The sequence below is a fragment of the Notolepis coatsorum genome (genome assembly GCF_963971535.1).
Source record: "Notolepis coatsorum genome assembly, chromosome: 7".
Classification (NCBI taxonomy): domain Eukaryota; kingdom Metazoa; phylum Chordata; class Actinopteri; order Aulopiformes; family Paralepididae; genus Notolepis; species Notolepis coatsorum.
The window spans coordinates 68,609,788-68,681,876 of record NC_140171.1 but is presented as its reverse complement, the minus strand read 5'-3'; the positions used below and the strand labels follow the sequence as shown (position 1 = coordinate 68,681,876).

General features: G+C 44.3%; 1 protein-coding gene across 4 annotated transcripts; it reads left to right on the top strand.

The window, feature by feature from the left end:
* The first annotated feature begins 29,515 nt into the window (after positions 1 to 29,515).
* Positions 29,516 to 66,276, top strand: LOC311232544 (high affinity choline transporter 1-like). Of its 4 annotated transcripts, none has more exons than XM_084319382.1 (9): positions 29,516 to 29,896; positions 39,396 to 39,624; positions 45,365 to 45,478; positions 51,746 to 51,901; positions 56,745 to 56,893; positions 60,582 to 60,725; positions 61,075 to 61,228; positions 61,482 to 61,699; positions 63,016 to 66,276. In XM_084319382.1, exons 2-9 carry the CDS (start codon positions 39,441 to 39,443, stop codon positions 63,565 to 63,567), a joined length of 1,671 nt encoding a protein of 556 aa, XP_084175508.1. In that variant the 5' UTR covers positions 29,516 to 29,896; positions 39,396 to 39,440; the 3' UTR covers positions 63,568 to 66,276. The 4 variants fall into 4 exon arrangements, with proteins under 4 accessions (XP_084175508.1, XP_084175507.1, XP_084175510.1 ...); XM_084319381.1 differs by having other exon boundaries at positions 39,393 to 39,624; XM_084319384.1 differs by lacking the exon at positions 29,516 to 29,896 and adding an exon at positions 35,777 to 38,737.
* Positions 66,277 to 72,089: the final 5,813 nt, after the last annotated feature.

Below are 72,089 nucleotides of genomic sequence, written 5' to 3'. Positions count from 1 at the left end.
CCACCGCTTCTCGGTTCCTCTTCCTTTCTTTATGTGCAGCGGGCCAAAGCAGTCCATACCCGTTGAGTGGAATGGCTTGTCACCGATTCGGAGGCGACACGGAGGAAGGTCAGCCATCCTTGGTATGCTGGGCTGCGCGCGCCACCCGCGGCAGTCCAGACATGTTCGTTGGAAGCGTCGTACCGCCTCTCCTCCCCGTAGGATCCAGTAACGACGTCTGATCTCCGCGAAGACCCTCTCTGCCCCTGCGTGATGCACATCCCCATCGCACTTCCCCATAATCAGCTCCGCGACCTTGTGTCGGCCGTTCAACACGATCGGGTATCCAATGTCATCCGGTAGATTGGGGGCTCTGCGCAGGCGACCACCCACTCTGATGAGGGTGTGAGCGTCGCTCTCGGGGGCCAGGTGAACTAATCTGCTGTCGGATGGGACGGGCTTTCCTCCCTGCAGACAGGCCAATTCATCGGGGAACGAGTCTCTCTGGGCTCGCTGCAGTAGAAGCAATTCTGCTTCCCCGTAGCCAGCCGCTGACATATCAGCGGGGGACTTGCACTCCGGGTGGTACCGCAGGAATGCTCTCTGTTGCGCACTCTCCACGGACGTGCAATCGTTTATGTTAGGGTCGGTGGAGGCTACGGTGCTCAATCCACAGAACACAGACCTCTTAATTTCCACCTCCTCTGGACTTGCCTCCCTCGGGATAGGCATGGGCCACCGTCCTTCCGGGAGTCTTAGGAATGCGGGGCCGTCACTGTAGACATTGCGACGGGTGAGGTCATCCAGGGGCATCCCCCGGGTGATGACGCCAGCTGGGTTCTGTTTTGTATCAACGTAGCGCCACTCTGTTTCTCCGGTTAACTCTTCGGTTAAGTCTTGAATCTCGGTGACTCTGACTCCCACGAAGACCCTGTACCCGCATGAGTCCGACCCGATCCAGGCGAGTACCGCCGTGGAATCTGACCACAGGACCGCTCCAGACACCGGCATGGTGAGCTCACGTTGGACAAGCGTGGCTAGGTGCGCTCCGGCTAGGGCTGCGCAGAGCTCTAGACGTGGGATAGACCGCTGCCTGCGTGGGGCTATTCTCGAGCGGGCGAGGACAAATGCTGTGTAGATCTCTCCCCCCTGGTCTTGGGCCCGCAAGTAGGCTACCGATCCGCATGCGACCTCCGAGGCGTCACTGAAGACGTGTAAGTCCATTTTACATGTCTCTGGCCTCACCGTGGGTGGGAAGTAGCTTCGGCGCACATTAACGCCTGGGAGCGAGCGGAGCTCCATCTCCCACTCTCTCCAGGTGGATGCAAGGTGTGCGGGAATGGGGTCGTCCCAGCCCTGGTCCTTGTCCCACAATGCTCGTACAATCATTTTTGCCCTGGTGGTGTACGGTAGAATACATCCTAGCGGGTCATATTGTCGGGCGAGTGTTGTGTACACACTCCGTCTGGTGGTCGGCGCCGCCGCCGGCCTTCCCTGCTCCGTAGTCAGGGGCTTGTGTCTGTAGTGAAGCGAATCTGTTTTGAATCGCCACACCAATCCCAGGGTCATCTCCTGGGCTTCTCCCGGGATTGTAGCCATCCAGGTCTCGCTGCTGGCTGCCTTGTCCTCGGAGGAGAGGCTGCGCAGTACTTGCGGATCGCTGCTGGCCCACTGCCTGAGATCAAAGCCGCCTTTGATCAATGAGGCGCGGAGTTTAATCAGGAGAGCCTCGGCTTCTTCCTGGGTTGAAAGGCTTTGTAGACAGTTGTCTACGTAGAAGCTGTTCTTTACGCTGTGTCGGACCTCTTCGTCCGCTGCTGGGTCCTCTGCTACATGTTTCTGTAGTGCAAATGTCGCACAGCAGGGGCTGCACGTCGTTCCGAAGGGGAGGACTTCCCATTGGTAGATGGCTGGGTGCTCATCTCCTGGCTTCTCTCTCCATAGGAACCGTAACAGGGGCTTGTCCGCCTCTACTAATCTCACCTGCAGGAACATTCCTTTAATGTCCCCGCTGATGGCCACCTTTTCCTGGCGGAAGCGGAGTAGAACGCCGAGTAGGGAGGGGCCGAGTGTGGGACCGGGCAGTAACTCTTTATTCAGATTTTGGGATCCGATCTGGTAGCTGCAGTTAAATACTATGCGGTCTTTACCGTTGTGATGGACCTTGTGGTGGGGCACGTACCACGATTCAGTGGTCTGGTCAGTCTCTTTAATGTCCATCTTTGTGACGTGTCCCGCTGTGATGAGCTTCTCAATCTCAGCACGGTATACACTCTCTTGGGCGGGGTTCTTGGCTAAGCGCCGCTCCGTGTTCAGCAGGTACCGTTCTATGGCGTCTGTCTTGGCGTGGAAAGTAGGCATTCCTTCTCGCCGCAGGAGTGGCGTGGCGTATCTCAACACGCCGTTGACCGGGACTCTCTTGGTCCCTGTCTCGAGGAGGTGAATGGCGTAAATGTCATCTTTAGAGCGAATGTCTTTCTTTCCATTCTTAAAGGGCATTTGTTCCAAGCTCCATAGCCGCTCTACGTGTTGCAGGAGTGCGGTTTCTCCCTCTGTGACTCGGGAGTGGAGACATCTAGTGGCTGTACTTCGGTTGAGAGATTTGGCGAGCGGGCCTTGGAGAGTCCATCCCAAACGGGTCTCGACTGCTGCAGGACAGCCTCGGGGTCCGGTATGAACCCGGTCTATCGGGACAATGAGGTCTGCATGGTCGGAGCCTATCAACAGGGTCGGCATAGCATTGTCTATGAGCGGGATCGGTAACTTGCGCAGATGTGCATATTTCTCCATCAGCTTGGCGACGGGGTATGTGTACCGCGACAGTCCTATTTCTTGGCTGGTGAAAGCGTCTGCAATCTGGTACCGTCGCTCAGGCTGGCCGCTTGCTGCGATAGAGAATGAGACATTCTCGCCCTTTATCGTCTTCAAATCTCGTCTTATTGTCCGAATTGTCATTTGGGTTTCGCTTCCCCGCAGCCCTAGCTGGGCCGCAGCGGAGGCGAGCAGCAGGGTCTTCTCTGACCCGTCATCGAGGACGGCGTAAGTGTCCAGGACTTTATTCTGGTAGCTTAGTGTCACACGCACTACTTTTAGGAGTACTCGGGCTCCACTGCTGCTGGCGGGATCGATGTACATGACGCTCGCTTTGCGGCTGGATGGTGCAGGTGAAGGGCGCCGTCTGTTACTGTCGTGAAGTATGTCCAGATGGGCTCCATCGCACTTGGTGCACCTTTTCTTTAAGCGGCATTCGGCTGCCATGTGTGAGCGCGCACAGCGAAAACAGCGCTTGTTGGACTTTATCCATTGACCTGCTTCCTCCGCGTTCAGCTTGGGGAAGGAGTCACATTGCGCTAGCCAGTGTTCTTTCTCACAGTAGGGGCACACTATCTTCCACTTCTCCGTTCTGGAGGGGGTACTGTGGCTCCTGCTGCTCGGTACTGACTCCGATTGGTGCATCACAGTCACCGATCTTCTTCCATCATTTAGTCGTCTGGTTCCTTCTCTGGAGCCAGGGGTGCTCCGTCCGAATGTATCTAGCCGTAGGCTGCTGACTTCTCTCGCCAGGAAGTCTGCTAGATCGAGGAGGTTCGGTTCGGGGCCATTCGGGTCTCTGTGGTCCCTCTGCCGCCTAAAGCGCTCCTGACGAGCGGGCGGCAGCTTCTCCAGGATCCTTTCCACATTTGAGTTGGCGTAAAGTTCATACTTCCCCTTCTCTCTTTGCGCTCCCAACATCCCTACCAGGGACTGCACTCTGATGGACAGGTCGTCCAGTGCTCGATTGTCTATTGCTGGGGGTAAGCGGTCGATGTGTCGGATCTCCTGGATCACGTAATCCCATATGCGCCCATACCTCTGGTCCAATGCTACCAGCGCTGCTGTGTATGGGGTGGTGGAAGTCGCGTAGGCGAGCGCTATATTATGTGCGCGGGGCACTTTTAAGTGCTGCAGTAGGATGGCGTATTTGTGGCGTTCATCCAATACATCCACCAACATGGTCTCCAGACACATGCGGAGTTCTGTATACTGGGCCCGGTTCTCTTGGGTGAAGTCGGGTACCATAGGCGTGCCAATGTATGACGCTGACTGTGGATACATCGGCGAGCGTTGGGGGGGGGGCCTCCTAGGCGAGTCTCCTCCCGCTCCTTGGTATGGGCTGGTACCGGCAGTGTACCATGGCCCGCTTGTCCAGGTGCTGTTCCTCGGTGCGGGTCGTGCGTCGTGCTCACCCGTGTATAGAGTCGGGGGTCTGTAGCGCAGCTCCGCGGGAGTATAGCCTGGGCTGTACCGGACCTCCTGGTCCGGTAGAGTACTGTGCTGTCTTCGGGCGCGGTTCTCCTCCTCTTCCTCTTCGTCTTCAGTTAGGTCATCCAGTGCTTGTAGTCTCTGGTTTAGCCTCTCCACAGGATATGCTGCTCCTTCCCGGTTGCTAGGTCTCGCTTGGACCGGTGGGGGGAGGTGGTCTGTGGGGGGTATAGACCTCGTCTGTTGGTCAAGTTCAGGGTTGTTTACTCGGCTAGGGGATGCCGCCCTGGAGGTGTGTCTAGACGAGTTCCTGGAGCCTCTGGCGGAGGGAGAGGGTGTTGTCCGTCTGATCAGCTGTTCTATTAGTTGCGCTTGCTGTCTGTCGCGCTCTGCGTCCCGTAGAGCACCAGCAGCTGCTCGCTGGCTGTCTGCTCGGTCTCGGGCCACATTCTCTTCCATCTGAATGCGTCTTATTTCCAGGCGTATGTGCTCTTCTTCGCTCCGTTGCTGTAGCTGCAATCGATCGCGTTCACCCTGGAGTCTATCGCGTTCAGTAGAGGCTTTCAGGCTGACGAGGAATGCCTGCTGTAGGGTCCTCTCTGCCTTGCTGGGAGAAGGCGGTTGTATAGGGGAGCCTTCCCTCGGGGTACTCCTTGCGGAGCCTTGGAGCTCTATCTCCACGGTGCTCTCCCCGTCTTCTTCCGTGCCGAGTTCTCTCTCGGTAGCGTTGTATTCCTCCCGGGACTCATCGGGGACTACTTCTTCAGTACTGGCGGGGTGTGAAGTCATGTCTGGTTCCCACTGGTCCCCACCGTGAACTTGGTCAGTTACATTAGAGCCCGTAGGGGCCTCTATGGTCGGGGTAGTCTGGGCGTTGGGGTTAGACATACTTTTACTTTCTAGTTTTACCGCATTTACTGTTAGTAGAAGACTAGGTTGTTGACTGACAGCGTAAGCCTCTAAGTACTGAGGGAGCCGTCGTTCGCGCTGCGGGCGTTGGTTAGGAGGATCGTTTCGTGGAGTGTTCATCATAGGCCATTTCAATATTAATAACACTATATTAATATTACACTAATTACCCTCCGGCTCGAAGGACCAATTGTAACTGAGGGGTACAATTCCCTGACTGTATTACTAGATATGATACTTACTACCACTACCTTTGTACTTAATATTCGGCCACCCAGTACACGGCATAAATATATTATCATGAACACTCTCACGTAGATGAAACGGATCCAACACAAATGTACGAATTAGAAACAGGTCTTTATTTCCTACACAGCGATGGTGTGTAGAATAAGCACTTAATCACTTAATTACATTTATGAATTGAAATAGTATGCACTTTTATGGCAAGGAGTATTCGTCGGTATATCAATAGATAATGTCCAATCTCTGAAGGCGCAGGTGGTAAATATACGACCTGGAATAGTTAAGGAATAACAGCAATGATACTTTAATGATTATAGGCTGGATACACTAGAGGGGGTTAATCCGGTCGCTTGTAAGCCGACAGGAGTAGGAGGGGGGGGGGGGGTAGAATCCAGCTGCCTCGTCCGGCCAAGGGTATCCCAGGTGAACCCACTGTAGTGCCGTTCAATGCGCCGGCGATCCTTGGACCACAGATGAAAGCAGGTGGACTCTTTGTGGGCCGGCTCTCTCCGGTCCACGGGGGAGAGATGTGGAGAGACCTCGTCTTGCAGAGCGTCTCCTCACCTTGCGTCCTCTCCAGGGGGGGGGGTTCCAACACACGGTAGTGTCGGGGGTCTTTATCCATAGAATAATCAAAGTATCCAAAGCATAATCCGTGCCTGGGAAGGCGGGCTGTCGTCGGTAGAATAATCCGGTATACAGGTCCACTCGCTCGTCGGCTCTGGGGCTCCTCGGGTGCAGCTTCACATAGGGTCAACCACCCTGGGTAAGCAGCCAGTTCTCTGCCCGAAACGATGGGGTACTGACTACGGTAGTATTCTCACCGCACGAAGCACTATATATTAACAGACTATTATTAGCTTAATAGACTACGTCCAACTCGACGATATAGTGCCAAATATGACTATTCAAATATTAATATACACGATGTCTCAATACCGATGGTAGGCCGAACTTGGCCTTACTCCCACACGTGGCATCGCGGGGAGGCTTTACGTCTGTGACTCTATTGGAGGGTAAGAAACTGGACTGAAAAGAAAGTCCTACTTTAGTAGCGCAGTATATATACGCACTATGAACAAATAGTCCCATTAGTGGTGCGGTAGCCAAATTCCTACGCGGAACTAGGACTTGTTCGTACATGTCGAGCGGTACGTTTGAACTGGGTCTGAGGGGTATGGCAGCCTGGCACCAAGGTCTCGACCAATAGTAGAATGGAGACTATTATGGGATGTTCAGTAGGCTAGAATGGATATTCAATGCATATTGTACAAGGAATATACAAGGGATATCAGGGAATATTAGAGAATATACAAATACAATTAAATATATATATATAAACAAATATATATATTCGGTTTAATCTGGCCCTTCACAACAGTTACATTAAATCCAGCGCTCGTGTGGACTGGGCCTTAGCAAGGATAAGTTGTTAAAGGGACAGTAGGCAATTAATTTATTCAGTGGATGCCTGAACACAGAATGACACCAGTATCACTGACTACCACGGCAAGCCTATAGAAAATTATTCTATTTAATAATAATAATTATCATAAATATATAATGATTATTATAAATTATTATAATTCTTTTATTTTTTATAAATTACATTATAAATATATTTGTTGCTGTTGTACCGAAATCGTACCGAACAGTGACCCCAATACCGAGGTACGTACCGAACCGTGGCTTCCGTGTACAGTTATACCCCTATAAGGTACACACATGTACATTACAGTGAAATGCTTGGTTCTGTATAAGCCCCCTGAGGAACTTTTTAATATTTATTTTATATAAATAAAACCCATTTTCGCATATCGGTGCCTAAATTCAAAAACACTAATTTGTAAAACACTAAAGCATGGTATCAAGCGTGTAGGTCAGACAACATTATAAACGGTCTGCGCGGATAGCAACTATTCGGTTTCACTTACATAGTAGTTCTAACTTCACGTGAAGGAGAGAAAAGAGGCTCTAGAGACACGTTACACAATGATGGCAGAGGATTTGGCAATATTTTGGATTAAACCCGGCAGCAACTAAAGCTTGACTAGAGAGGAGCTCAGAGGACCAGTCCAGACCAGCAACAGTATTTCATTTCAAACCTTATTTCAACTCGTAACACACTCACGTTACCTGCATTTACAGCAACGACAAGCTTACAAAACAAGACAAGTTTATCAGCAATTTCATACATACAAAATATCTGCCAAAATAAGTTACAAGTCAGTGGTTGAAAATCATGTTTTTAAATGCAGCAAAAGAAGGAAGAACCTTCTGCTTCAGTTGGAGGGCATTCCAGGTGTTGGAAGCATCAAAGGAAAAATCAGTTTTTCCTAGTCCAGAGCAAACTCGAGGAACTCTAAGAACCATTTGAACCCTTTGAACCATCATTTGAATGTGTAAAATACAGTAGGTTGCAAGATTCCATTCCAATGATGTAAGTGGGAAGTTTACCAAGGGCTTTAAAATAAACAAATACCAATGATAGGTATGCCTTTCAACCAGAGAAGGCCATCCAACCTTTTCATAAAGGACACAGTGGTGGTGGGTATCATATCTGTCACCAGTAATAAATCTGAGGGCAGAGCGATAGACCGAGTCCAGCGGTTTAAGAGTTAAAGCTGCAGCATGTCTATAAATCACATCACCATAGTCCAAAATTGATAAGAATAAAGCTTCATGAGAAAGCTGTATATTTCTGTATAGGAAGCCTATTTTCTGTCGCAGCTTGGAAGCAAGAATATCCACATGGAATTGAATTGAAAATTCAGAGAGAGAGAGAGAGAGAGAGAGAGAGATCTCTCTCTTTTCGGGATTCCCACGGGATGGGAGTCGATTTCACGTGATTGGGCAGGACCGGGAGTAAAAGTCAACGGGAGCAGAAGGGAGTGGGAACTATGACAACAAAATCAACGGGATTTGGACGGGAGTGATACATCGGTGCATCACTAATGTAAATGTTTGGTGGTTTTATATTTAACTAAGGCAGACATCAGGGCTGTACAGCGTGCTATGAAAAAATTGATGGATTTACTGCACTGGCATTCGGTTCATATCGATACTCTTATTTTGAAAATCCCGTGGCAAGTCTGATTTCCGCCCAAGCGCAGCTCCATCCATAATATCGATGGCTCCGGCAGCTAACAACGTTCGGTTCATATCGATACTATTATTTTTTAAATCCTGTGGCAGGTCTCATTTCCTCCCAAGTGCAGCTCCGGCTGCCAGCAGCCCAACAACAACAGCGTGCTATGTTATGTTAGAGTGCGCATTTTGCGACCAGGAAATAAGTCCCTGCCTGTTTTTCCCTGCAATGCATCTTACATGCTTTGCATCCTCACCAAAACTAACTAGTTAGCTGCTACCGGTAACTAAACTAGGCTAAAATGTTTTAGCTTACCACACATTTAGATGCTGCCTTTGATTGGCAGAGCAAATGGCTCTGTATTTCTGGTGATGCTCTTATATGGTCTTCCTTCTACTTGTCAAACAGGCAGTTTAGAATAGAATAGAAATACTTTATTCATCCCGAGGGAAATTTGGTACTAATCGCTCACAGTAAACATTTAGGTCAGGGGTGTCAAACTCATTTTCACAGAGGGCCACATCAGCATTATGGTTGCCCTCAAAGGGCCAAAGACCGTATAAATGTTAATGTAATGTAAAATAAATGTAGCTACACATTTACATATTGTTAAACATGGTGTTTCTGTATTTATTACTTATTCAAGTTATACATATTGCATATTCATTTGCATAAATGTAAAAATATATGTTAGCTTGTGTTATTTTAACAAATAATTTTAGTTTATCAGAACCCCATATTACTCCACCAATCAATGATCAAACCATTCAAGTAAATAACAAAGAAGAATATCATCAAATACAAGCTGTTGTGAAGGGCCAGATTAAACCGAATATATATATTTATTTATATATATATATTTAATTGTATTTGTATATTCTCTAATATTCCCTGATATCCCTTGTATATTCCTTGTACAATATGCATTGAATATCCATTCTAGCCTACTGAACATCCCATAATAGTCTCCATTCTACTATTGGTCGAGACCTTGGTGCCAGGCTGCCATACCCCCCAGACCCAGTTCAAACGTACCGCTCAACATGTACGAACAAGTCCTAGTTCCGCGTAGGAATCTGGCTACCGCACCACTAACGGTACTATTTGTTCATAGTGCGTATATATACTGCGCTACTAAAGTAGGACTTCCTTTTTTAGTCCAGTTTCTTACCCTCCAATAGAGTGACAGACGTAAAGCCTCCCCGCGACGCCACGTGTGGGAGTAAGGCCAAGTTCGGCCTACCATCGGTATTGAGACATCGTGTATATTAATATTTGAATAGTCATATTTGGCACTATATCGTCGAGTTGGACGTAGTCTATTAAGCTAATAATAGTCTATTCATATGTAGTGCTTCGTGCGGTGAGAATACTATCGTAGTCAGTACCCCATCGTTTCGGGCAGAGAACTGGCTGCTTATCCAGGGTGGCCGACCCCATGTGAGGCTGCACCCGAGGAGCCCCAGAGCCGACGAGCGAGTGGACCTGCATACCGGATTATTCTACCGACGACAGCCCGCCTTCCCAGGCACGGATTATGCTTTGTATACAGTGATTATTCTATGGATAAAGACCAACACTGCCGTGTGTTGGAAAACCCCCCCCCGGAGAGGACGACAGGTGAGGAGACGCTCTACACGACGAGGTCGCTTCACGTCTCTCCATCGTGGACCGGAGGAAGCCGGCCCACAGAGAGTCCAACTGCTTTCATCTGTGGATCGAGGATCGCTGAGGCACCGAGCCGCACAACCGTGGGTTCTCCCAGGATACCCTCGGCCAGACGGATACAGCCAGACTCTACCCCCCCCCCCCCCCTTCTCCAGTTGTCTTACAAGCGACCGGAATTCCCCCCTAGTGTATCCAGTTCTATAATCATTAAAGTATCATTGCTATTATTCCTTAACTATTCCAGGTCGTATATTTACCACCTGCGCCATCAGAGATTGGACATTCTCTATTGATATACCGACGAATACTCTTTGCCATAAAAGTGCATACTATTTCAATTCATAAATGTAATTAAGTGATTGCTCTACACACCATTGCTGTGTAGGAATAAATACATACTTCGACTTCGTACATTTGTGTTGGATCCGTTTCATCTACGTGAGAGTGTTTATCATAATATATTTATGCCGAGTACTGGGTGGCCGAATATAAAGTACAAAGGTAGTGGTAGTAAGTATCATATCTAGTAATACAGTCAGGGAATTGTACCCCTCAGTTACAATTGGTCCTTCGAGCCGGATGGTAATTAGTGTAATATTAATATAGTGTTATTAATATTGAAATGGCCTATGATGAACACTCCACGAAACGATCCTCCTAACCAACGCCCGCAGCGCGAACGACGGCTCCCTCAGTACTTAGAGGCTTACGCTGTCAGTCAACAACCTAGTCTTCTACTAACAGTAAACGCGGTAAAACTAGAAAGTAAAAGTATGTCTAACCCCAACGCCCAGACTACCCCGACCATAGAGGCCCCTACGGGTTCTAATGTAACTGACCAAGTTCACGGTGGGGACCAGTGGGAACCAGACATGACTTCACACCCCGCCAGTACTGAAGAAGTAGTCCCCGATGAGTCCCGGGAGGAATACAACGCTACCGAGAGAGAACTCGGCACGGAAGAAGACGGGGAGAGCACCGTGGAGATAGAGCTCCAAGGCTCCGCAAGGAGTACCCCGAGGGAAGGCTCCCCTATACAACCGCCTTCTCCCAGCGAGGCAGAGAGGACCCTACAGCAGGCCTTCCTCATCAGCCTGAACGCCGCTGCTGAACGCGACCGACTGCAGATCCAGCAGCGGAGCGAAGAAGAGCATATACGTCTAGAAATAAGACGCATTCAGAGGGAAGAGAATGTGGCCCGAGACCGAGCAGACAGCCAGCGAGCAGCTGCTGGTGCTCTACGGGACGCAGAGCGCGACAGACAGCAAGTGCAACTAATAGAACAGCTGATCAGACGGACAACACCCTCTCCCTCCGCCAGAGGCTCCAGGAACTCGTCTAGACACACCTCCAGGGCGGCATCCCCTAGCCGAGTAAACAACCCTGAACTTGACCAACAGACGAGGTCTATACCCCCCACAGACCACCTCCCCCCACCGGTCCAAGCGAGACCTAGCAACCGGGAAGGAGCAGCATATCCTGTGGAGAGGCTAAACCAGAGACTACAAGCACTGGATGACCTAACTGAAGACGAAGAGGAAGAGGAGGAGAACCACGCCCGACGACAGCACAGTACTCTACCGGACCAGGAGGTCCGGTACAGCCCAGGCTATACTCCCGCGGAGCTGCGCTACAGACCCCCGACTCTATACCCGGGTGAGCACGACGCACGACCCGCACCGAGGAACAGCACCTGGACAAGCGGGCCATGGTACACTGCCGGTACCAGCCCATACCAAGGAGCGGGAGGAGACTCGCCTAGGAGGCCTCTCCCCCAACGCTCGCCGATGTATCCACAGTCAGCGTCATACATTGGCACGCCTATGGTACCCGACTTCACCCAAGAGAACCGGGCCCAGTATACAGAACTCCGCATGTGTCTGGAGACCATGTTGGTGGATGTATTGGATGAACGCCATAAATACGCCATCCTACTGAAGCACTTAAAGGTACCCCGCGCACATAATATAGCGCTCGCCTACGCGACTTCCACCACCCCATACACAGCAGCGCTGGTAGCATTGGACCAGAGGTATGGGCGCATATGGGATTACGTGATCCAGGAGATCCGACACATCGACCGCTTACCCCCAGCAATAGACAATCGAGCACTGGACGACCTGTCCATCAGAGTGCAGTCCCTGGTAGGGATGTTGGGAGCGCAGAGAGAGAAGGGGAGGCATGAACTTTACGCCAACTCAAATGTGGAAAGGATCTTGGAGAAGCTGCCGCCCGCTCGACAGGAGCGTTTTAGGCGGCAGAGAGACCACCGAGACCCGAATGGCCCCGAACCGAACCTCCTCGATCTAGCAGACTTCCTGGCGAGAGAAGTCAGCAGCCTACGGCTAGATACATTCGGACGGAGCACCCCTGGCTCCAGAGAAGGAACCAGACGACTAAATGATGGAAGAAGATCGGTGACTGTGATGCACCAATCGGAGTCAGTACCGAGCAGCAGGAGCCACAGTACCCCCTCCAGAACGGAGAAGTGGAAGATAGTGTGCCCCTACTGTGAGAAAGAACACTGGCTAGCGCAATGTGACTCCTTCCCCAAGCTGAACGCGGAGGAAGCAAGTCAATGGATAAAGTCCAACAAGCGCTGTTTTCGCTGTGCGCGCTCACACATGGCAGCCGAATGCCGCTTAAAGAAAAGGTGCACCAAGTGCGATGGAGCCCATCTGGACATACTTCACGACAGTAACAGACGGCGCCCTTCACCCGCACCATCCAGCAGCAAAGCGAGCGTCATGTACATTGATCCCGCCAGCAGCAGTGGAGCCCGAGTACTCCTAAAAGTAGTGCGTGTGACACTAAGCTACCAGAATAAAGTCCTGGACACTTACGCCGTCCTCGATGACGGGTCAGAGAAGACCCTTCTGCTCGCCTCCGCTGCGGCCCAGCTAGGGCTGCGGGGAAGCGAAACCCAAATGACAATTCGGACAATAAGACGAGATTTGAAGACGATAAAGGGCGAGAATGTCTCATTCTCTATCGCAGCAAGCGGCCAGCCTGAGCGACGGTACCAGATTACAGACGCTTTCACCAGCCAAGAAATAGGACTGTCGCGGTACACATACCCCGTCGCCAAGCTGATGGAGAAATATGCACATCTGCGCAAGTTACCGATCCCGCTCATAGACAATGCTATGCCGACCCTGTTGATAGGCTCCGACCATGCAGACCTCATTGTCCCGATAGACCGGGTTCATACCGGACCCCGAGGCTGTCCTGCAGCAGTCGAGACCCGTTTGGGATGGACTCTCCAAGGCCCGCTCGCCAAATCTCTCAACCGAAGTACAGCCACTAGATGTCTCCACTCCCGAGTCACAGAGGGAGAAACCGCACTCCTGCAACACGTAGAGCGGCTATGGACCTTGGAACAAATGCCCTTTAAGAACGGAAAGAAAGACATTCGCTCTAAAGATGACATTTACGCCATTCACCTCCTCGAGACAGGGACCAAGAGAGTCCCGGTCAACGGCGTGTTGAGATACGCCACGCCACTCCTGCGGCGAGAAGGAATGCCTACTTTCCACGCCAAGACAGACGCCACAAAACGGTACCTGCTGAACACGGAGCGGCGCTTAGCCAAGAACCCCGCCCAAGAGAGTGTATACCGCGCCGAGATTGAGAAGCTCATCACAGCGGGACACGTCACAAAGATGGACATTAAAGAGGCTGACCAGACCACTGAATCGTGGTACGTGCCTCACCACAAGGTCCATCACAACGGTAAAGACCGCCTAGTATTTAACTGCAGCTACCAGATCGGATCCCAAAATCTGAATAAAGAGTTACTGCCCGGTCCCACACTCGGCCCCTCCCTACTCGGCGTTCTACTCCGCTTCCGCCAGGAAAAGGTGGCCATCAGCGGGGACATTAAAGGAATGTTCCTGCAGGTGAGATTAGTAGAGGAGGACAAGCCCCTGTTACGGTTCCTATGGAGAGAGAAGCCAGGAGATGAGCACCCAGCCATCTACCAATGGGAAGTCCTCCCCTTCGGAACGACGTGCAGCCCCTGCTGTGCTACATTTGCACTACAGAAACATGTAGCAGAGGACCCAGCAGCGGACGAAGAGGTCCGACACAGCGTAAAGAACAGCTTCTACGTAGACAACTGTCTACAAAGCCTTTCAACCCAGGAAGAAGCCGAGGCTCTCCTGATTAAACTCCGCGCCTCATTGATCAAAGGCGGCTTTGATCTCAGGCAGTGGGCCAGCAGCGATCCGCAAGTACTGCGCAGCCTCTCCTCCGAGGACAAGGCAGCCAGCAGCGAGACCTGGATGGCTACAATCCCGGGAGAAGCCCAGGAGATGACCCTGGGATTGGTGTGGCGATTCAAAACAGATTCGCTTCACTACAGACACAGGCCCCTGACTACGGAGCAGGGAAGGCCGGCGGCGGCGCCGACCACCAGACGGAGTGTGTACACAACACTCGCCCGACAATATGACCCGCTAGGATGTATTCTACCGTACACCACCAGGGCAAAAATGATTGTACGAGCATTGTGGGACAAGGACCAGGGCTGGGACGACCCCATTCCCGCACACCTTGCATCCACCTGGAGAGAGTGGGAGATGGAGCTCCACTCACTCCCAGGCGTTAATATGCGCCGAAGCTACTTCCCACCCACGGTGAGGCCAGAGACATGTAAAATGGATTTACACGTCTTCAGTGACGCCTCAGAGGTCGCATACGGATCAGTAGCCTACTTGCGGGCCCAAGAAGAGGGGGGAGAGATCTACACAGCATTTGTCCTCACCCGCTCGAGAATAGCCCCACGCAAGCAACAATCTATCCCACGCCTAGAGCTCTGCGCAGCCCTAGCCGGAGCGCACCTAGCCACGCTCATCCAACGTGAGCTCACCATACCGGTGTCTAGAACAATCCTGTGGTCAGATTCCACGACAGTACTCGCCTGGATCAAATCGGACTCATGCAAGTACAAAGTCTTCGTGGGAGTCGGAGTCACCGAGATTCAAGACTTAACCGAAGAGTTAACCGGAGAAACAGAGTGGCGCTACGTTGATACAAAACAGAACCCAGCTGACGTCATCACCCGGGGAATGCCCCTAGATGACCTCACCCGTCGCAATGTCTACAGTGACGGCCCAGCATTCCTAAAGCTCCCGGAAGGAGAGTGGCCCACGCCTATCCCGAGGGAAGCCAGTCAGGAGGAGGCTGAGAATAAGAAGCCTGTGTTCTGTGGATTGAGCACTGTTATCTCCGCAGACCCCAACATAGATGATTGCACTACCATAGAGAGTGCACAACAAAGGACATTCCTACTGCACTACCTACCGTCTCTACAGACCCGCCAGAAGTGGGTAAAGGAGAGAGACAATTTGACAGAAGGAACAGTCGTCATGATTATTGATCAATCACTGCCCAGAGCTATGTGGCCGGCCGGCCGCGTAAGCAAAGTGATCACCGGTGCCGACGGCAAGGTCCGAGCAGCTGAAGTGCTTGTCCAGGGTCGCACTTACACCCGTCCCGTGGCGAGGCTCATAGAACTGCCCCGACTCCCAGACACAATCGATGATGACCATGACCCTATAACCCTATGACTTTGTGAAGTTGACTGACCCCTACAGCAAACCCTTATGTGTAAATAGACAACGCGATTAATCTGTCTCTGCTTAACTGATTAGGTCTGGGACCAATCAGGGGGTGGCTGTTGTGAAGGGCCAGATTAAACCGAATATATATATTTATTTATATATATATATTTAATTGTATTTGTATATTCTCTAATATTCCCTGATATCCCTTGTATATTCCTTGTACAATATGCATTGAATATCCATTCTAGCCTACTGAACATCCCATAATAGTCTCCATTCTACTATTGGTCGAGACCTTGGTGCCAGGCTGCCATACCCCCCAGACCCAGTTCAAACGTACCGCTCAACATGTACGAACAAGTCCTAGTTCCGCGTAGGAATCTGGCTACCGCACCACTAACGGTACTATTTGTTCATAGTGCGTATATATACTGCGCTACTAAAGTAGGACTTCCTTTTTTAGTCCAGTTTCTTACCCTCCAATAGAGTGACAGACGTAAAGCCTCCCCGCGACGCCACGTGTGGGAGTAAGGCCAAGTTCGGCCTACCATCGGTATTGAGACATCGTGTATATTAATATTTGAATAGTCATATTTGGCACTATATCGTCGAGTTGGACGTAGTCTATTAAGCTAATAATAGTCTATTCATATGTAGTGCTTCGTGCGGTGAGAATACTATCGTAGTCAGTACCCCATCGTTTCGGGCAGAGAACTGGCTGCTTATCCAGGGTGGCCGACCCCATGTGAGGCTGCACCCGAGGAGCCCCAGAGCCGACGAGCGAGTGGACCTGCATACCGGATTATTCTACCGACGACAGCCCGCCTTCCCAGGCACGGATTATGCTTTGTATACAGTGATTATTCTATGGATAAAGACCACCACTACCGTGTGTTGGAAAACCCCCCCCCGGAGAGGACGACAGGTGAGGAGACGCTCTACACGACGAGGTCGCTTCACGTCTCTCCATCGTGGACCGGAGGAAGCCGGCCCACAGAGTCCAACTGCTTTCATCTGTGGATCGAGGATCGCTGAGGCACCGAGCCGCACAACCGTGGGTTCTCCCAGGATACCCTCGGCCAGACGGATACAGCCAGACTCTACCCCCCCCCCCCCCTTCTCCAGTTGTCTTACAAGCGACCGGAATTCCCCCCTAGTGTATCCAGTTCTATAATCATTAAAGTATCATTGCTATTATTCCTTAACTATTCCAGGTCGTATATTTACCACCTGCGCCATCAGAGATTGGACATTCTCTATTGATATACCGACGAATACTCTTTGCCATAAAAGTGCATACTATTTCAATTCATAAATGTAATTAAGTGATTGCTCTACACACCATTGCTGTGTAGGAATAAATACATACTTCGACTTCGTACATTTGTGTTGGATCCGTTTCATCTACGTGAGAGTGTTTATCATAATATATTTATGCCGAGTACTGGGTGGCCGAATATAAAGTACAAAGGTAGTGGTAGTAAGTATCATATCTAGTAATACAGTCAGGGAATTGTACCCCTCAGTTACACAAGCTATGACATTAAGTTTGTTCAAAACCTTTTTGTCACAGTCAAGAGGGGCAGAACTAACACCTGTGAGCTGCAAAGAACACGTGGGACAGATGTAGCAGATGTTACAAAAACAAATGGCTGCACACAACCTTGCAGAGGCCATACATCCAACTAATGGAAGATAGTTTAATTAACTTTAATTAACAGATTGCAGAATGGGTACAGTACAGTACAGCTCAATACACACAATTGTTAAGGGGATGCAGACCAGAGAAAGACTTTCGACTTGTTTACATCAGGGTCCCCCATTTTCAATTCGTAATGAAATTGCTATTATGTGTCTGCATGAACACACAACTGTAACTGTACTCAAAAATAACAAAATAAGGGTTGTCTCAGTTCACAACTATATTGGTAAAGTTTTGGGTGGGACTTGTTTGCGTCCCTACAGCTTCTTATTCAATTGAGCGAGATGCTCGGTTATGTCACACAGCCAGTTTGCATCTGACAGTTCAGACAATATTTCTTCAACCCTTTGTTACCTATTCCGCCTGGATCTTTTTTGTATTTTGGGCTGTAAAATTGTCAAAGAATGTCTGAGGAGTAAGTGCTTTTGGCTTTTTTCCTTTGTTACCTCAGATGTTCAACATACATGTATGTGTAAGAATGTGTAATAACTAAGGCTGTCAAAGTTAAAGCTTTATTAACGCATTAACCCACAATTATTTTAACACTGCTATTTTTTAACCCAATATTAATGTAAAAAAAAAAAAAAAAATGTTACCTGAGCTCTTGGGGGGCCACATCAAATGACGTGGCGGGCCGGATTTGGCCCGCGGGCCGTGAGTTTGACACCTATGATTTAGGTAGACAAACACAAATCACGAATAAGAATAACAATAAGCCTAAGAATACCAATTAAATACGGTTCGGGATATACATTTCCTATGTTACATTCTAATATAAAACAGAAATATACAGTAAGTGTACATTTGTACTATGGCGGTATTAAAAGTAAAGTAAAAGTCCAGGAAGATGGTACTGTCACCCTGTGCTCAGTGATGCAGTGAGGCACAATGATGCATTGTAAAGTCTGATGGCTGTCGGAATGAAGGACGTCCTGTGCCGTTCAGTGCTACATCTTGTGAGTCTTTAGTGAATGTGCTCCTGTCAGCCAAGTCTGTGTATAGTGGGTGGGAGGGGTTGTCGCTGATGGCATGGAGCTTAGCAAGGCTCCTCCTCTCCGCCACCACCGCTATAATAATAATAATGCAGGACCTGCTCAGAGGTCTTTAATTGGCATGCAATTATCCTCAACACACACACCGGAACACACACGCATGCATTGTCTCTGTAGGATCGCCGATGCGATTCGTCTCTGCGATTAACCCATCCCGTCGTCCTTCCCCCCCCAAGGGCAGCCGGGAGCAGACCGGCGTCAACGTGAGCCGTGCCAGGGGACCAATCCAAGTGCTCCTGCCTGTCTTCGTCAAGGACGCCACAGCGTTAGCGATCTGTTGTTGTGCATGTTTTTCCATTGGGTTTATCTTATCGGGGGGAAACCCTTGCGAGCACGGGGAGAACATGCAAACTCCACACAGAAAGGCCTGGGAGATACCCCACCTGGGTACCTGGCATCATGGAAACCTGGTCCCCAAGCGGGAATTGAACCCTGGACCTTCTTGCTGTGAGGCGACAGTGTTAACCACTACACCACCGTGCCGCTAGAGTCCAGCTCCATCCCTACCATGTTACTGGCCTTCCTGACCAGCTTCTCCAGCCTGTTTGCATCCCCCGCTCTCAGTCCGCTGCCCCAGCAGGTCACAGTGTACAAGAAGTCGACCGCCACCACCAACTCATAGAACATCCTCAACATCCTTGTACAGACGTTGAAGGATCTCAGCCTTCTGAGGAAGTAGAGTCGGCTCTGGCCCTTCTTGTATAGTGCCCCTGCGTGTTTTGACCCGTTCAGTTTATTGTCGATGTGTACACTGAGATATTTGTAATCCTCAACCGTGTCCACATCAACTCCCCTGATGGAAACAGGGGTCACAGAAGCACTCCTCCTCCTCCCCAGATCCACAACCAGTTCCCTGGTCTTCGTCACATTTAGCTGCAGGTGGTTTTTATCGCACCATGTGACGAAGTCCACCACCAGTGCCCGGTATTCCTCCACATCACCGTCCTTAACTTATTGACTGCCACGCTGTTTTTCCATCTGTACTCCCTGGCGCCAGCGTTTTTGACCATTTTCACGATGTTTGCAGACCCATCGTATATTCTATATCATAGCTATGGATACAATAGTATGGCTCATTTGAAAGGCAATATGTATACTCCAACAGGGAACAAACCGTTTATTTCTACATACCTTTGTTCCTGCGCAATCCCAGGCAAAAAATCGCCCCGTTTCAAAATAATCCAGGCTCGTTTCCTGGAATGTGAGATATTGCGTGTTTTGTGTGCAGCATACGCATTTCATGCTTGTTGCTCACCTGACACCTATATTATTTCCAGGTCAAAGGTAAACATAACCATACATAGAATGGTTCTATTCACAAAGCCACCATGGGTGGGGTTCTGATGCTGGGATCATCACAAAGGAATGTTTTATGATGGGGTTCGGTAAAATAGACGTTACCTTTGTCAGCATGTCCGCCAAAACCCCATCCATTCTTGCTCCGAAGTGTCTGAGTCAGAACGGGAACAATTTAAATAAATAACGTTAGTTGGCTCTGGCAGCACCCAACAGATAACGTTACATCCTCAGCCTGTTTGGAAATACTAGAATCCAACATAGTCTGGTGAAAATGCACCTTATGTTATGGATGGATCGTCACCGTTGTCCTCTTCATAATAATCTCCAATAGTTCGCTCTAGGCGATCGCCATTGCCGAACGTTAGTTGGCTCTAGTCTGGGATGCTCTCAACTCTGGTGTCGGCGAGCGGTCAACATGTTACATGCTCAGCCGGTTTGACTATAGTATTTTTATGATTTACAGAAGTGCTGAGTCCAATGTAGTCTGGTGAAAACGCACCTTATCATCCTTAAGTGTGATAATTTTGTCCTCTTCATAATAATCTCCAATAGTTCGCTCGCCATTGCCGAGGCAGTTTGGAGGCTAGTGGCTACTACTGTGGCCAGTGAGTGAGCAATGGGGGGGACCCTGATGTAAACAAGACGAAAGTCTTTCTCTGGTCTGCATCCCCTTAACAATTGTATGTATTGAGCTGTACTGACTGTACCCATTCTGCAATCTGTTAATAAAGTTTTCAATCAATCACCCTGCCCCCCGCCCCCCCACAGGAAACTAGCCCAGTTCAAAAGGTAGGCGATACTGCCACCTATCGGGATTCAATCATCATTTCAATTCAAGTTTCTTTATTAGTTGTCATACAGAAGTACAGAATACTTTTATACAAAATGCTTCTTTCTGTTACGCTCCAGAGACTGTGCTAGACAAAAGGATAAGTATAAAATAATATAAGTATAGCAAGTATAAAATAGAAGTCACGTACGTAGACACAAGTGTTCAGTATGTACAATGTTCAATGCAGAGTAGAAGTAACTGAGTTACCATACAATATACTATACAATATACTAATTACAATATATACTATATAGTGCAAAGCAGAAATGGGATGAGGTACAATTTAGGTACAATTTACAGTAAGGTGTAGGCTACTGAGGTATGGGTTGTAGTGCAAATTCTTTGCCAATAAATATAAAGTGTGTTTAGGTGTTCTAAAGTGTGTAGAGTGGGTGCTGCAGTGAGTTGTTTGTTTAAAGTGAGTGTGTGCGTGTGGATGCGTGAGTGCTTTTGATGGTTGTTGCATAGTGTTATTGTTCGTTGAGCAACCTGATGGCCTGGGGATAGAAGCTTCTTCTGAGTCTTTCTGTGCTTGCCATGAGACTCCGGTATCGCTTGCCTGACCGCAGCAGTTCAAAGAGGCAGTTGTTTGGGTGGCTGGAGTCTTTGATAATTCTCGTAGCCTTACCCATGCACCGCTTGTTGTATGCATCTCGCCAAGCTGCAGCGGGTGATTCGCTCCGCGGAGAGGGTGATCGGCTGTCCCCTGCCCTCCCTCAGGTCCCTGCACGACTCCAGGGCGCTGAAGAGGGCGAGGAAGATCATGGCCGACCCATCCCACCCCGGTCACAGCCTCTTCACCCTGCTCCCCTCTGGGAGAAGGCTGAGGATCCCAAAGGCTGTGAAAGCTCGTCACAGACTGAGGGGAAGGTTAGACTAGTGTATTCCTGGCGTTTTTTTATACGTTTTTGACGACGTATGATGTCCTATCTACACAGAAACGCGTTTTTTGGCGTTTTTTTGTGGATACGGCTGAAACGCAAAATTGTGTTTGCGTTTGGAGATAAGCAAAAAAAACGAGTCGACAACAGCGTGTAGTCAGCACGCTAGCCGTTGTTGCGAAAACGCCCATGCGCAGTAGATACCATCTGCGTGCCCTTCCGGTGACAATGACAACAGTGTGTGTGTTTGGGACAGAGCTCCGTGTCCCAAATAGCTTCAGCTACCATGTGTTGTCAAGTTATTGTTATAAGGACCCCAGTCCAAGCTACAACAGTCTGCATTCCCTTAACAATTGTTTGTATTGAGCCGTATTGTATTGTACCCATATGCAATATGTTAAATAAAGTTTACATCCATTCATTCTGCTAGCATTACCGATGGCATGAGCAGCTGGCTAACGTGAGCTATCAGGATTCAGACCCTGTTAGCTCAGAGTTCCTCTTTCAACTTAACAAGCATTAAACAAAATGGCCCAGTCATCTATTCACCTTTGTTTAATACACACAGCGTTGTCTCTAATGTTATCGAACTACTGATAGCTCGCGATATCATCAGTGTTGTTGCTGGCTAAGTAGCGTGAGCTAACGTTAGCTTCTAGCCACAATGCTATATTGTTATAATGGCATACTCCATTGACGTTAGCATGCAGCTAACAATGCTACCGAGCGTTTTTTAGACTAAAACTATCCGCTCTTGGTGGTCACTTGTGTTGATGTTAGTTTTGTTTCATCAACAAATGACAAGCAGAACACACAGTGAATGTATCCGTTTTGTTTATTGCACTTTTATTAGGCTTTGCTGGAAAATTATTGCTGCATTGAGTAAACAAGATGGTGGCGCGGCATAGGCTGCCTTATTGACATTTCTTTTGGTGGAGCTTCCACCAGGAAGTGTATTGGCACATTCGTTCTGATTGGTTGAAATTGCCTTCATGTTTGCCACCTACTGCCACCTACTGCTTTGGCAGTGTACTACATCAGTGTGCTTGGCTGACAAAAACGAAAAAAAAACGAAAGTGTGACTCGAGGCGCATGACGTCGCGGCGATACGCGGCGATGCGTATAAGAAAACAATACGAAGATGATACGAAAGGTGTAACCTCAGCCTGAGCTTCTTCCCCTCAGCCGCCAGGCTCATCAATGCCTCAGGTCCCCCCCTCGCCCCCCCCCCCCCCCTCCCCCCTCTGCCCCCAAGTGACACTGGCACAATGACACTGACTGCACTGCACTAGTCTGTACTGGAACTCTGCACTCTTCACTTTATATATATGTATTTTATTGATTAATCCTCCACTGCACTGTTTCGTTTCTTGTCATGTGTCTGTGTTGGTGTTGTTTACTGGGAAAAAAGAAAAGAAAATGCATACACTGTATTGCTGCAACAATTACCAATGTGTTTTTACACAAATGGCTCAATAAAGGAATCTGAATCTGAAATGTTCTGGAGAGTGGGAAGCCCCCCCTCCAATTGTGCGTTCGGCTGAACGGGCCACTCTCTGTAGTCTGCTGCGGTCTTGTGCGGTGCTATTCCCAAACCAGGAGGTGATATTGCCAGTCAGGATGCTCTCTATTGTGCATGAGTAGAAGTTCTTAAGGATCTTCTGACTGACTTGGAACTTCCTTAGGCGCCTGAGGAAGTAGAGGCGTTGCCGTGCCTTCTTCACAACACTGTCAATGTGTGTGGTCCATGTCAAGTCCTCGGATATGTGGACTCCTAGGTACTTGAAACTGTTCACTCTCTCAACTGGTGCCCCGTCGATGCTGAGGGGGCTGTAGTCCCTGACCCCCGACCTCCTGAAGTCCACAATCATCTCTTTTGTTTTGCTGACGTTCAGGGAGAGGCAGTTCTCCTGACACCACTGCGACAGATTCTCTACCTCTTCCAGGTAGGCCCTCTCGTTGTTGGCAGAGATCAGGCCCACCACTACTGTGTCATCAGCAAATTTGATGATTGTGTTATTGTTCCGCTGTGCCACACAGTCATGTGTGTACAGGGAGTAGAGGAGGGGACTCAGAACACAGCCCTGGGGGGCCCCTATGTTGAGCGTGATGGATGAGGAGGTGCAGTTGCCTACTCTTACCACCTGGGGTCTACCCGTCAGGAAGTCCAAGACCCACTGGCAGAGGTCATAGTTCAAGCCCAGGTCCCTGAGCTTGGCTATGAGTTTGGAGGAGACTATGGTATTGAATTCTAATTATGTTAGGGTTACCACTACCAGGCAGGATCACACACAAGGTCAGGCGGACTGTTTAGTATGATAATAATAAAAAAAAACATAAAAACGAGTGTACTCTTTTTTGGCAGTTAACGCATAGGCGTCAAGGAGTTAATACATCCCACTATCGCAGTCATTCTGAAGGTGACAGGACTCTGACCGATAGTGGAAGTCATTGGTGTAGACCAGGGGTAGGCAACCCTAGGCACGCGTGCCTGCATTTTTTATAAATATTATATTGAAATATTTTGCACTGTTGTCGCATTTATCTTGTTGAAATCCTCCCACAGGTTCTTTTTACTACCACATATTTAATTGAGACCCTTTATTTGTTTATTATTTCAATTTAGCTGGAAATACATTGCTACATCATTCAGTAACATTTGCAGAGCCTTATAACAAAAACATTATTACGGTCACCATTGTGACCAGTGGGATTAATCAACAAATTTTATTATTTATTTTTCTATTTCATTGAACATTGCACATGTTAAAGGCAATTTTTTTTTACTCAAAATGTGAGTATTACCAAGTCTACTTGTGTTCTTAAAACAATGACAATAAACATAGTTTTATTAGGTTGAAATAATGTGGTTGTGTACTTATTTTTCTGTTAACTTATTATGGATTGAAAACTGAAAACCTTAATGCACAGTAACTGAACTCAATATTTTTTAGTTCTGGTAACTTATTATTATAATTTTTTTGCGATCAATCAAAACTTATTTACACAATATACCTCACATTCACCCTCCATTCACATCCTGGTGTTCTCCTGGTGTTCTCCATTAGGCCTGTAGGTGGAGCTATGACAGCACACGTACTGTACACACACCGATGGTGTGTGATGTGTCCAAAAATGAATGGGCAAATGTGAGTGAAATGGTTGCACTGTATGCAGCGGTTTGTCTGCATTGCACCCCCCCCCCCCCCCCACTCAGATTTAGGGTTGATACAGCCATCATAATAATATTGTTAATAATAACAATAACAATAATGATGTAATAATGTAATAATTATCATTAAAAAGACCTGATTATGAGAAAAAAAATTACGATGCATGGAATATTGTTGAGGCACACTAGTTACAACTATATTTCAAACAGGCACTCCATGTCAAAAAGGTTGCTGACCCCTGGTGTAGATGGTGAAGAGGAAGGGAGAGAGGACTGTCCCCTGTGGGGCCCCGGTGTTGCTGACCAGTCTGTCCGACACACAACTCTGTAGGCGCACATACTGTGGTCTGCCTGTCAGATAGTCAACAACCCAGGACACCAGGGGGGCATCAACTGCATCGCCTCCAACTTCTCACCCAGCAGCCCAGGCCGTATGGTATCAAAAGCTGGAAAAAAAAAAAAAAAAAAAACATGACTCACAGTGCTCGCCTGCTTGTCTAGGTGAGTGTAGGCTCAGTTCAGCAGGTAGATGACTGCATCCTCTACCCCCAGCCGGGGCTGGTAGTTGAACTGGAGTGGGTTACATCCAGAGGTGCGTTCCTCATATCAACTCTGATTGCACGCACGCTAATGACGCTCCCGCGCATGCGCATAAATGTTCGCTCGCTTAAGCACAGACTAAAGACCATGCCTAATTGCCTCTACGAATGGAATGTAACACATTTCATTCACAAGTTAGGTGTGAATGTATCTGAGAGCGTATTTAACACACCTGACGACCGGCGCTATTGAAATGCAAAGTAGCCCAGGTGGGTACTTATAGCGAGTTGGCGAGTGCAACGCATTCCTGTGTGCATGCGCGTGCCGTGCATGTGCGTGAACGCGCTTCTGCTCAAATCTTTGGGTGCAACCCCGTCCCATGAAGAACGCATCCCTGGTTACATCACACAGCTGAGAGGCACAGGTTTTGAGTACCTTTGGGCTGACGCTATCTGGACCCGCGGCCTTGCCTGCATGTATTTTGCTCAGCTGTGTATTCACCTGGTCTGCAGAAAGCCACACTGGGGGGTCTCAGGTGTTTGTGGGAGGGGCGGGTCATCGAGCAGTGGGGGGCAGACAGGCTGCACCAGGGAGGGGGGGGGGGGGGGCAGTTGGGGGAGGGAGGGGGTTTCTGGAGTTGAGGGGCTGAGAGGCGGCGGAGGGGTGGACAGGGCAAAGGGAGTTTAGTGTCTCTCTTTGTATCTTCAGCTGTTCCTCCTATTACGTATGTGGAATTCCTCAGGGGTCAATCCTTGGCCCTATCGTTCTCTTTATATATTTCATCTTTGGGTCATTTGGCTAACCTCTTTGATCGTATTGTATGCCGATGATACTCTGTGTATTTATCTATCAAGCTGAGTAGTTTGTCTCCGTTTTCTCTAGATAAATAAAAAACTGGGGTCCTTGTGATTGGTCCTGGGATGTTAAACTCTGTATTGGGTCTCTCTGTAATGTTGAGGCCTCATCGAGGAATTGGGTGTTGAAATGCAATCAACACATTAATAAGCTTGTTCAAACATGCTTCTTTCAACTGGGAAATATTGCAATAATGAAATCCATATTGTCAGCCAAAGGTCTTAATTCATATCTTCATCCTCTTACATTTAGACCACTGTAGTGCCCTTTCCACTTATCTCAGTCAAGCTGCCCTGGCTCGCCTACAACTTGTATAAAATGCAGGTTGTTAAAATAATAAAAAATGTCATAAAAACAAATGTATACTTTGCTACTCTATTGCCAATTGATTGATTCAATAGGGATTCTACATAGGCCCTGTTTGTGAATGCTTTGCTGTTATTGGCTGCTCTAAAAACTGGTGTCTGGTAGGACATTCCCGGGAAAATCATCCAGGACACAATTTCATACTTCATACTCGATACTGCATACTTCATACTGCATACTTCATACTGCATACTGCATACTGCATACTGGATACTTCATACTGCATACTGCATAATTCATACTGCATACTGGATACTTCATACTGCATACTCATACTTTATACTGCATACTGGATACTTCATACTGGATACTTTATACTGCATACTTCATACTGCATACTGCATACTTCATACTGCATACTCATACTTTATACTGCATACTTCATACTACATACTTCATGCTGCATACTTCATACTGCATACTTCATATTGGATACTTCATACTGCATACTTCATACTGGGTACTTCATACTGCATACTTATTGGATACTTCATACTGCATACTTCATACTGGATACTTCATACTGCATACTTATTGGATACTTCATACTGCATACTTCATACTGCATACTTATTGGATACTTCATACTGCATACTTCATACTGGATACTTCATACTGCATACTTCATATTGGATACTGCATACTTCATACTGCATACTTCATACTGCATACTTATTGGATACTTCATACTGCATACTTCATACTGCATACCTATTTGATACTTCATACTGCATACTTATTGGATACTTCATACTGCATACTTCATACTGCATACTTATTGGATACTTATTGGATACTTCATACTGCATACTTATTGGATACTTCATACTGCATACTTCATACTTATTGGATACTGCATACTTATTGGATACTTCATACTGCATACTTATTGGATATTTCATACTGCATACTTCATACTGCATACTTATTGGATACTTCATACTTCATATTGGATACTTCATACTGCATACTTCATATTGGATACTTCATACTGCATACTTCATACTGGATACTTCATACTGCATACTTCATACTGCATACTTATTGGATACTTCATACTGCATACTTCATATTGGATACTTAATACTGCATACTTCATACTGCATACTTATTGGATACTTCATACTGGATACTTCATACTGCATACTTCATACTGCATACTTATTGGATACTTCATACTGCATACTTCATATTGGATACTTCATACTGCATACTTCATACTGGATACTTCACACTGCATACTTCATACTGCATACTTCATACTGCATACTTATTGGATACTTCATACGGCATACTTCATACTCCATACTTATTGGATACTTCATACTGCATACTTATTGGATACTTCATACTGCATACTTCATACTGCATACTTATTGGATACTTCATACTGCATACTTATTGGATACTTCATACTGCATACTTCATACTTATTGGATACTTCATACTGCATACTTATTGGATACTTCATACTGCATACTGCATACTTATTGGATACTTCATACTGCATACTTATTGGATACTTCATACTGCATACTTCATACTGTATACACAGCTCTGGCTACTTAGCCACAAAACCAATGTAAAGTCAATGGGGCCACGCTCCTGAAATCAATGCTGAAACCAAAGAAGAATTCATCTATTTCAGGGCAGACTGGAGCGTGGCCCCATTGGCTTTGTATTGGCTTATGGCTAACTAGCTGAAGCTGCGGGTATCCAGTATGAAAAACAGCATGTACTGTAGTGACAAAGGACTCTGTGGTAAGTAGGAAATAAGGCTAAGGGTTTCAAAATTCTAAACGTACCCTTTACAAATGTCCTGATTTAGAAATTGTCCATGTCAAATATGTCAAATTCTTTGCTTGTGGTTTAACGCACCATGAGGTGTTATCTCTCTCTCTCTCTCCCTCTCCCTCCACACCACCAATGTGAGACTATTTGGAGAGTGTCTGAGGGTATTTGGCTTTGAGGCTGCATGCGAAAAATAACTCATGATTTCACCCCACCCTGGCCCTACCTACAGAGGCCTGTTGTGAACAGGTAAAGCCCTTCACATAAAACAGACTTTATTGATTTATTAATACATGATCTAATCTAATTGCTAATAAGATTTAGCTCTTGTTTTGAATCCCCTTCAAAAGGACAAGAGAGACGAGAGACATTCTCTCTTTGGTCTTTTGGCTTTTTTTTCTAATCCTAGACTCCTGTCTCCCGGAGCTTGGCTGTACATTGAGAGTAACTTCTACTGCCTTGTACCCTCTGTCTCGGTCCTCTCTAGTAATTTCCTTGATACCCTAAACTGCATTTAGAGAACAAGCTAGGCTTTGTTGCAGCCCTGGGCAAGGGTAGGATTGTGGTGCACACACTCACAGCACACACACACACACACAGAGACACAGACACACACAGACACACACACATGCATGCGCCAATGAAAAGAGGCTGAAAAGAGAGGGTGGGGTGAGATGATGTTTTTCTCCTACGGTGTAGTGGGTTCTACTCGGGACCTAGGTGGTGGCTGTTGCAGGCTGGCTGTATGGTTGCTGTGAAACAGCAGATGGACGACAGTCATACCTGGCATATTTGTATACTATTGCGGTGGAGAGAGAAAGATAGGTGGGATTTGTACACATTTTATTCACATGGTGGTGACGGTGGATGGGAGGAGGGCGAGCTGCAGAAAAAATATCTCAAGAAAATGTGTGCGTGGGGGCGTAGCTAGACAACAGAGGTAAAACTTGTGTTAAAACTGCATGACAAATAAAGCCTTCTAGTCTAACAATTATAATTATAAGAGAGATGGATGAGAGACTGTAATAAGGTGATAGAGAATGAGGGGGAGAGAGAGGGAGGTAGTGTTGTTGGTCATGACCAGAGGTACCCCCCCTCCCCCCTGAATTAATCTTCACGTGGACTCCAGCAAGATAGGGGGTGGGTGTGTCCTGCATTCAGGAGGGGCCTAATTGGTTGCGGTACAAACAAGGAAACCGATGGTCACCAATCGGGTGGCAGTTTTGACAGCTTCCTGCCTCTCTGTCACCTGACACTACTACCACCCCCTAAGGTTTATAAACAGGGGAGGGCAGAGCAGGCATTCTAGAGTGTTCTGTCCCCTCTCGGTCATAGTGAGACTAACATCCTCTCTGCATCATTGGGTCCTTCTTGGAGCACTTTGGCTTCTCGTTTTGTTTTTACAGAGGAGTTTGTTGAAAACAATTTATTCCCCTTTTTTCTTTTCTTTTAAAACAAGCCCAGCATAGGTTTTCATTTTTTGGGTTTGTTTTTTAAAGACTCTTGAGTTAAATACCTTCAGACTTGTTTTGTCATTTCCCTCCATCTCTTGATTCATTCACACACACACACACACACACACGGACTGTCTGAACCCGTGGGGGGTTCACGTCCTCCCCTCTTCCTGGAATCAAGTGTGGCCTGTTTTCAGTCTTATGAGAAACTCTCTTCACAACCCTAACAACTGACCTGTACTGTTAAAACTCGGTACGTATTGCTTTTTCTTCTCCTGTGTCATTGTTGTTAAGGTCACTTTGGCGTATTTCTTTCTTGTTCACGTTTTATATTTATTTGACATGTTCTTGTTTAGTCTTGTTGACATTTTTAAATGCACTGGGATGTCAGTTGTGTGACTTTGTGTGTGTCTTGCTGGAGATGGGTTTTTTTGTCAAGTTGCCAGGGACATACACACACTATGACACACAAGTGAGAGTGCATGCCTGTCCTGTCCTAGAAATAGTCCCAGGAGGGATTGCTATCCCTAATTTGGACCGGGAGCAGGAGCCTCTGTGGCTCAGCTAATCTTTGTTTTCCTGCAATGTCTCTGTTAATGGTATTTATAAGCTGTAACTTTCCACTGCGTTCAGTCTGCAGAGAAGCCTGACAGTGACTGTAAAGTGTTCTAAAGTCAGACAAACTGTCATTAATTTGCAATAAGATGACTGTCAGCGTGATATTGTGGTTTTTTCCTTTTCTGGTACACAAAGTTTAGCTTATTTGACAGCTGTTTTTGTGGGGGGTTTTCATCTCACCCATTCATTCTCTTTTCAGTCTTTCATTCTTTCTTCAGTCTTTCATTCTCTCTTCAGTCTTTCATTATCTCTTTAGTCTTTAATTCTTTCTTCATTCTTTCTTCAGTCTTTCATTCTCTCTTTAGTCTTTCATTCTTTCTTCAGTCTTTCATTCTCTTTAGTCTTTCATTCTCTCTGTCTTTCATTCTCTCTGCAGTCTTTCATTCTCTCTCCCTCTGACTTTGAAATGTCAACCATGCTGTCTTCTTTCCAAGTCAGTAGTCATTGACTTGGAGTCACACAGAGGTCCGTATGTTACTTGTGATTGCTACCAACAGCTATCAACTATATATCGTAAAATTCCTAAACAATGTTAAACCTATTTGCGTATAGTTTTAAGAGCATGTGGTCTGATGTGAGTTTGAATTATGACCCCAGCCCTGTTCAAGTGCCTCTGGTTCAGCCCTTACTGCCTCCACACATACATGTGCATGTCTGGAGATAAGGAGCCATATGCCAGCTGTGTAGTATATTCTATATAGATAGAGACAAGCAGGCAGATAAGAGTAAAACCTCACTGCCACATGTAAAATTCTAGGCTGTGACTTTCAGTACTGTTTTTGTGAGAGAGAGACTTCTCGTTTTGTTTTTACAGAGGAGTTTGTTGAAAATAATTTTATGAAGTAGGATAGAAAAGATTAGAAATTCTCCAATCGCCTCCTGTATAGCACAAAGCATAGCAATATGTTTGATGTATGGGGGAGGGGCAGAATGAGGGAGGAGAGAGGTATGTAGGTGCAGGCAGGTCCAACTAATAGCTTGGTTTTTTTCCATGATCACAACTGTGGCTAGTCCTCAGTCTCTCCCCCCCCTTTATCTCTCCCTCTCTCTCTCTGTCTGTGAAAGACAACACGTTTGTGTCTGGAAAACAGTGAGGTCACCTTTCACAAGCACTTTCACTGGGAGCCATTCAGTGTATTGTGTGTTTGTGTGCGTGCGCATGTTTATGTGAGTGTTTGTTCATGGTGAAATAGGATAGTTATGTTCAGTTCGCTCCGCTAATAGCAGATGATAACATTGGCACACAACGCAGACCATAGACCTGTCGGGGGTGGGGTGGGGGGCGGTGCATAGCGGGGAAGTGCCAAACGCAGAGCAGGGGAGGCAGTTGAGTCAATGGAAAAGTACTGAGAGACGCAGCATCAAAAGTGGATCGCTGCCAAATCACGTTGATATACCTGTAGGCTGAAAGCCTGTACAGTGACAGGTGGAATGTTTTATCTAGAATGTTCTCTAGATAAACTACCAACACTGAAGCAGCTAGTGACACCTGTGTGTGTGAACGTGTGTGAACGTGTGTGTGAATGCATTGATATTTAAACAATATTAGAAAGAAGAAAGAAATGCTAATGTTTGATGTGAGCCATAGGCCAATTTGTTTTATATAGTGATATGCCTTTGTTGGCACTCATAGGAGTTAAACCAGTTTCAGCAGAGGGAGGTTTTGAAGAGATGGACTAGCCCTACCCATCCCGCCACACACACACACACACACACACACCACAGACACGTGAGAGAGCTGGTCACACAATATCTCAAGTGGGTGGAGAAAAACATTGTGTAAGTGACCAAGGGAAATGAGGCAGGAGAGTTGAAAGATAGGTCTGTTTGTTTATATTTTTGACCTCCGTCCAGGTGTGCGTGTGTGTGTGCGAGTGTGCTCGGTCTGTACGCGCAGAGTTAAACGCTGTCCAGTTCGGCCCCCTTGTGTCCCAGCCTTATCTCCCTCTCTCCTTCATATCTAATCCAACCGGGAGCCTCCCTGCTTATGAATTACACCGCTGTTTGTCAGATCCACCGGTGGTCCACTAAGTCACGATGTATACCCAGTAAAGTTTAACTTTTCTCAATCCATCCTCGAGTAAGTAAAGGAGAGGAAACTCTTGCAGGATTTCAAGAGAAACGACTCCTTCTTGCACAGTTTCTTATTTAAATTTTTTTCAGATCAAATTAGGAATTTGTTTGGAGAAGTGATCACTGGTTGAAGAAGCCAGCAGGAGGATCCTGGAAGCTTCCCTCTCCATGTTAGTCAGAGAGTATACATAGTGAGCTGGTTAATAGTGAGAGACGATACATAACGGGCTGGTTAACCATAACAAGAAATCCCTCAGCCCTAGCTCACATCTACCACGGCTGGTGCGTACCGTATGTGAGTATACGTATGCATGTGTCATGCTTTCAGACCCATGTTTACATGGCTTTTTATGTGTATTTTGGGGGAGGGGGGCTTGAAAAAGAGAGCTTGTTTCGGTCACGTTTTATTGACTGACTGGCTCTGTCAGTCATCCGCTACAACGGGAGGTTTGTAGTCTTTTGGAGTATCTGCTGCAGCCTGGTCTGAGGTAAACACTCACTTGAAATCCTGCCACTCGGGACGTTCATTTAAGATACATTTTGCTGATATGAATTGTGCCATTTGAGCCATAGATTGTGTTCACCTCGTTTTGAGATAGCTTTGATCTAGAATTGGGAGAAATAGAAGTTCAACTCATTGTGGATACTGGCAGCAAGACTCAACAGAAATTTGGGACAGGTGGACAGACAGACAGACTGATACTTTATTATATATATATATATATATGTATCTTATTAAATATACCATACTATATCTTATTGTCATAGCAGCAGTGTGGCAAAAATATATACAAACAAACTCTGACATAACAGCTAATGTAAATACATGTGTCAAATGTGTTACTCTAGGTTGCCTATTCAAATATTTACATATTGATACTATCGCACAAATGTTTTCCAGTTTACAGCAAGTATCCAAAACTCAAGGTGAGATAAATGAGGGTCACCTTGACTGGTTTAAATACTTGGAAGTCATATCCAAATATATACATTTGCCCAGGTTTGCTTTCAACCTGATGTTTATACTCCAGTATCTACTGCATGAGGCCTTTTTGAGCCGAGGTGTTGATCCACAGGTCCCATCATATTCACTATCATCTGAAGGGCACCATTTTAGTTTTGTCTTGTTTTTTATTTTATTCCATGGGTCAGATCAGGTCACTGGAGCCATTAGACCTGACCTGAACCATGTTCTGACCCAGATGTACTGCCTGGTGGGGGCCGGACTCGGTCCATCAGGGTCTTGTCGGAGGTGAGCCGGGGCTCACTGGCTGTCTGCTTGGCCCGGTAGCTGAACCCAGTGAGACAGTCAGGCCTTGGGAACCTCTCTCCGTTGCCCGGTCCCCGTAGAGATGTTTGCCGAGCAAACAAGCATGTGCAAGATAGATGGAGCGAGGAGCGAGAGAGGAGGAGGGGTCGGGTGGATAAGACTGACTGCCCCAGGAAGGAGGTGGAGCTAGATAGATAGATAGATAGATAGATGGAGAGGTAGGGAATGAGAAGAGCAGGGGCAAGGAGAGAGGGAAGGGGGGGGGGGGAGAAAAGGAATGAACCACAGCCGCCCAGAGCTCTGTAGTGCATAATGCATGGGATTGTTTTTCTCTTCGCCCTGCCTTCCAAACCACTGTACAAACTGGGTCAATAGAATCACATATCCTTCTAAAAAAGACTCCAGCCCCCCCCCCAGGCCTGTGGAATGTCTCACATAGAGTATAGTCATGAAAAAATAGGAGTTTAGGAGCAGAGAGGGAGCAATATCTTTTTGTCCAACTGAAATGTGTCAAAGTTGAGCTCAAGTGAAGGGAGAGGGAATGAACAGACTTGACCTTTATGGACAAAGATAAATACACGGTGAACCAATCAAGACCCTCTTAAAGGCACAGTGGGTGATTATTTTCTTATGTCCATTTAATTATACATCTATGACTCATTGCTAAACTAACAGTCGGGTGCCAAATATGATAATGCAGGTGGCGTGTGTGTGGGGGGGGGGGGGGGGGGGGTACACTGTGTCTCGCTTTAGAATGTTCTTCTGTTTTACAAGTGCACGGCCAACACTCTCTAAACAATGCCCATGCCCCCGGGAGAATTCTAGCGGTCATTACTGTTCTAATGCCCCGTGAAAGTCGAAGGCCTCTGGTATAGCTCCAAGTGTTTGTTGTCCGGGGGTTGGTTTTGCTGTTTATAGAAGCTGTTGCTGTTGTCTACCAGTGCTAACGGAGTAGCTTCTCTATGGCAAAAACCTCTGTTACAATTAACAGAATAACACATATACCGTGCATCTTGTACCCGGTAGAGCTATATCAACAGATGCATTTCGTCAAAAGGTAACCGGAGTAGCGGCAAATATTCACCGGGACAGTGTAAATGACTGTGGAAGCCGCAGCATCTGGCGTTTCACTCACTGGCTTCCTGCAGACATCAGACATAGGTGAAAAGCCCAGACATGGTGTGTCTTCGCTGTACCATAAATCACCCCAGAGATTGAAAATGGCTTGTTTTTATTTTTAGCTCTTGTAGAGACTAGAGTAGGGTTGGGTACCTGTGAATCGATACCGGTACCCAATGGTACCATTTTTCGGTACTTTAGTCTCTAAAATGTTTATCTACCTACCTCAGTTGTAAAAAAAAAAATTCCAAACTTCTAATTATTTATTATCATTATTATTTATTTAGAACAATTTGTTAACACATTCGTGGCCATTCGATTTCCCCATCTAGCTGTAGCTGGGCCAGGTTGCGTCACCTTGTTTGTAGAGCTAAATCTATTTTATATTATAGCTATGGATACAATACCATGGTCATTTGACAGTAACTATCTTCCTGTGGTGAATATAAGTATAATTTCGGAATGATCCAGGCTAATTCCTGGGAGGCTGGCTATAGGGCGCAACGTGAATTCTACTAAAACCATTGGCGTTTCGTCCCTGGACACGCTACTATTTCCAAATCAAATCTAATGTTTCATCATGAATGCATGAAAGGGGGGGGGGGGGGTTGTTTCTGATTATTTGATTGCCAGTAACGTCATTCGTTATTACCACAACACACGCCGATGATAACCTTGCACGATCAAGCTGAAATTTACGTCAGATTGTCCTTACCTGTGGTCGTGGTATTCCAAAAAGAATATTCCAATTATTTAATCGCCATCTGGTATGATAACCTTGTACGATCAAGCTGAAATTTACGTCAGATTGTCCTTACCTGTGGTCGGTGGTATTCCAAAAAGAATATTCCAATTATTTAATCGCCATCTGGTCCATCCTATGTCCATCTGGTCCACGATATAACCCACCACAACATATGGATCGGGGTTCCCGAAAACGATTCAATGCGATCGGGTAAAGCCCTAGGTTTCCCATTACTAGAAATGTCCATCCGGAGCGGTTTAAACGTAGCACCCGTTCTGGAACAGGCTTTACTGCACTCTCGATACTGCCTATTAGCAGGATCTGGCCGTTACTGCACCTTCGGAGTCCCTGTGTGCCTTTTAACGGCAACATACAGGTCCCTGACATTGAATAGGATATTAAAATCGAAAAAAAGGGGAAACGATCCAAAAACGTTTTTGGCCGTTAACCGTTGGCGCCCAATAGCGTATATATACGTGGTTGGCTGCGAAAGTGTTAATATATATATATATATACACAGAATCTTTTTCCCCCCTTCATTTTCCGTTTTTCTCCCATCCCAATGTTAGTCCCAATTCCCAATCCCCTTCCTGGTCATTGCGCACTCTATCCCCTACCGTCGGTCTGGGAGGGAGGAGACTATCACTTGCACCGGTGGATCTCACGTGAATCGGTACTCTGTAGTACCGACGTGATTCGGTCGATACCCTTAAGTACCGGATTCGGTATCCATCCCTAGTAGAGAGACAAGTGACAATTTAAAAGGCCTTGTTGATGAATGTGAGAAATTAAATGAACGCTATGGCGACATTTCCTTTTATTCGTTAGCATCATCCATCACTGAAATCCATTGGAAAATAATTGGTCCTCAACAAAGTTACATGAGCTGTGGAATTCAACCCCACAGGTCTGACTGTACCCCCCTCTCTGTATATCAAGAGACAACTAACAAGGTCGTAAACGATATTTAAAAGTTACGTAAGTAGGTTAGTAGGTTACATTAAAGGAGTAGTGCATTCCAGTATGTCTGGATCTGTTCCCTCGTGGGCTGCGTATCAGCAAAAGCGGCATAGCCCTCACAAATCATAAGGAGCCTTTGGTTTCAGCTGCTGTTATTCGTTTCACTTCAGGGTGGGAATGGATCTCGTCTCTCCAGTATAAGGACTATGAGGCATTTGGAGGTGATTTGATACATGGGACTCTGCTTAACTTGCAGTCATGTAGCTGACCGTGTCGTTTTCTATACAGTAGCTCCTTTCTTGGGGCTGATGCTTTTAATCGGTCTAGTAGTGGCCACCACAAAAGAACCAAAGGTTGTACTGATAGTGAGGGGTTGAGGTCTGGGGAAATTCACAGTTTAATAAGTTACGTCATATATATATATATATAAAGTAACTATACATAGCTATATAGTAACTTAATATACTGTGAATTTCGCCAGTCCTCTCTCGGCAGAGCTTTCATGTGCGGCCAGAATAGCATCTCCTCCCCTTATCCCCACTCAACTCCGACCCACATGTCTAACTAAAATGGAAGGAATCTTTGTCTGTCTGCCTGTATGTCTGTCCTTCGGTTTTCTCTGAGAACCGCTCATCCGACCGACTTCACTATTGGCGGGTGTGTTGCTGTGGACCCGAGGAAGTGTGGCGTTGAGTGTGAAGTTGATCGGATGAGCGGTTCTTGAGAAAGTGACTATACCGAGGGGCCAAGCCACCGGCCTGCTCCGAGCAGGGCACGTTTTGAGTGTGGCACTGCACCAGTCACACCAAAACAAACAAGGATACAGTGTCATAGATGCTAAACTAATTTCCTGTGAGCCGCCACTAGTAGCAAAGCGGCTAACTGTGAGTGGGTAAGTGAGTTACGGAGTTACTTAGTGACATCTCCAGTCATATAAATATAAAAAAAAATAAACGACGAGCAATACCAAGCGGACCTCTGTTGCCAAGAGATCGCCGTTTTCATGGCATTACCGGTTCTACCTTTAAATATGGTCTGTGTTAACTAGTCCTAGTTACTATGTGTGTGATACGTTCTTCTTCTTTTATGGAGTAGAATTTGTCACTTTGTTTTTATTTTTCATCGCCTGCATGCATGCAGGGCTACAATAACATGAGCAGATCCTTACTGAACTGTAATCTGATGATGAAGATGTTGTTTAAAACTCTGCAATGACTGGTATGTACGAGAGGGAGAGAGAAACCACGCACTTATACACAGTGATTTTATGAGTCCTTTGTTGACTTTGGCGCAGGACCCCCCCCCCCCCCCCCTTACCCTTTCCTTCCATGCCCGCGCACACACACACACAGTCTCACACACACAAACATTCGGTTATACAGTACCCCCCCCCCACTTATATTTTTCAACGCCATTCCTTTCACAAAACCCACTCCCTTTTTTCTCCATTCTCCCAGTTGAATGTACACTGTTGTTTTCATGAATCCCTTCTTCTCTCGGCAGTATGCTTCCATTTTGTATTAACTTCTGCTATGAAAAAATGTAAAAGGGAATGTCTTGCTTGTTATGAGTGTCTTTAACTAATGAATAATAATAATAATAATAATAATAATAATAATAATAATAATAATAATAATAATAATAATAATAATAATAATAATAATAATAATAATAATAATAATAATCAATCTTTCATTGAGAGTGTGTCTCTAGAGCTGTAATGAAATCAAATAAAAGAAAATCACCTTTGAATGAAACTGCTTCTCTGTGATAATTTGACACCCTTGTCTTTGACACTGTGTGTAAAATAGGTTCAACGTGTAGGATGATGGATGGACGCACAATGCTTCTCCCTAGCCCTTTTTGGACAATTGGACAATGCTGCAATAGCAGCTGGTAAAACTTTGATGATTTATGGAATGACCGTTGTTATGTGTCCAAAGCCCGAAATAAAAAATAACTGAACTGAACTGAACAATGGCAGAAGTCGTCTGGGTTTTATTAGGACAGTTGATAATAACATGTAGCACGTGGGTGTGCAGAGCAGTGGGTGGTTTAAGCAGCAGCAGCGAGAAAACAACAAACACTTCTAATCCACACAGAGCTTTCTTATCATCCTTAGCACTTAGTACTTTAGTCTTGGAAACCAAAGTGTCGACAAACACACACACACACACACACACACACACACACTAACATGGCTGTGTAAGTTGTGTTCACTTCCCGAGGTTTGCGGTGGAACCTCCACCACTGGAGAGGGGGGGTGGGCGACTACCGTCCGCCATCTTGTCAACGCTGCAGAGCGTATGGTGAGAAGCCCCATCCACCTCGACCCCCCCCCCACCCCCCACCCCCACCCTACTCCACCTCTCCTCTTCACCCCCTCCCCCTCTGCCAAAGCAAGCAGACCCTGGTCAGATAAAAGCAACCCCTTTCTTTCTTCCTGCTGCAACACTTTACCCACTTTTACCTAAAAGGAGGGGAGTGTATCTTTCTCCGCTTCCTCCTCCCTCTTGTTCATTGACTTGAACATCTGCCATTGATTTTCGCTCATCATTGTTTTATCATTTGCACTTGATAGTTTATTTTGCACGTGGTGAATGTACCTCCGCATTTAAGGACTTGTGCGATCTTGCCTGTCCCTGCCCCCACTCCCCTCTGAATCTATACGGTTTTATTTCATTTGAAATGTATGTATGTATGTGTTGAATGTGTTTTCTTTCTATGTATGTCATAATAGTCATAACTGTTGCTTCCCTCAGACAAATGTAGCTCACTTTGTTTGTCTGAGGGAAGCAACAGTTGTGATTGGAGGATCAAGAAAAGAGGACGGAGTTTGAGATAGGTAATTGTCTTTTCTACGGCTGTGGACAACATTATTGACTTTTCTCTCTTTCTCTCTTTACGCCCAACCCCACCTTTCCCACTCCACCCCCCAACCCCAACATTACTCTCTCCTCCCAGCAGGTAATCAGTCTATAGCTTTGGTTGGTGAGAAGAAAGAGTTCAGCCATGGTGCTCAACGTACCAGGTTTGGTGGTGATGGCCTTGTTCTACGTGCTGATCCTGGCCACGGGCATCTGGGCGTCCATGCGCTCCAGGAGAGAGGAGAAGAAGTGCACGGGAGACGGCATGGAGATCACGCTGCTGGCTGGGCGCAACATCAACCTGATGGTCGGCATCTTCACACTCACGGGTAAGCAATGTTTTCAGGTCTGGAGCTACTCCATTTAACTGTAATTTGACTGTTTCATGTATTACATACCTTGTCATTTAATGTGGTTGTTTTTAGCGCTGGGACTTTATTGCATTAATTTCGATTAATTAACTACAGAAAGAATTAAAAGTAAAAAAAATGTATGCATTTAATCGCATGATGATTTTTCTTGTGTAAGAATGTTACCTTTCAAAGGAGACCAGACTCATATAAAGTATAATAAATCGCAAATAACATTTTTTCTTAGTCTGGTTTGTTCATAAAAAAATATAAAATAAGAGAAATTGAGTCAATCAAGAGTATTTTTTTTTTCAATGGTCAACTGCTCTGGAATGTACTTGAAAGTACTGCGTTTTACTTTTACCTGGAAAGTGCTTGAGTTTACAAAAGGTCCTTTGCACTATATATATTCAAAAAATTGCTGCACTTTTGCTGCACTAATAAACTAACCTACACTGTAACACGCAACACTTTGATGAACATTGTTACTCAGCTGATAGAGTTATACCCTTCTTGCTGTCTTGTCGCACAGAACTTGTAAGTCGCTTTGGATAAAAGCGTCAGCTAAATGACTAAATGTAAATGTAAATGTAGCTAATACAGAATTTTGGGGCTTAAACGTATGTATAATGTATATTCATTGATTCACTCATATACCAAAATTAATTTGAATTAAAAAGATTTTTTTTTCGCATCAAATATTGATATGCGATTAAAATGTGATTAATTTCGATTGATTAACTAAAGTCTCAAATTAATTCGATTAACATTTTTAATCGAGTCCCACCCCTAGACTTGTTTTGTTTGATGTAGGGCGATGACAAATGAAATTTAGTCGATTTGCATATTCAAGTCATAACATGCACAACATGTAATAATCGAACTAGTGTGCAATGAATCACATTCAAAATATAAATAACTTCTCTTAAACCACTATTCGTGATTCTGCCTAGAGCCAGGACTCGACAATCGCATTTGATAACTTCTGTGTTTCACGTCAACTCCAGCTGTAAGGGAGGGGCTGAGCCTGATACCCCCACCTTAAATTTTAGAAGCTATGACGGCTCTTGAGCCCTGCGTTATACAGCCCTATGACAACTCCTCTCGTGAGTCGTGCTGTTTCTATGTGCAATGAAAACTCTGCAAGCAACGGGTCCAATGCGTCTAACATTCTTTACATCCTCGCCATTCCTGTATGCCCACGTCGTGGTAAAAACCTTAACTAACGTTAGCTGCTAACGCTAACTAAGGCTGCGGTTAGACTTTCGTTTAGTTTTCAGATGAGTTCCTCTTTTCCAGGTCGCAACGTAGCGTTAGGCGAGTCACACTTTCGTTTTGTCACCTGAGCACAGTGATGTAGTACACTGCCAAAGCAGTAGGTGGCAGTAGGTGGCGAACATGAAGGCAATTTTCAACCAATCAGAACTTGAATGTGCCAATACACTTCCTGCAAAGAAATGTCAACACGCCGCCATCTTTAACCCTTTCTCTGCCACGCTTATGTACATCCTTATACCATCCTCTGCCAGCTCTATTTGTCTATGGAGAAGTTCCCCTACTTTGTAGGGCTATAACTTTTTAAATTGTATTGCTAAATTGACATTACTATGGCCCATTCAACGTCAATTATCTATCGTTTAGGATGTAGCAACGTTCTACTTTTTCATTCACATATTCATACTAAAATACGGTCTAAAGTATAAATATGTTTTTATCGTTTTCTGCAGCATTCTGCAGAACGTGATTTATAGCCCTAAATGCATTATATTGATGATCAAATACAGTTTGATAGCGATCGGCACCAGATAAAAAAATTCAAATGGACGTGCTTCTAGAAGTTACTACTTATCATCTGATGTTGACCGGATGGGGGGGGGGGGGGGGGGGGGTTGTTTATAATTCCGTGGCCAACGTTAGATGATTCATGTAGTGTGGGTGATATGATCATCAGATCAGTTTGTATCGAACACGGTAAAAATAAACGCTGAAACTTACCCCAGTCTCCTCGGGCCGTTGGGCGATGAGCGTGGAGCAAAACGATTTCTATTATGGGATGTTGAAATATGCGATCCATCTCCAGGTTGTATAATAGTATATACGTCCAAATCATGTTGTTTATCGAGTTATTGGTAACGGATCGCTATCCATTGTGTCGAGCTCGAGTCCCGGGAGCTATAGCGAGTGGTCGGACCGAATTTGGATGAGCACCAGTTTCCGTTTCCGGTTTGCTGTTTGGGCTTGTCTTGAACCGTTGGAGAGTTGAGAGGGGATCAACAGTAGATCTCAAGTCTCCGCGGGAGAAATATGATTGCCATCACAGATTTTTGAAATATTGATCTCAATGACTTGTTACGGCGTCATTGGCAGATTAAGCATGGCGGGGAATGACGAGTTACGGTGTCCTTGGCGATTAAAGGGTTAAATGCCTCGGCTATTAGGCAATGCAGCACTTATTTTTCAGCAAAAGTGTAATAAAAGTGCAACAAACAAAACGGATACATTCACTGTGTTCTGCCTCATTTGTTGATGAAACAAAACTAACATCAACACAAGTGACCACCAAGAGCGGATAGTTTAGTCTCAAAAAGGATCGGCGATGTTGTTAGCTACATTGTTAGCTACATGCTAACGTGAATGGAATATGCCAGTATAACAGTATAGCATTGTGGCTAGAAGCTAACGCTAGCTCACGTTAACCAGCCAGCACCAAACTGATGATATCGGGAGCTATCAGTAGCTAGATAACATTAGACACAACGCCTTGTGTATTAAACAAAGGTGAATAGATGACTGGGCCATTTTGTTTAATGCTTGTTAAGATTGAAAGAAGAGCTTGAGCTAACAGGGTCTGATAGCTAATGCTAGCTCACGTTAGCCAGCTGCTCATGCAATCGGTAATGCTAGCAGAATGAATGGATGTAAACTTTATTTAACATATTGCATAATGGGTACAATACAATACGGCTCAATACAAACAATTGTTAACACTTTGATTGCCTAAGGCTAAATTCATGATATACCATCCGTTGCCAGCTCTATTTAACATGGATTAGTTCCCCTTCTTTGCAGAGCTATAACTTTTTAAATTCTATTGCCAGATTGCCATTATTAGGGCCCATTCAAGGTCCTATATGTATTGTTCATTGTGTAGCAACGTTAAACTTTTTCATTCACATATTCATAGTAAAATATGGTCTAAAGTATAAGTATGTTTTCATCTCTTTCTGCAGCTTTCTCCAGAACGTGATTTATAGCCCCAAATGCATTATATTGATGATGAAATACAGTTTGGTAGGAATCTGTGCGAGATCAAAAATTTCAATTGGACGTACTTCTAGAAGTTTCTACGTATCATCTGATGATGACCGGATGGGCGGGGGATCGTTTATAATTCCGTGGGCAGCGTTATATCATTCATCTAGTGTGGGTGATATGATCATCAGAGCAGTTTATATCGAACACGTTCAAAAATAACGCTGAATCTTACCGTATCTTCCTCGCGCCGTTGGGCGATGAGCGTGGAACAGACATTTTCCTATTATGGGATATAGAAATATCGGGTCCATTTCCAGCTTGTATAATAGTATATACGTCCAAATCATGTTGTTTATCGAGTTATTCGCAACGGATCGCTATGTATTGTGACGAGCTAGAGTGCCGGAACCTATAGCGAGTGCCCGGAAGTAATATGGGCGAATAGCACATCGTCCATGTAACATCCTCTTTGGCGATTGCGCCGATCGGCCACCAGATGGCGCTCTTGAGCCGCTAGAGGGTCTCAGGCCAGCGGATGGGAAATATGAATCCGATCACAGATTTTTGAAATATTGATATCAAAGACGAGTTACGGCGTCTTCGGCAACTTGAGCATGGCGGGGAAGGACGCCTAAAAGCGTCTTCCGGCAATCAAAGTGTTAAGGGAATGCAGACTGTTGTAGCTTGGACTGGGGTCCTTATAACAATAACTTGACAACACATGGTAGCTGCAGCTATTTGGGACAGCTCTGTTGTCACCGGAAGGGCACGCAGATGGTATCTACTGCGCATGGGCGTTGAGCAACAACGGCTCCGCGCAGATTACACAACACGTTGTCGGCGAGTTTTTGGCGTTATTCCAAAACGGAAACACAATTTAGCGTTTTCAGTAGGGCCAAAACGTTTCCTGCCAAAACGGCATTTCTATCTAATAGGGACTGCAAACGTATTAAAACGTATTCAAAAAACGACCACAAAAACACTAGTCTAACCATGGCCTAAGCTAAGCTAACTGTAGTTCCAATAGTGAGGAAATGGGGCGGGGGGGCTTAGCTTGTCTCGCTGTACGTTCAATGATTTGATGAATTTATCATTACACTATAAAAACGTACTGGATAGTTGATGATAATAAATATTTCACTTCATTAGCAAGAATATTGTAAAATCATTAAGTCTGCTATAGACTATTATCCCTCTCTTGTGTGTGTTGTGTGTGTGAAGATATTGATTTAAATATGTATATAGCCTATATATAAAAAATACATTTTAATCGTATCTCCTGTGCTGGCACAAGCACTGCCATAGCGTGGAGTGGAGAGATAACACACAATACATTATAATAATTCATGGAGATTATACTAAAAAGCTATTATAATTTTTGGCCGGTAAATCTTTCTGGCTGGTAGTTTTTTTTTTTTTTAATCTAAAGCTAAAAAGTAATTTTTTCCCCCTGTTTTTCAGCATTTAGCTACAGGCATGGATACATTGTATGTAATGATAAACAATGTCATAGTAATGGGCGGGTGTTATATTATTTCAAAATAATAAAGTAGCTATAATAATCGAGTCAATGGATAAAAAGCAGTAATGGCATGTAGGTTACTCACCCTACTTATGTACAGTAGGCATCCACACTTCACAGCATTTATAGACATAAATAAACTTCATGGCTCATCTCCTACTCTGGGTAATCAGTAGGTGGTGTCAAAGAGGCAACTACCCATGTGACCTGAGGATACTAGTAAAACATTTTGAAACATTCAATTGCAAATACAATAAATTGTTGTTGGTAAATTAATCGTTTCGATTAATTGATAAAATAATCAACAGATTAATCAATAACAAAATAATCGTTTGTTGCAGTCCTAGTTTGATTGTTTTGTTTGTGTGTTTTAATTATTTCCCTTACCTCTGTGATGTACTGTACGTTTCTCTCTTTTCTATTTAATTTTATTTCATTATTTTGTCCCCTTTCCTGTTACCCTTCGAGAGGCCTTTTTGTCCTCTCCCCAGGCCATCGTAAATAAGCATTTGTCTGGTTAAATATAGGTTAAATTAAAATGTACAGTGGTTTGGAGACTGTTATTGTGGACCCACAGAATGACCAAAGAACTTATCTGTGTTAGTGTTCTCATTTCTGAAACAGAACATGCACCCTTATCCCAACAGCATCCGCCGGGTGCCCTTCCCATCATGCTTACTATCATTCCCAATACCCCCTTTTCACAGCAGCCATTTTTACTTGTCATAGATAGGTCAACAATAGATGAGCATTTTCACAGCCATGGAACGAGTAGAAGTGAGTGTTATCTGTAGCAAAGGCAGTGGTATATCAGGCAGTGGTATATCAGGCAGTGGTATATCAGTCTAAAGCTAAAAACACCACTAGCTTGATATGGTTGAAGGCCATGCAGTTGGTGGGTATTTCTCTTTTTGTGTCAACCTTTTGTTTGTCTTTCCACAGCTACATGGGTGGGTGGAGGCTTCATCCTTGGCATAGCCGAAGCTGTGTACAACCCAACACTAGGTCTGGTCTGGGCCCTGATGCCTGTGCCCTATGTGCTTACCTTCTTCCTAGGTGAGTAGAGTCACCTGCCTCGACTCCACAAACACTGACATGATTTATTTAACACTGTCTTTATTTAGCTAGGGACAAAGTCTGCTGTCTGGGACACGTTTAGTAGGACACCATGGTCAAACGCTCCAAATAGAAACCACACTACATGTCATTCACATGCAGACTGAACACACAGAAGAGGTAATCCTTCCCAAGTATACTTAATTATATTTTCTGAAAGTATAATTTAGTATGCTTTATATCTATTTAGAAAGTATACTAAAGTTATATATGCTTACCGATATAGTACACTTTTACTAAAAGTGTTTACTAAAGTACCACTTAGGTTTGGTAAACATCGCAGTTTTTTTTTAAGTGTACTTGGATTACACTTACAGCATATTAATGATTGTCATATTGCATGTCGCATTGAATTAGTACATGAACGCACATGAGAAGTACCAAAAATTCATTGCAAGTATACTTACATATGGGTAGAAATTTACTTTTAACACACTTAATATACTTAAAGTGTACTTTCAGTATGGAAAAATTATAAATGTTTTTACTTGGGTTCAAGTGGACACAAATGAATAAACTAAACACAAATGTCACCAAGCCAAACATTTGATAACATTATCTGTAGCTTTGTTCAATAGATGCAATCTTGTCCTTAGATAACTGTCCCTCTATGACTCCCAGCTTTTAACCCTGAAACCCCCACACTCAACACACCACCGCTACTCCACTGGTCTATTATTCAGTAGTGAAAAGTCACTACAGACTTGTACTCAAGTGCTGTACGATATCAAGGTGCTTGTACTTTACTTGAGTATTTCCATTTTTAGAGAACTTACTTGAACTACATTTCAAAGGAAATATTGTACTTTTTAACTAGGGCTGTCAGTTTATCGCGTTAATTAGATTAATTAATTACACAGCCAATTAAAAAATATTATTATTAAATATCAATATTTTTTTTATTTTTTTTGACTGTGAATAACACCATGCTAAAATTGACCAGACCTGAAAAATATAAGCAAATGAATAAAGGGATCTATTAAACAGAAGGTTTTGTGGATACAGTACTGAATTCTGCCATCCGGACACATGCAATTTGAAATATGATTATAAAATATCAGGCCTAAAATGGTTATGTGATTAAAATGTGATTAATTAGATTAATTAATTACAAATCCTGTAATTAATTAGATACATTTTTTTAATCACCTGGCAGCACTATTTTTAACCCATTACTTTTATCTGAACCCTGCAGTTACTAGTCACTTGGGGAAAAGACTGCATCCAAAACATGGCATAAGTTGATGAAGATAATGCACTTTAAAACGGTATGCGAACCAACTTCAAGACTAAGAGGATTTAATCGGAGCATAACTGGACCACATATCATTTTTAACATAACCTTTAGAGGTCAATGGAGGGAGGTTTGAATGCTCCCAAGCACTGAAACACAAGAACCTCATATATTATGTACTTTTGCTTTCCATACTTAAGTATATTCAATAACAAAAGCTTTTCTACTTTTACTTACCGGTAAGTAGAATTTTGAATGGAATGGTAGAATATTTAACTTTTACCAGAGTACTCTTTTATCAAGGTGTTCCTACTTTTACTAAAGTAAAGGAACAGTGTACCTGTTCCCCCACTGCTATTATTCTACTTTACCTTATTTGACCTAGCGACACAGTAAAAACACGTACATTGCACCCATTTGACCTGTGACATCACACAGTTAAATCATTCCCCTGGGGGAGCCCTCTCTCCAGAGAGGGTACGTTACAACAATGGAATGAAAGAATGGCCCCTTCAACCTGAGATTTGGTCTCAGTTTACAGCGTGGATTCTCCTGTCGATAGTATAGTCTACCGGTACTAGCGTCAGTCCAGAGCTCCTCTAAACCGTTACATAAAGGTAGCAGGGTAGACCTGTCACCTGATCTGCTACTCGCTGGTTGTCATGAGACGTACAATAGAGGCCTTGCACAGGATGTTTGTGTAGCTGTCTCCCTTTCAACATGGCCGTGTTTATGGCAACCGCTTTCGACAACGCCTGTGGCGATAAGTAAAGGTGGTTAAAACTTTGGAAAAGCGTGATATTGCTGTTCCACTGCAACTTGTTTACAAGATCCAGAAATAAGTTGTTTCTTCCAACATGGAGAACAAATGGGGCATTCCGAACATTCTGTGCAAGGCATTCACAGAGGACACAGAGGCCGTCCTTTTTAACTGCTGTTGCAGACAAACAGCCACAGGATGGCATGCCTGTATTTGTTGCAGCAATAACTTGTATTCACAAAGTAGAGCACGCACATCCACTCTGGTAATCAGGTGCAGGACAACAGAAGCATAGTGCCGATGGAAACAATATTTTCCATCCAATATTTTAAACACATAATGCAATTAATATCAAATTAGTGGTAGGGCAAACTTTAGATCATCAGACAGTGGTAGGGAAATGTTCCCACTGGCCCTACTATTATGCCCATGCCTATACCCATTCAGTAGGTTGAATACAAGATACACTCCACATGATTGAAATGAACTGAAGTGGAATAACACCCCCACCCTCCACCTGCCTCGACCCCACCCCCCACACGACTGGTCACTATGTGGAGCAGTAAAAGTGTCGTCCATGTTTAAAAAAAGGACCATGAGCAATCAGTTGAACATTGTAATCTGAGGCAACAGGTGCGAACTCAGATGCCTAAACAGATCACTTACCTCTCCAATCACTGTCTGTCTGTCTCTAGGACAACAAGCAAGGCCTGGATATAAGACTGATCAGAGCCTAAGACTGGTCTGAAATTCTCTAGTTAGACTAGTCTGAAATAAATCTGTTGGATTTAAATTAAGATTAATGTATACTCAGCTAGAAAAGTTAGCCACTCCCCAGGCTAAACTTGTGTTAAGACTCCTGTGACCATGGTAACAAGAGACGTAGAGTATTTAATTTAGACTACACAACATCACAATGGGCCCTATTTTTGTGAATCAGGGTGCTGGTGCACGTGGGTATGTCCAACTTGTTTCTAGTAATTTGATGACCAGGGACACAAGCTCATTGCTGGCAGCGCACAGCACACTTGTGACCATGTTGGAGTAGGACGGAAACATTATTAGCAGGTGGTGTCAGAGCTGGCAATTATGGCCAGCTCTTCAGGAAGAATTTCACCCAAGGCTAGCAAATCCGCCCCTAGGTCCATAAAGACAATTGTATTATCAGGCTATACCACTTCATCCGATTATGAATTAAATGAATATACACTTGTGTTCCATCTATAGCCTACGCCTATTGAAATCCATCTTTTTAATTTATTAGGTTTATTATGTTTAAGACAAATATATGATACAGCGCACAGATGTAACATGCCTTCTGTCACTCTCAGGGCATTCCAGAAATCAAATCTGCCAGCACTGGCACCCCTATGAAAATGCTCCATTCAGTTGAAAGATGTACTTCAAAGTGGGTATGAAATACATAGTCTAACATCCAAACAAACAGCTTGTTGGCAACTCAACAGATGTCCCTGGGTGGCCTCGCTTAGGCTACTGTCACAAAAATAGCTCCGGGCCTGGGTGTCCTGGTCTCAGGAGGCAGAGAACGCACACCAGAATCATTTAAATCAAATCAAATTTATTTATAAGGCCCGACAACACACGTTAATGTCCCCATGGGCCGTACAGGTCTTCTTTAAACAAGTCAAGAAGAAAACATAACAATAAGTCAAGAACAGAACAAGAACACCATAAGGTCCAAAAATGTTTAGATGAATGCAAATAAATGAAAGAATGAAAGAATGCAAGAATGCAAGCACTCCCAGACATACCCCACGCGAAGGTAAGGAAAAACTCACTAAAACCTAACAATAGGGAAAAAAGCTCCACAGGCAGTGTGGAGGAGAGAAACCTTAGAAGGGCCATTCAAGGGGGGATCTCCCTTCTTAGATGTTGGTGATAGTAGTATTTATTATTTAGTATCTGCTGATACCAAGTCCAGATCCAATATTTGTAATTTTCCTAGATAATATAGCAGCACCGTGTACAGTGCCTACATCAAAGCTTTCCCTTAATGGTTTCCAATTACTTTATGACAAAAAAGGAACAGAATTTTATCGGGCTTAATATATAGCCCATACCGATCACTTAAGATATGCCATGACCGGCTATGACTGATCTCTCCGATTGGGACATCCCTAACCAGCGTTGTACTGCACTGACATACCCTCAGCTGCCCCCACCCATCTCACGCACAAGTGGGTTCCTTTTGAGCCATGAAATTCCCAAACAGGCGTAGGCGGAAAGAACTTGCCTTATGTCACATGAAATTGCCAATCAGCCTGTGTCTGCAATTCTACTGGCTGCGCGCCAGCATGAAAATATAGCCCAAAGAATATCCTCAGTGAACTTTGTATTCTTCTAAATATTCACGACTGGAGGGCCGATTTGATGGATTTGACAGGTCGATGTGAGCTGTTGCACGAGTGTCCCTGCTGGTTTAAATTAAAGTTTGCACATAATAAGAAAGAAAGAATAATTAGTTAAAACAATTACACACTGGGGGAGCTCCAGTAGCTCACCGCGTATCTCGGCGCTATTTCGGCGTCGGGGACAACCGTGCGCGTCACGGATCTGGGGTACATGAGTTCGACTCCCGGACTCGCCGTATTTTCTCAGTGTCTTCCCCCGATCTATACCCCATTCAACCTGTTTCTGTCGATCATGCTTGACCAGAAAAAGCGATAAACGCTAAAAGAACCAGCTGTCTGGTCAAAGTTTAAAAAAATTCAAATAAATTACACACTGAAATGGAGTAAACATGTCCAAATGTTGTGATCGTATTGATCTTTGCCTCAAATAGATCCGTTATCAGCTCTATCTTTAATCTTTCAAAATGTTCAGTTGCTATCGCATGCACTTACTCACACATGTGAGTGCATGCTTTACCAACTGCTCGCCTGTTTTACTGCAACACTAATATCACCGACATCTAAAGGGAGATCCCCCCCCCCATGGTCCTTCTAAGGTTTCTCTCCTCCACATTGCCTGTGGTGCATTTTTTCCTATTGCTAGGTTTTAGTGAGTTTTTCCTTATGTCTGGGAGTGTTGCATTTATTTTGCATTTATTTTAAATGTTTTGGACTTTATGGTGTTTTGTTCTTGACCTATTGTGATGTTTCTTCTTGACTTGTTTAAAGAAGACGTGTCCGGCCCATGGGGACATTAACGTGTGTTGTCGGGCCTTACAAATACATTTGATTTGATTTGATCTTATGTTGAAGAGTTAAGTTCATTATTGAGGTCAACAACCTCCTTATCTATATTTAGAAAACAATTCAAATCTAATTTAATTTCATCATAAATCATCAACACATTAAGTTACTCCTGTGCATCAGTGTGTTACATAGTGTTATTTTGCTTCATTATATACTGTTCATATGTTATTCTCCTCTCCTTTGCCTTCTTGTACTTAAAAAAATATATATAAATTTATAAAAAAAAATTATTGTTATTGACTCGTGTTAATCTTCCATGTTTTTGCTATAGTGTATGCCTTATGTCTTTGATCTTGTTTTGAGTTTATTTTCTAGACCATGTTTACATGTATTTCATTCATATATGTTTATGGACAATGGGATGGGAGTGGAACTTTGTACAAGCTCTTTGGCCTATGTTTTTTGTTTTTTAATAATGTGCTGAATAAATAAACAAACAAAACAAACAAAGAGCACACAAACTGAAAGCAGACTTTTGAAACTGAGAACAGATTTTGGGGGGAACCTGAATTTGAGTGTGAGGGTAACTGCTCCAAAGTTGCAATCCAGCCTAGTTGTGATGTTAGATGGTTGTTTCCCCAACACTATAATGATGATTATACCCTAAATGTATAAGTCTTGTTGCCTCTCTTTGAGTATCGGTTTGACCTTTTAAGGTCAGCCTTTTAGCGCTTCAAGTCATCTGCGGAAACAGGTGCACTCGCTAGTGGAAATACTCAGAGCCCTCAGTCCCAATGTGACCATCACTGGCCGGCCTGCCGAGTGTGTGGGCCATGGGAAAAAAACGGAAACTTCCCAATCAGGAAATGTAACATAACTCCATTTTCCGCCTTGTCCATTGTTATTTGGGCCCAGGCGGAACCTACAGGCTGGACTGAAGGTGTTGTGTGTTATCTGCACAGAACACTTGTTGTTTATGTGTTGATGGCTGCTATCCACGCTCACTAGAGGAATTGTTTTTAACGTCTCTATTTTCTGATCTCTTCTTTTCCCAGGTGGCTTTTTCTTCGCTAAGCCCATGAGGGAAAATAAGTATCTGACAATGATGGATCCCTTCCAGCTCAAGTATGGGAATGTTCTGAGCACTTTGCTGATCTTTCCCGCACTGGTGGCTGACGTCCTTTGGGTGGCACGTACACTGGTCAGCCTAGGTAAATTAACTCCCGCCGTCACATACACACACTGTCACATATACACACTGTCGCATTCACACACTGTCACATACCGTGACCCTGATCTGTTTTTCAAACATCCCATGAATCTTAAAATGGGCTTTGATAGTGGTATTGAAGGGAATTGGTTTCCACTCCAGCAAATGATGTACCGTGCCATGAAATTAATGCCTATGGGCAACGAGCAAGATGGAACATGCCACAAACTCTCAATGACATCAGAGAGCTAGCAAGCGAGGTAGCTGGAGATGCAGGCAAACTATGTTGATTATCCAATGACATCCATCTTGTGTTATTGTGATAACTCATATAGCTAGGTACTAGCTTGCTGTAAATAGCATGGTTTTGTTTCTTGCTGGCTATAGAAACCTTGCATAGCAACCTTGCATGCAACCCGAAAGCTGCCAAAGGGATGTTCACCGGAGGAGGAAGCCCCACCCAATACCATTTTCAAAGCAGACATTTGAAGACATTTGACATTTGAAGTATGGAATGTTTGAAAAACAATTTGCTCTCAAAGGTTAGGTGGCATACAGGCATGGGAACTCTATCAGGTGCAACACACAGGACATGGATACAAAGATATACTGGCATGTAAAGCACGGTAGGCTGTGTTTCATACACACACTCAGGCATGTGGGCACTGCGCTGTATGGTGCAATGACACATTCCTACTGCAGAGCTTCTGGACTGTAGGCTATTGTCTTGCTCTGATGGAATGGGAGAAACCTATGGACACATCCTCACATGAAAGACAAGAACACAAGTCGTTGACCCACCGCATTTAAGCACAATGGCGGTCATTCTCGGAATTCTTTAAATATTTGCTTATAGATCATGGGGGGGTAAAATTGTTGACAATTAATTTATTTGACATATGAAGTGGACTTATTGTAATATAATAATTAACTTTGGCTGTTTATGTGATGGTAGTTTTGTTTCAATACGCATGTGGAAGTGACGTGTGTGGTGTGTGTGTGGGTGTGCATGCATGCGTGCGCGTGCATGCATGTGCGCTTGCGCATGTGTGTACATGCACTCGTATATATGTATGTATGGTAGTGAGCATACTGTGTGTGTGCGTACAATGTTCACGTGTCTTTTTTTAACACTGTTTTCTTTTCCAGTGTTTTTTGAAAAGGGGGGGTTAAACAACGAGCAGCCTGTTGATTGTGAAGGTGATCAATTATTCAAAACCAGGTTCTTGTGTCACGGAGAGACTTCTTTCCACTTTTTGTTCCAAAGAGCTGTTTATCCCAGGGGCAGAGGAAGTTACCGTACACTGCTCAGCTCTGATACATTGCATGGAATAAACACGTGCCAAAAGATGTAGAAAACAATGAAAGTAGACCACTAAATACAGGTAGTGTTGTCTGAGTGATGGAGGGGGAGCACAATTACAGCCAGGGAAGAAAGAATGTATTTTTATTCAGCCTATGAAACCACTGTGGCCCTGGGGGGGGGGGGGGCCCTTCTCCCCAATCCCCTGGCATGCTTTGCACAATCTCCCTTCAAATTTTGTTGTTGGGACTGGCTCCACCAAAACACGTGCATACACCACACGCACACACTTGACCGACTCTCCCGTGGGGCATGGCGATATCGCTTTGCACGCGGGAGTGCTGTTGCTCGGAGACTGTGTGTACACGCTCTACTCAAGTGAGTGAGTGTGGCTGGTCTGTCTTGTGTTAGTGCCAGTTAGTGCTAGTTTTCACACACATGCACACAAAAAAGTGTCCATGTGAGTTGGCCATGTGGAATAAATAATGCACAATCATGACTGACTGAGCACATTTCTGCTGTGGGATTGGGGAATGAGAGGATGGGGAGGAACGGGAGGGGTGTGTGCGTGTGTGTGAGACTGACATGCGTGTGCGTGACTGACATGCGTGTGTGTGACTGACATGCGTGTGTGTGACTGACATGCGTGTGTGTGGGTTTGTAGAGGGGGTGGGCCCCTTGATAAGGCCATTGGTTGGACAACGGGGTCTAAAAACAGAACATGGGGGCATTTAAGCAGCTCTTTCCCGCCCTGTATCCCCATATACTCCCCATTAAGCCCTAGAGACCCCTAAATCTCATTCCTTCTCTTTCCCCCACCTAAATTTAGCACAGTGGTACACAGAACAGAAGAGAACGGAACAGCACAGATCAGATTAGATCCCTCCAGTCAAACTGGGAGAGCAGACCACGTGTGTAGACGGCATTTAAGATGCAATGATACCGTTTACATAAATATCCCGCCAGGAAAAGAGAAAAACACATTACCCAATTCAATGACAGGGATGACGACTGCCGTGTTTTATGTCAGTTAAGTGATTGGCTAGCTTGCCATTTCAGCTCCCTAGTAGAGACAAATAAAAACCTAGGCTACCGTCTTAACCCTTTCACTACCACACTACCAAATGGTTAACCCTTTCACTGCGACAATACAGAAGGTTAGCCCCTTTCACTGCCACACGACAAAGGGTTAACCCTTTCACGGCCACACTGCAGAAGGTTAACCCTTTCACTGCCACACTATCTGTAGTGTGGTAGTGAAAGGTTAACCTTCTGTAGTGTGGTAGTGAAAGGTTAACCTTCTGTAGTGTGGTAGTGAAAGGGTTAAAGTAAATTTAAGCCTCTCAGGTGTCTCTCTGAATTCCATGTTGGACTAAGCTGCTGCTGCATGTTCAATTATTAATAAAATCCCAAATTTCACACAGGGAGATAGTTACACCAACATGTCCAACATGTCCACAGGGGTCAGAGGTCGGTGTGGGGTTACCGCTACCTATAACTCCCCGGCCTGGCACATTGTGAGCCTATACCGAAAAACATGTGTGGGTGGTGGGGGGGTTAACCAAAGAGGTTAGAGGTGAAACCAAAGTGAAGGAATTTCAGAACAGTCCAAATCAAGAGGTTAAGAGGTCAGACGTAATCCAGTACCTGGTCCACGATTAAACCATAGAGGAGGGGGATTGGTTTCATGAAAAGGTCACATAGTGGTTGAGAGGCCAGCGGGGTGATGGCGATCTTACACTTCTCTGTTTAAGGGCGTTGTTGTGGCGCGGCTGCAGGCTGCGGCTGGGGGGACCCTGGCAATGTGGGAGAAGAGACGGTGAAGGTAGTGACGCTTTGCTTGCCTTGTTTGAGTAACAAGATGTCTTTATTTATCTATTCATTCATTCATTTGTTTACTTATTTGTTCATTTAGCAAGTTTTTCCACACATTTCCATTTTTTTTACACAAAATGTCTCTTTATTTCTTTTTTGTGTATATATATATATATTTATATATATATATATATATATATACATATATATATTTAATATTGAAGTATTAGCAGTGGTGGAAAGTAAATAAGTATTTTTACTCGAGAACTGTACTTAAGTACAATTTCGATGGTACTTTACTTGAGTACTTTCATTTTCAGGGAACTTTATACTTTTACTCCACTACATTTATCTGAACCCATCAGTTACTAGTTACTTTGAAGAAAAATACTTTGCATAGAAAACATGGCGAAAAATGTATAAAGATTATGTACTTAAAATTTTTAAGCCATCCGACTTCAAGGGGACGTAATCAGAGCCACCAAGCCGGCAGCATAACTGGACCACATACTACTTTAACATAACCTTTAGAGATCAATGGTTCAAGGTTTGAATGCTCCCAATGACTAAAATACACAAACATCACATAGAATGTGTACTTCTACTTTTGATACCTAAGTATGTTCAACATCAAATACTTCTCTACTTTTACTTAAGTATAATTTTGAATGGAGGACTTTACCAGAGTACTACTTTATCTGTGTATTTCTACGTTTACTTAAGTAAAGGAAGTGTGTACTTCTTCCACCACTGAGTACTAGTATGTATTATCAATGCGGTGATGATAAATCACCTCACATGAGGGTGGAGGAAAGGAATGCTCTGGAGTCTCACAATCAATAGGCTGCTTCTGTTAAGTGTCTTGTATTGTTCTGTTCCCTTTGTTTCTCTTGCAGTTTTACATTTGATACAGTTTCATGCCGTTGCTTATGTAAGCAAAGGAAAAGCTTGGAATCATCAAGCCACCCATGTATTAAGTGTAAACTTCATTCTTTCTTAAACGGCAAGAATTTAATTCCTTTACATTATGCAGATCAATGTACAAAGTGCTCTGTGGGAATAGTGCATCCAGGCGTGGGGATATCTCTGTGACAACGGGGCAACATTATGGGAAATGCACTTTGCCGTCTTGAGTCAGACAAGAAGATAAAATGCCAATTTCTTCTCTGTGCATTCAGCCCAATCCGGCTGCAAGCTAAAAATGAATAGAAGCGGGTGCGTAGCGGTTAGCCTAGCTTAAAACTCCAGGAGAGGTGTTTTTGGCCAATGCCTAGGCTAGCCACTCCGTATCTGCTTCCATTCATTTGTGCTAAACTAGGCTAGCTTGCAGCCGGATAGCTTTCTACTGAACGCACAGAGAGGAAATTGGGGGAAGAGGAGAAGACTGTGAGCGCATTTCCCATAATGTTTCTGTGTTCCTTTATGCTTTTAGAAAGTGTGTGTGTGTGTGTGTGTGTGTGTGTGTGTGTGTGTGTGTGTGTGTGTGTGTGTGTGTGTGTGTGTGTGTGTGTGTGTGTGTGTGTGTGTGTGTGTGTGTGTGTGTGTGTGTGTGTGTGTGTGTGTGTGTGGAAAGAGAAAGAAAGACATCAAATAAAATCACCTTGACCTACAAGTATCCCTGAGAGCAGTTGCATGCCCCTTTTTAGAAGCCCGCCCCAACAGCCGTAGCTTAGGAGTACAGTCCTGTCAGTCCACTGGTTCTAAAGGGCTCCTGCTGTTGTTCCAGGTGGGACGATGAGCGTGATTCTGGACCTGTCCTACGTCTACTCCATCATCATCTCATCGGTGGTGGCCATAGTCTACACACTCCTGGGGGGTCTCTATTCTGTGGCCTACACCGATGTCATCCAGCTAATCCTCATCTTCCTCAGTCTGGTACGTGAGCCGCCATTATAATAATAATAAACTTTATTTGTATAGCACCTTTCATACAGGAATTGCAGTCCAAAGTGATTCATTATACACAAAGTGAAATATTTCAAGCCTTTATTTGTTTTAATTTAGATCATTATGGCTTACAGCCCATGGAAACCCCAAATTCAATATCTCAGAAAATGTTTCTATTACATAAGACCAATCAAAAAATATATTTGTTTATATAGAAATGTCGGCCTACTGAAAAGTATGTTCACTCAGTACCTTTTGCACGAATTACTGCATCAATGCGGCGAAATAAATGGACTTTTCCACGATATTCTAATTTATTGAGCTGCACCTGTATGTTATTTTATCCCTGAATAGACTGTTTGAAAGTAAGAGCCCTTTTGAATGTATCGGATAAATCGGCTGTACTTCAGCCTAGACGGAGCCTTGATTTACAACTCCCCCCCCCCGGTTTTAAGAGTGGCCAAATATTCCTCTCTCACACACTTAACACATTGGGTCCCACGCCCCTTCCAGGAAGTGCATAGGCTCATGCCACCCATTAACCCCATGTAATTGGTCACCTTGTTTGTAGCGCTAAACCTATATTTTATATTATAGCTATGGATCCAATATCATTGTCAATTGACAGTATGAACCTTCCGTTCATTATGCCATAAAGAAAAAAGAATTCCATCGATACGTTCCCGTTTTATACTGTGGTGAATATGAGTGTTATATCGGAATGTGGATAATTCCTGTGAGGCTATTTATAAGGCGCAATGCTAATAACGTTAAATCCATTGGCGTTTCGTCCCTACACACGCTACAGTTAAAAATCCAAATGCATATGATCGGTATTATGTTCCATCATGAATGCGTGAAAAGGGGGGGGGGGGTCGTTTGTGGTTAATTGATTGACCAATAACAGCATTCGTTATTACCACAACATACACTCAACTGGGGTATGGCTATGAAATCCTTGCACGATCAAGCTGAAATTGACGTCAAATTGCTCTTACCTTTGGCCGGTTGGATTCCAAAAAGAATTTTCCGATTATTTGATCGCCATCTGGTAGATCTAACCTTAAGGTCCCCCTATAGGGGACCTTTTTTTCCTTTATCATAAATCGATCAATAGAGACCGTATTAGATTAGATTTTTTGTACACATGATCTCAATAAGGTGGTGAATGAGCTCAGTGAGCATTTTCTCCTACCCGTATACATTTTTGATCAAAGATGCAAAAATCATAAATCATAATTTATATTCTCCTTTTCTTCATTACAATTTACTCAGCCTAGTAACAGACACAATATTTCTGACACTGGAAATACATACCCCCAGGTCCCTAGATGTTCCTAGATACCAAGAACATGCAAATTGACCTTGCAGAAGTGGAGCAATCTTCCATTTACTTAGGCATGTACCTTTAGGCGAAAACGGTCTACAGATTAACAGGATAAGTCCATTTGGCACACGCCATAACGTTATACAGCATAAGGAATCCGGCGTCCCAAAAAGTATTCCATGCGATCTGGTGAAGCCCTCGCTTCAGGCTAACGGAAAAGTCCACCCGGAGCGTTGTCAGTGTGACACCTGGGCCCTCATTCATCAACGTGTTCTACGCACAGATCTGTGCTTACCCTGTGCGTACGATCATTTCTAAGCAAAGAGTGGGATTCATCAATTTCGATTTGAACTTGACTCCGTGCTTACATCTACGCACAGGTCGGACCTGGCGTACCTCGCGCCCAGTGGTAGAATATATTATTACAACAAGGAAATGAGCTTCTGTGCATAATAACACTGGCATGTTCTGTACGCACCGTAGTTCATTATAGTTCATTGTAAAATAGCAACAGTAGTGTAATTATGGTCAAAACCCTATAAATAGCATTTGGAATAATAGATCTTTCTCTCAGAATGAATGCAGCATGGTTTATATAGCGTTATCGGAATATACGGGGTGTAGGCTACTGACTGACTGCGCTCCGCGTAGCTTGATTGATTGATTGATTGAAAAGTTTATTAACAGATTGCAGAATGGGTACAGTACAGTACAGCTCAGTACATACAATTGTTAATTGGGGATGCAGACCAACTTTCGTCTTGTTTACATCAGGGTCCCCCATTTTCAATTCATCATAAATCATAAAGCTCAACTCGTTATTATTCTGCGCAGACCGCAGAAACACGGGAACGTTTTGATTATATTTAAAAGGCTTTACGTTAAACGAAACAAGTGGAACTTCGAAGCTGTAAGCAGAATACAAGTCATATGAATATAGTGTTCTTCCCCCTTTTTACTGTATAAGAAAGAATAGAAAACGCATTGCAATGACACTATAGTGGACAGACTATGTATATGATGGGATTCAAGTTCGCGTTTTTGTTGCTCATAGGCATGCTGTCAGAGTATGATATCTTAATCAAACATTCTAGAACATTTGTCGTCACAGATCATGTCCTAATAGAACATAGGCTATGGCATGGATCGTGATATTGTGTGGACTGTTATTATTACTGTACACCGGTACCACCCATTGTGACAACAGCCTTGTGAGTCCCGCACACAAACATGATGGAATTCAAGGTCATGTATTGAAAGGCAGGCTATCATACATGCAGTGAGATTCATTGTTCTTGTATATGCTCTCGTATTATATTGTTTATATAGGCTACCCGATACTGACATCAAAATAGATTGTAGTATGCCTCTAGAAATCATATGCAGCAGGTAGAAAATTGACGGGAGATCCATCGCGATTTGGAATAAAATTGAGGAGAACTTTAATCCCTGGGGTATTAATCAAACAACACGGGAAAAGGCAGTCATATTCCAGCGCGGTCTTTATTAGCCGACAACAAAATAGATGCATCTAAAAATCATATAGCCAATCGAACACAACTAATAAAGGCATTCATATTACAGCACGGTTATAATGACACACAACCAACGCCAAACAGTGGTCAACGAACGGTCTTTATTAGTATTTTGAGCTGTCCAGGCAGAATTGCAGCAATGGTCTTAGGGAGCCGTTGATATCTGACATCACCGTTTACGAGTCCGCCTTTTATTTATCCCACAATACGCGATAGTGTCTTCTTGGTTCGACAGCAGTGAACAATCTTCGTGGAGTTTCTCAGGGTTCCGCTCGGGTCCGTCCATTATTTCACATCCCATGGGGGGTGTTTCCTCATTTTCATGACCATATATGGATAATCATGCACGAGCATTGACGGTAGAACAAAGTGGTATTCATCAACACGGAGGACCATAGAGCCTGCGTACGCACGTGTGATGAATGCCGACTTCCCTGTGCGTACGCTAGTTCTACATTCCGTGCTTACGTGTGGAAGTAGGTCAAGTTCTACGTCCACGTTGATGAATGAGGGCCCTGGTCTGCAACAGGGGTTACTGCATTCTCGAGACGGCGCCACTACCAGGATCTGGCCAGTACTGCACCTTCGGAGTCCCAATATGCCTTTTCCAGCCAAAATACAGCTCTGTGACATGAAATAGGATATTAATATAAAAAAAAAGGAAAAACGAAACAGAAACGAGAATCTTCGTTTCCGGCACTCAACCGCTGGGCCACAGAAATTACAATTCTCGTGAACGGCAACCAAAGGGTTAACGGTCCTTCCCAATTCTGCACATGATCTGACGGGCTGTTGTTTATATTTTTCTCTGTAGTACATCTGTGTTCCCTTCATGATGACCAACCCTAGCTCACTGGACATCTCGCTGACCGCCTTTAACCAGACCTTCCAGGCCCCGTGGGTGGGCAAGCTGGAGCCGAGCGATGCAGGGAAGTGGTTTGATGACTTTATGGTGCTGGTAAGTGGGAGAGATGGACACACAAATAAAAAGAACGACAGGGCAGACACACACGGACCACACTAATGTGCATACAAAATGTTCACTCGTGACACACCAGCTCATGGGAGGTTAATCAAGTATTTCCATAACCGCCGCCATCACTGCAACTTTAATTTGAATCCAGCGGCAGTGGGTTATTTCATTAGACAACAAAATAGCGCTGCAGCACAACAACCAAATTAAGGACTGAGAAATAACAAGTAATGAGAGAATGGTTCCCTTTCTTCGTTTCAGTTTTTTTTTTTTTTTTTTTTACTGTATACGCTGGTTTGTTTGTGACCATTTGAACCATGTTTATTTCTGGCAGGGTTTGGGTGGTCTGGCGTATCAGGCCTTCTACCAGAGGATCCTATCAGCCTCGTCTTACACCCAGGCTCAGATCACCTGCTTCGCCTCCTCAGCATTCTGCCTGGTGCTGGGCATCCCCTCCATACTGATCGGAGCCGTTGCGGCATCTACAGGTACAGTGAGCAGTGCACCGCTCGCTCTCGTGTTTTCCCAAAACCCTTCGTTTTAGAACCAAGGACTGAAAGTTGGCTTTGTACTCCTGTAAACACATTCATAAATCTTTTGTTTTGTTTGTCTGTTCTTGTTTGTTTGTTATTTTTCTTTCTTTCTATATTTTCTACAAGTTATGTTTAACACATCCATCCATCCATCCATCCACTGAATGATTCATTGGCCAACCTCTCCCCTCTCTACTTGTCTCTCCAGACTGGAACATGACTAGCTATGGCAGCCCCTCTCCCTACGAGCGCGGCCAGGCAGGCTCCATCCTGCCCATCGCCCTGCAGTACCTGACCCCTGCCTACATCTCGGTCATCGGCATCGGGGCAGTAGCCGCTGCCGTCATGTCCTCCATGGACTCGGCCCTGCTCTCCTCGGCCTCCATGTTCTCCTCCAACATATACAAGAACATCATGAGGAAGAATGTAAGAGAGCAGCAGGAAGATGTTTTTTTATCTGGGACACCGTGGTCCAGATAACAAAATGTTCCATGCAATGTCAAAATTATTGACGCAATATTCTTATAGCTAAGTGAGAATGTAGTAGGAATGTTCATATCACTTATATTTATATAACTTAAATGTGTATTCTAACCTACCGTAACCAAAGTGACCTATAATTTAAATGTAGAAAACATTAGGAACATATTGCTGGGTTTACAACCCCTTTTTCCACTCGCTATCTTCATCTCCTCTTCATGATAGATTTGATTGGGAAAATCAATAAGGGATTGTTGTTTTCACCTAGTCTACAAATGTTTATGTACTGTACCACTTATTAAATAACCCTTGTGACTTTGTAAGGAAGGACAGAATGACCAGCATTCCAAATTCTCCTACAGTATTTTTGTTTTGTATACTCGCCGTACATCTCTGTAGTGAAAAGGCTTCGTGAACACTCTGTTGACTCACTAGATCTTAATTAGATACAGACACTGCCAGTAAAGCCCCCCATCAGTCATATGAAGTGGATGCTCTGAAATCTCTCCTCATTTAAAGTCATTTTCTACTGAAAACAAGAAGCCTTTATTGGTCAACATTGTATATAGAGAGCCTTGTGTGGGTAATTGCATGATAATATTTACAACCCTCAGTGCATTACTATACTGTACTTGCGCACATGTGCATGTGCACCCCCCCCCCCCCCCCCCCCACACACACACACACACACACACACACTAGAGGCAGCTAGCTCGCTACTGCTGGCAGCAGGAAAACAAAGGAGCCATTCACTTTTCACATGTCGCCTGTTTTCACTTTGTATCTTGTTTTGTGATGATTTTTTCTTTTTCTTTTTTTCTTCTCCCGCTCTCTCCCTCTTGAAGGCCGATTTATCTAATTGTTTCCATTCTGTCTCGCCCCCCCAAAGAATGTTCCATGCGATGCAAGGGGGCGCATTTAAGGTTGACAGAATGTTCTATGGTACTGTTGTTCCTCACGGCTGTCGCGAGCCAGTTTTCATCCCGTGTTTCAACTGGTCATGTGAACAACAACTGTCAGCAGATGGAACGTTAATGTCATTCAGGACTTATCAGTGAGATAAAGGCCTGGGCTCGGGGCTTTCTACTGGCTTCCGATTGGAACATATTAGACTTTAAAGACTCTTAACTTAACACTTCACAGTCTGTTGAACCAGTTATGATGTTTTACACCTGGGTATCTTTATACTTGGGTAAGTCTAAAAGGATATTGTAGATGTGATATTAACCATACCCCTTACTGTTTCTCTCCTTTGTTCCCAGGCGTCAGACCGGGAGATGCAGTGGGTGATCCGTATCTCTGTGGTGGTGGTGGGTCTCGCTGGCACTGCCCTCACCTTCCTGGACAATAGTGTCCTGGTCTTCTGGCTGGTGGGTGTGGACATGTCCTACACCATCATGTTCCCACAACTGGTCTGCGTGCTCTTTTTCAAGGTGTCCAATGGCTATGGGGCCTCGTTGGGCTACGCCCTCGGACTGACCCTGAGGCTCATGAGCGGGGAGCCCCTCATCGGCCTCCCGCCGGCCATCAAGTTCCCCGGCTGTCGGCTGGATGCGGAGGGCAAGCTCACCCAGTACTGGCCCTTCCGCACCACCATCATGCTCGTCTCGCTGGTGTCCATCCTACTCTTCTCTTGGCTGACGTCCATTATTTTCAACAAGGGTCTTCTGTCAGAAAGGTGGGATGTGTTCAAGATCAACCGCAAGCTGGCCAGGACAGCGGCGGCATCAGCCAAAGCTAAGGGAGAGAAGCCCTACACCGAGGCCAAGGACTCACCGGTGTCTAAGACACTACTAGACACCACCAGCTTCTAAGGAGAACCAATGAGAGAGGAGGGGCGCTGGAGACCAACAGGTTTGTCCGTCTGTGAGGGAGGGAACAGCAGCAAAGGTTGGAGAAGGATAAGCACCACACCCAAAGGCATGGAATCCATCTCGAATGAGTCAAACCGGCCGTACAGAGATGCTGTAAAACCCTTAGTTAAAAAGGAAAGTTACCAACTCAACAAAACAGTGTTTGTGTTTATTATTATTACCATTATTATTAATATTATTTTTGTTGGGTTTTTTGTTATTGTTTAAAGGGAGTAAAGAGGCTTGTTTAACCACACTCGAACAGAACATGGAATACAACAAGCCATCTTCATAATCCCTCTGTGAATAAACATTAACCACCTCTACCTGGGGGCTCACGAGGCAGGTCTCACAACGCTGTGCTGCAATCGTGTTTTTAGAATGGTAACTACTCTCTCTCAATGTGAATCCCTAAATCTGCAAACATAATCAGCCCGACAGCGTTAAGGTCATCTCAACAGTCGTTCTCGTGACTTGGGTTATCCTTCACGCAAGAGAAACAAGAACAAATCGAACCCAGTAGAAACGGCAACATGGAGGGGGAAAAATGCAAGCAATAATGAAAACCACACAGCAGCAACCACAAACACTTGGACTGAAGTGACACAAACACCATTTCAGGCTTTATATCCACTCATTATCTTTCTCTTTTTCTTGACTATTTAATTGTCTCTGTTTTTATTGTGAACAACCGGCAGCGAGGAGCCTGTGTTCCCTGCCAGCACGGTCCCTCCGGCTACTGCCACGTTGCAATTATCGCAGGGAGTAATCCCCCCCCCCCCCCCATGGGTTGGGCTCGAGTGAAAGGCTGCCGTTTGTTTGCGCGATAAATAAATAAATATAACAATTTGCTACAACTGCACAGAGAAAAGAATGCCAGACATCTCCCTCTTTTCCTTCCTTCCAATTCCTCCTCCACCCCCCCCCCCCCCCCCAATCTGGAAAAGATAGATATAAACAACGCCTTTCTCAATTTTGTAAATGATTTTGTACAGTATAGTTTTTTTCTATGGTTATATATGCAAATCTCTAGTTTACAAGAGGCTCATTGTTTGTTCCTGAGCCTTGAGGTTATTTATGTTTTTGTTTTTTCGTACCGAGTAGTAGATTGGTGTACAGAGAGACTCCTAAGTATGAATGACACGCGGAGATGGGTTTCCTCTACTGTATGATTTCCTTCCATTTCATTGGAAATAGGTTTTCACTCTCAAATGTCGACACTTATCGCTGAACAACGATAAGATAAGATATTCCTTTATTGATCCCTTTGGGGAAATTCTATGAATGGGTTTATGATCTATCTACTACGTTTCAAATACCTCATTGAAAAGTATGGAGTGGAAATGTTGGCTTTAGAAAGAGTCCAGTTCAGCCTAAGATTTTTACCTCCATCCATGGCATACGAATGGCAAATGTTGATGGCAAATGTTGTTTTCCATAGACTAACTGCACAGAACAAATTGTTACAAGACAAGATGACCTATACAGAAAAAAAATCGCATGCATCTTTTTATACATGTGTGATAATGTGATTTGTTACCTGTATTATATTCTTGTACTGTACAGCCTTACCCTATATAAAGTGTATATATATATACAACACACTGTTTTATTAAAGCCTCACCGTTATGCATTATATACAGTAACAGTAGTCAAAGAATTTTAGAAGAATTATTGTATCAAATACTGAATGTAAGAGGAATTCACTTTTGGTCATATTTTAAACTTCTCGCCACAGATTAATTTGGGTCAGGTCATTGCTGTAGGAGAAAGAAATGTGGGCTCTAGAAATAGGATGTTAAAGAATGTTACATACTTCAATGCATAAAAGCAATATCAAAGAGTAACACTGCCTTTCTTGTTGTCACTTCACCAGCACATCTATCTTGTTGTCACGTCTCTGCACATTACGGAAAAACAGCCCTCTGAAAATGTCCCAGCAATCCTCACTGTCCACAAGTTAGCAATATTTTCCCTAGTAAATGTACAAATGATCACATTAGGGCATGAATGTGTTGCATTTCTATATGGTATTTGGTCAAAATGATGTAGAAATCTCAACTCAATATGAAGCTCAAAATATTACAGTATTGTACAAAATATACACTTCACCAGCACATCCGTTTGTGAAAGTGACCATCTTCTCAGGGTAATTTGAGATTAAATACAATTCCACCAGTGCAACCCTATTCAAAATGTGCCCACTCGGATCGGGCTGATTGCTTAGCCCCCGGTATTGCTGCTTGCAGCTTTCTCAAGAACCACTCGTCCAATCAACTTGACACTCGTCACTGCACTTTCTTGAGTTCTCGGCAATACACCCCCCCCAAGTGTGAAGTCGGTCGGAGGAAGGGTTCTCGGGACAGACATACAGAGATTCCTTCCATTTTTAGTTAGATTGTATAAACCTGTCTAAAGCTCAAATTATTAGTTTTATAAGACCGTATATCTAAATTTTAAACGAAGTAGGTAATGGATTCTATAATATCCCAATCATGTGTATTTGGTTTTGTACAATTATGCATGTTGACTTTCATTACGGTGTTGTTTGTATACTGAGCTTTTAGTAAAGGCTCTTCTCTCTTGCCACTTGGCAAGGTCCTACTTTGTAATCGATTATGTAAATCCCCATGGGGTGAAGTTCTGTTGGAATAAAGGTTGAAATTTTAACCACTTTGCCTTGTGTTTTGAATCGCCATCACAATATCAAGTCAAGTTTATTTGATATAGCACATTTCACATGACAGGCATAGATTCAATGCACTTCCAGAATAGACAAATATGCATGACAAACTTAAAAAATTACATAAGATGAATGCAATATACATATAAGATAAAAACCTAAGAAGTGTTATTGGACTAGGCTAGTGATCCACTAAGCTAGGCTAGCTTGAAGCCAGATAGCTTTCTACTGAACACGGGTAATTGAGAGGAAATTGTTATCCATCTTCCAATCTGACTCCGGGGAAGACGGTAAGCGCATTTTTTCATCATAATTTCCCATGATGTTGGCATGTTCCTTTAAAAAGGACATGGTTGCAGCAGACCTTGGATCGTGTGGTAGATAATTCCAGATAGGACCATAATGGCTGAAGGCACCAGAAGCTGTATTGAGGAGACATTGACTTGATCTAAGCCGATCTAACCACTGTATTCAGGAGCGGGCCTTTCTGTGTGGAGTTTGCATGTTCTCCCCGTGTTCGCGTGGGTTTCCTCCCACACCATGAAGACATGTATGGTAGGCAGGAACTACAGATGAAAACTAGCTCATTAGCTAATTCTGGCACATTTACATTGATGTGAAAACTAAAGATGTTGATTAATGTGCACTGTCCCTGGGTAAAAAAAATAAACCTAAGCATGTCAGTATTGTAGGAAGGAGCAAGGCCATTCATAGACTTAAAAAAACAATGAAGTGTTTTTAAATAATATAATAATAATAATGCAGGACCTGCTCAGAGGTCTTTAATTGGCATGCAATTATCCTCAACACACACACACCGGAACACACACGCATGTATTGTCTCTGTAGGATCGCCGATGCGATTCGTCTCTGCGATTAACCCATCCCGTCGTCCTTCCCCCCAAGGGCAGCCGGGAGCAGACAGGCGTCAACGTGAACCGTGCCAGGGGACCAATCCAAGTGCTCCTGTCCGTCTTCGTCAAGGACGCCACAGCGTTAGCGATCTGTTGTTGTGCATGTTTTTCCATTGGGTTTATCTTATCGGGGGGGGGGGGGGGAAACCCTTGCGAGCACGGGGAGAACATGCAAACTCCACACAGAAAGGCCTGGGAGATACCCCACCTGGGTACCTGAAATTCTGGGAAGGTATAGGCAGTCTCAAGTTTCTTTCAAAGTTTACATACATGCTTCACAATTCAGAAGTGCCTTTCATAACCTACTTTCATGTAATTTACCCATCTCAAACCAGGCCCCCTTTTCTTGATCCTCCAATTACAACTATACTGCTTCAGTTTGTCCCAAGGGAAGAAACAGTTGTGATTGGAGGACCAAGAAAAGAGGGCAGTAGCCTATTTAAAATCTGTCCATTTGAAAGTAGGCTATGAAAGGCATTTCTGACTTGTGAAGCATGTAGTATGTTTCTCATTAATAGTAAACCATTTAAATGTGTACATTGAGAAATATGAAACTATGCACAAGAAACCTGTGCTGTAGAAGGGTTTGAAAGAAACTCGAGACTGCAGTCGTAAATTCTCAGGTCACCATCAGCAGTACATCAAGATTCCTTCTCTGAATTCCAGCTCAGTCAAGCTTGAATAACACTTATATAACATGCACGTAGGTGGCAAGATTTGTTTTGACAAATGTTCTCATACCCATTCCATCATTGGGGCATCAACCAGAGCAAAAATATATTCAGGTACCAGTCTTTTTTAACTACATTAAAACACGCCAATTTATGGGAAATGTGCTTAAGTCTTCTCCTGAGTCAAGATTGAAACTAATTTCCTCTGTGTTCAGTAGAAAGCTATCTGGGTATAAGCTATCTTAGCGCAAATGAATGGAATGGATGATAGTCCGGGAGCCATAGGGTTGAACCTTGTTTTGTCGGTTGCAAATTTTTTGTGTTCAGTTTCTTGGAGCTTGGGGGTACTTCTTCAAAATACAAGAGGGTGCTCGGTGATATCCCTTGTGCATTTTCAGATATTAACCCCTTCATGCCCGAAAATGCCAAAATCACGCAAAAATTGAGATTTATGAAATTGCATGCTGAATATAAATTAAATGCATCAAATTACATTCTCTAATGTTTTTTCATACAAGGGGTGATGTGAAATTAATATTAACATGTAAAACCTTCAGATATTAACCCCTTCATGCCCGAAAATGCCAAAATCACACAGAAATAGAGATGTTTTATCATACAAGGGGTGATGTATACCTTGGGATAAAAATGGACTCCAGTCTTACATTTAAAAAAACAAATCAAATCGGTAGTAAACAACGCAAAGTTTCACTTATCAAACTTCCGTCACATCAGAAACTCTGTCAACAAAAGCAGCAGCACTGTATTTTAATGCCATTATTATGTCACACTTAACATACGGTCTGAGTAGCTGGACACAAGCCTCCTGTACAACACTACGATCTGTATAGTTTACCATCAGACTGTGAAAGTTCTGGACAGGAAAACAAACGGCCACCACCATTGTTATAGCATAGCAAACCAGAACCTACTGAGCTGGGACAATCTCGTCAAATTCAAAGATGAATGAATGAAAACTTTATTTAACAGATTGCAGAATGGGTACAATACAGTACGGCTCAATACACACAATTGTTAAGGGGATGCAGACCTGAGAAAGACGTTTGTCTTGTTTCCATCAGGGTCCCCCATTTTCAATTCATATAGACATTTATGGCATAGGGACATATAGGTATTTAGTACTGATACATTTGTGACATAAACGGTATTCAAATATACAGTACTGTTACCCCTAGATCCTGACAGAGTATATACATATGATGGGGAGGGGACTGTACATTAGGAGGGGGTGGGTGGGTGGGAGAGAAATATACATATGGCGGGGAGGGAATATATATACATGCGGTGGGGAGGAGACTGTCTATTAGGAGGTGGTGGGGGTTTTGGGCATTTACGGTGGCCAGCCATGCCTGCCTGCCTTACCTATAAAATCCTACATGGCTTGGCTCCTCCCCCCCCTCTGTAGGCCTACTTTCATAAAACAGAAAGCATCTGCTGACCAGGTCTGTAGTCAGGGGACTGTGTAGTCCAAAACAGGAGGTCTGCTTTTAGTCAGGCAGCCTTTTCCCTGAGAGCAGCCCACACCTGGAACAGTCTGCCAACACGGCTCAGGGAGTATCAAAGTTACATTTCATTTAAAACTAACTTAAAATCATGGTTGAGAGATGGTCAAGTGTGCGACCATTTTAACTCAAGGGTTGTGATGTATTGTAATGTATTTTAGTGTATTGTAACCTATACTGATTCCTACTGTGTTTTAATTATTGTACTATGTTTTAATTATTGTAGTGCTCATGTCACCTGCCCCAGAGACTACAGTTGAAAATTAGCCAACTTGGCTAAACTGGCATATTTACAGTCAAATGTTCCTTAATATGCACTGTCTCTGTATTTTAAACCAATAAATACAAATACAAATGTGAAATTAATATTAACATGTAAAATTTTCAGATATTAACCCCTTCATGCGCGAAAATGCCCAAATCACACAAAAATTGAGATGTATGATATTGCATGCTGAATATAAATTTAATGCATCAAATTACATTATCTAATGTTTTTTCATACAAGGGGTGATGTGAAATTAATATTAACCCTTTCAAGCCAGGCCTGTAAAACAACTTTTGTACCTGTTATAAGCAGCGACACACACTTAAGTTTGCCTTGTGTTGGTCCATAACTAAATAAAACAAGTGCACACTCACTGGTGTGAAGGACAAATCTTGCAGATGTGTTACATACTGTATTAGGGTCTTGAACATCCTACCCTGAAACATGTACAGGACATTGTCCATGCACTTTACAGCTGCACTTCTTCGAGGTACACAGGGCATCTTCAGGATGTAGTCTGGGACAAGTTTTACATTTTCTGGTAGGTGGATTGGGATCAGTGGTGCCCTGTTACAGGTGTCCTTCTTCCATCCAAATTACTCTGGGTTCATTGCAGGTGGCAGATTCTTAATGAGATTTTGCCAGAGGTACGCTTGGAAGTGGGCCCTCTTCACATTTTCAATGAATGCTTCCTTTGTTGGAGGTAGAGCAGCTAGATTTGGTGAAGACATATGTCCTTTCCCATCCCCCCCCCCCCCCCAGACAAGTAGCCTTGTCTGTGCTCTCTGTTATGCCATAACAGGCTGAGATGAAGGCAGTGGCTTGGTCAAGGACTTGCTGGAATGGTGCATCCACATTGCCAATGGCTGATAGGTCGTAACCAGCATTCAGGGCCCCCAATCACCAGAAAATTCATTTTAATTATATTCATAGGACCTATCTTACACCTAGGAAGCTATTTGCTATGGGACTGGTAACCGACTCTCGGTGCACTTTGTGCTCTCAAAGGGCCACTGGCACTTATATGCATATGTATTGGGATTGCCCACCAGTAGCCCGCTTCTGGAGGTCAATAACGGACAAACTTTCAGATCTATGTGGCTTAACAATCCCATTCACAGCTGTTACACTACTCCTGAACGATATAACAACACTAATCGCGTCCATACAACAAAAAAGGGTTATCCTAGCAGGCGTCACAGCAGCGAAGAAGCTGATAGCATTGAGATGGAAGGAGCCTGAGAAGCTCACAGTGATTAACTGGTCCCTAACACTGATGGATGTGATTTATCTTGAGATATCCACGGTGCGGGTGATTGGGGTGGGACAGGCTGGGATTGAACTGTGGGTCGCAGCAGCTGAAAAGGTCAGAACCGCCGTGTGCAGCTGAGCGGGGTTGGGGTGCTTGTCTGGGGCAGTCCGGCGGTCTCGTGGGAGGGGGAGGAGGAAATGTCTTGTTTGTCTTGTCTTTTGTGTTGTCCTCCTTAACTTAACTGGGGGGATTTTATTGTGGGGGGAGCTATTTTGCTATTTCTTCACTATTTGGGCACTTTTACACGGTTCCTGTGAATCTATGTAACACCTCTGTAGGTTTTTGTTTTTCAGGAAGGTTCATTGTTTTGTATTTCTAGTCAAGTACTCAAAAGCAGCATTTTTCTACCTCAAGATCTTAAGCCGTTTTGAGGCTGGGCTCCAACCACTGTGTGGCCTGGTGGCAATTGCCACATTGTTATGCAGCTGAGAAATCTCTGACATCACTGATATGCACATTTTAAGATGACTCAGTTCGGTTAGGGTGAATATTGTGAGGGGAATTGGAAGAATGCGCCAATATGAGAATTAGAGACATAAGTCTTATTAATATGGATCCACACGGCCGGGAAACGGTGCTGAATACCGGAAAAGGCCATTTATAAGATAGTGCCCCTTTAAAATTTTAAATGTTGTACTCCGTTTTTATAATTTGTTATTTCTGTTATTATTATTGTTGCTGTTATCTCCCTGTGAAGTTCTGTGTATTGTTATTATGGTTATTGTGTTGTCTTGTTTTCATGTAAAATTATTAAAAAAAAAACAGATTTCAGGGCTTTGATGACAGAGCCTTTTCCCAACCCATAGTAGGATGCTACAGTGTCACATCTTGATATGGCATGGGCTGGTAAAAAGTGTTTGACAATTTGTTTATGCTTGGCCAGTGTTGACTTTATGTCCACTATCATTCTCTCCCTGCGGGGGATTCGATTATGAGTGGTACATCCAGTCCTGCCTGATGGTAATGGTGAAGAAGTAGGACAAACACATCTGTATCATCAGAAACCACTGTGACATGGGTCCTCACCTGTCAACATCAACTTGTGTGTGTTTGTGCTCTGTAGATGGAATAGCCTGTCTTTGCTCAGTTCTTCACACAGTAATTTGTTCAGC

What these genes read in the sequence shown, in the direction of transcription:
- LOC311232544 (XM_084319382.1), top strand. Translation starts at nt 39,441, where the DNA reads ATGGTGCTCAACGTACCAGGTTTGGTGGTGATGGCCTTGTTCTACGTG. An exon ending in TTGATGACTTTATGGTGCTG is followed by an intron (nt 60,726 to 61,074) that starts GTAAGTGGGAGA and finishes TATTTCTGGCAG; the next exon opens with GGTTTGGGTGGTCTGGCGTA. An exon ending in AGAACATCATGAGGAAGAAT is followed by an intron (nt 61,700 to 63,015) that starts GTAAGAGAGCAG and finishes CTTTGTTCCCAG; the next exon opens with GCGTCAGACCGGGAGATGCA.